Here is a 72,089-nt window from a genome sequence, read left to right on the forward strand (position 1 = left end):
CGCTACTGCGGAAGCGTGCCCACGCGGGGAGGAGAGCGTCTCATATCACGTGATTCAGGACATTTGCTGGATATTTTATATAATTAATTAATATTACTCTTGAGTTGACTTAACAGAGTAAGACAATGATGCATATAAATTACATACATAAATATACAATTAACCTAAGTAACTAAGAACAATAATAATATAATAAGTACAATTAACAATTTATTAATAGCTTGTATGAAATGTAGGCGTGAACATATGCCTCACGCTATGCGAGTTCCCGAGCGCTCAGGCACGTGACTGGGCACCAGAACTGAACCGCATAATCGAGGTGCGGCCTGACAAGCGCAAGATATAGTTGCAATAAGACCTCTGCACTCTTGTTACTTACACTTCTAGATATAAAACCCAATACTCTGTTTGCCTTATTTCGAACATTAATGCACTGTTTTCTAGGCCGTAGGACAGGGCTTACAAGTACCCCTAGGTCTCTTTCACAAGTCGACTTCTCTTGGTTGATGTTGTTAAGGCTGTATACATTATAAGTATTTGTTCTTCCAATATTAAGTACGCTGCACTTGCTGGTGTTGAATTTCATTTGCCATTTTTCAGACCACCCCTGCAGTTTATTTAGATCCTCCTGTAATGCATTTGCATCCTGCCCTGAATTAATTTGCCGCCCTATTTTGGTGTCATCTGCAAACTTGCTTATGTCACTGCTGATCCCAGTATCTAGATCATTTATGTAGATTATGAACAAGAGTGGGCCTAGTACTGACCCCTGGGGAACCCCACTGGTTACACAGCCCCTCTCAGATTTAACACCATCTACGCTGACCCTCTGCGTTCTATCGGTGAGCCATGATTTTATCCAATTTAAAACTTTCCCCTCAATACCATGAGCCTTAATTTTTCTCAGAAGCCTTTGATGCGGTACTCTGTCAAATGCTTTGCTAAAGCCTATGTAAATAACATCGTAATTTTCGTCATTACCTACTACCTCGAAGACTTTCCTAAAAAACGTTAGCAGATTTGTTAGACAAGATTTTCCCTTTGTAAACCCATGTTGAGAGTCGTAGATTAATTTGCTTTTCTCTAGATGCGATCGGATACTATCTGCTATAATTGATTCAAGAAACTTCCCCACTACCGATGTCAAACTGATCTGCCGGTAATTTGACGCTGATGCTGTCTCCCTTTTTGAATATGGGTACTACATTTGCCTGTTTCCACAAGTCTGGCACAACTCCAGTGTTTAATGATTTTGTAAATAAGTTTACGAGGGGTCCGCTAATCTGTTCCCTACACTCTTTCAAGACTCGAGTGAAAATTTCATCCGGCCCTGGGGATTTTGTTTTCTTTAGTTTATTTATCTTCTTAAGAACATCCTCTTTTCTGATAGTGATATTCTTTAATTTCTCTTCTTCCTTTCCCTTAAATATCAGTTCCACCTCTGGAATTTCATCTCAAATTTCTTCTGTGAAAACTGAGAAGTAGCTGTTCAATGCTTTGCTTATTTCTTCACTGCCATTTATCACTTCTCCCCTCCCTGACTTTAAAGGCCCAACTTTGTCCTTGACCTTTGTCCTATATACCTGGAAAAATCCCTTGGGATTCGCCTTGGATTCTCTTGCTATTTTGATTTCATAGTCTCTCTTTGCTTTCCTTACATTTTTCTTAACATTCCTAGATAGTTCATTATACCTATTTCTGAGCTGCTTCTCCCCTCCCTTTAATTTCTTATATATTCCTTTCTTTATTCCTATGTCATGTTTAAGTTTTCTGGTCATCCACGTTGGCTCATTCTTATTTGACCTAATTTTTCTGTATGGTATATTTTGTTCTTGTGCTTTATGTAGTATACTAGTGAATATATTATAGTCATGATCAATTGTTGTGTCACTTGTGACCTCACCCCTTCCTACTGGGGACTGACGTGACTGTTCCTAGGTGACCTCACCTAGGTACCTTCTTAACCCCTGATAATTCCGCCAACCGAAAGTTTGGGACGCTGACCATATTGTCATTGTATTTCGTTTCCCAATTTAGGGTGAACCTGATTTCTCTGTGATCACTGTTACCTAGTTCTTCCCCTACTGTGATATCTCTGATAATATTTTCTTTATTTGTTAATACTAGGTCTAATATATTGTCACCTTTAGTAGGTTCTGTAATTAGTTGTTTCAAAAAATTGTCCTGTACTGCGTCTAGGAAGTCTTCAGATTCATAGTCACCTACAATGTTGTCCCAGTCAATATTTTGAAGTTGAAATCCCCCATAATGCATAGGTTGTTATATTTTGCTGCCCTACTCATTTCCTGCCATATGGGCTGAGCTGCTTCTTTGCCAAGACTTGGGGGCCTGTAAATCACTCCCATAATTAGTTTTTCTCTTCCTTCCGTGATTTCTACCCACACAGACTCGGTTCCTATTTCACCCTTTATTGAATTATTAATACAACATTTTAATGTATCCTTGACAAAGAGTGCGACCCCTCCCCCCTTCCTACCTTCCCTGTCCTTGTGAAAAAGGTTGTACCCTTCTATGTGGTACTCTGATAAAAAAAATTTTGCTCGCCACATTCATCCAAGTTTCGGTGATTGCTATGACGTCTACATTCTCGGTACATACAACCGCTCTCAGCAAGTCTATTTTATTTCTAACGCTCCTACTGTTTGTATAGTATACATTTAAACCTACCCTTCCCTGGTCCTGTTTTACCCCTTGTCCTGAGCAACTAATTTTACTTCCCAGGACCTGCTTGTTTTTTGACTCCCACTTTCCCCGACCTCTCTCTACTGGTGAAACCCCCCCTTCGGAGTGACAATTTCACGCTCCAGGGATGCAGACAACGTCTTTACCCCCTCACGAGACAAGTGTACTCCGTCGCGACTGTACAGGTAGTCGTTGCCATAGAATCGTTGCCAGCTATCAATGAATGCCCAACCATTGTTTGCACAATGTTTTTCCAGTCGGCAATTTATAGCAATTGCCCTGGACAGCCATTCAAGACCAACCCCTCTTCTAGGCAAGACACCACATACTATCGGGATCCCTCCCCTATCTCTTATCTTCCCCAGCGCCTCCCTATACCTCTTGAAAAGTTCCTCACTCCTAACCTTTCCTATGTCGTTTCCTCCCACACTAATAATAATAATAATAATAATAATAATTAACGGTTTATTGAAAGAGCTTGGCAGCCAGAAGGCTGAAAATATACAGTTACATATTTGGGGAATGGGTTTCGAATTACAAGTAACATAAGTGATCAGTGGCGGCTCGTGAAAAATAAAATGGAGGGACTGCAAGCCTCACACAACAGTAGGATACACAAATTTGACCTACCTCAGGTATGAGTTGTAGTTGATGTCCACGAATTCCCAGGGCATGGTAGTAGTGTTGGTGGTAGAAGGGATGGCCGAGGTGGTGATGGACCAGTATTAATTGAGTCGGCGTGTCTGCTCTTCGATGTAGCAAAATTTTTTATTACTATTTCATTAAAATCCTTTATTTCTGTTATCATTTTATTTTCAATGGATATCACTGCTAAAGCAGACAGTCTGTCATTCACCATGGTACTGCGCAAAAAAGTTTTAATTCTCTTCAAAGTTGAAAAGCACCTTTCTGCTTCTGCCGTTGTCATTGGAGTTGTTATTAAAATTTTCAGCAACTTGACAGTGTCTGAAAATGTTGACTGTAGATTATTGTCATTCATCATCTCCAACAAGTCTATGAGACTTTCTGATTTACACAAATCTTCTCTTGTGTACAGTACAGTAAGTTTTCTCAATTTGTCTTTTTCAAGCATGGGATATGCTGCAACTGCTTGTTCAAGTTCATTACTAGGGAAATTTTTGGTATACACTGGAAAATTATTCACTAAAAGTAACTTGCTTGCTTCCAAATGATTAGTAAAGCTGAATCTCTCTCTGCACTGCAGCAAAATTACGTCACAGACCTCCTTTGCAGCAGCTAATTTGTCTGTTTTAAATTTTCTTCTTTTCTGCTCAGGAGGCAACAGCAACACCACGATTTAACCACACGCAATGTAAACACGTTGTACGAGACTGAGCTGCTTCAAGCAGGGTTGCCAACTCGGATTTTCAAATGTCGCTAGGCTGGTACCTAAAAGTAGCTAAATGTCGCTAAATCTTCCATGGAAAGTCGCTAGCTATTATTCCCCCCCTTCAGTAATTTGATGCAAATAATATTTTCATAATGACGACTATAATGGACGGAGTATAAATAAAATGCATTATGTAAAAATAAAAATATTATCTGTATTTTGTTTAAAGTTTAATGTGCACACTTACCTATTATTCAATAGTAATTGCATCCCAGTCCTCTTCGTAGTGTGAACAACTGTAGAGCTGGAAGCATGTGAAGTGCTTGGTTCAGGTTCTCTTGTAACTGTATGCCTCCACAGTCCCTATCTTTCTTAAAATATCACTAGGAAGTTCATAACTTGCACAACAGGTGTTCTGTCTTTTTAACCCATACTTTATTGTAAGAATTGCCTTTAATGTCGATAGTTTCATTTTGTTGCGCAATTTTGATTTCACAAAGTTCATATTACTAAATGTGCGCTCTACATCTGCGTTTGAATGCGGAAGAGATAAGGCAGCGAGTGCAATTTCAGCCAGATTATGGTAAGGGTTTTCTCCTGTCGCATCTCTGTAATTTGCCACTTCTGACCACAATTTTAGGGTGTTAGATGCATGGACGGGCTGACATCAAGTGATCAGAAATAGACGTGTCCCTCCTTCTGTACCACGACCCGTTCAAATGTATTAAACTTTTCTTATTATTTATTGTCCCTGTAACCCCGTTGCTATATATTATGGCTCGAAATTAGGAAAACTGAGTTTTCATGGACAGTCCAAAAGTATCCAGAAAGTCGCTAGATTTCTGTGGATATCTCTAGATTTGCGACAAGTCGCAAATCGCTCTAAAATGTCGCTAGAAAAAAACAAAAAGCTCTAGATCTAGCTACAAAGTCGCTAAGTTGGCAACTCTGGCTTCAAGTGCAGCTCATTGTGCGGCGGCGGCGCCAATTAATAACAGACATGAATCGTACAGCATTGACAGCAACTATGAAAGTAACTTAAATTTTGGTCTGATTTTAATGAAAATTCACTTAGCAACGTATTGAAAATAATTAAATAACATATAAAATGATATATTTGTTGGTAGTGTATTATTCAGCTGTCTCTCTAAAGGAATCATACGCCTGGCAGTGAGTGTCTGGGGGGACTGCACGAGCCGCCACTGTAAGTGATACAAATAAGATATATAATAACTAGATGGGGAAAAGCTCAAACTACAGTGCATTTCAACATAGGTTGTTGTGGTTGGTGTTTGTGGTGGTGGTAGTGGTTGGTGTTGGTGGTGTTGGTGTTGGTTGATGGTTGTGGTGGTGTTGGTGTTAGGTTTGTGATGGTGGTGTTGTTGGTTGGTGTTTGTGGTGGTGTGGGTTGTTGTGGTGTTGGGTGGGGTTTGTGATGGTGGTAATGTTGGTTGGTGTTTGTGGTGGTGTTGGTGTTAGGTTTGTGATGGTGGTGTTGTTGGTTGGTGTTTGTGGTTGGTGGTGTTGGTGTTGGTTGGTGTTTGTGGTTGGTGGTGTTGGTGTTGGTTGGTGTTTGTGGTTGGTGGTGTTGGTGTTGGTTGGTGTTTGTGGTTGTGGTTGTTGGTGATTGTGTTGGTTGGTGTTTGTGGTCGTTGGTGATTGTGTTGGTTGGTTAATGTTGGGGTGTTGGTTAGTGGTTTTGGTTGTTGTAGTTATTGGTTGTTGGTGGTTGTAGTTGTTCGTGGTGGTTGTTGATATAGGCCTATATATAAGGTGCTTCAAATGGCCAGCAAGATTTTTTAAGCACAGTTCAGTTCAGCATTCACTACTACTACTACTACTACTACTACTACTACTACTACTACTACTACTACTACTACTACTACTACTACTACTACACCTGTCTGACGATATAAAAGAACAAAGAACAATACTCTTCAAGAAACATAATTTAGTATAATTTAGGTTTTCATTTAAGTTTGGTGTAAATATTCCTCGACTGGCAACCAGTTATAAATATTTAAGTAACGAAATATAAATTAAATAAAGTAATCAGCTTATAAGATAAAATAAAGGTAAATACAGTACACGAAACAAAATAAATATGAAAAAATTAAATATAAATGGATAAAACCGAGATATAAAAATTACATTAAATTAATAAATACTGTACTGTACTGTAATGCTAATAAGAACCATAATAGTAATACAGTAATATTTCAGTTTCAGAATTATCTCCATAGATATGATGCAAACATTATATATAATGATACACACCAAACAGATCAGTGTGGTTTCATTTCATAATTACAGTTAACAATGACCCCTAGTGGGTTCTGAAAAGTAATTAATGTCAACATCCACCACTCCATTTCAGCCGTTGTTCCAATTCGTGCATCATCATGGGTAAGCCCGGGCACCTACGACGAAGACCTACAGTAGCCAAGAGGCATTCCACTTGATCTGTTTCACAATAAAGTATCTGCCCAAATTTCCGCCTCATGTGGGTCAAGGGAGACGATTATAGTGTTTTCGTTGACGCGTTCACAGTTTTCCCCGAGGGCGTCTGCCATACCAGGAAATAGACCATAAAAGGTAGGTTGAAGCAGCCCTAGCGGCAGGCACGTCCCGAGGGGTGAATACCTCTCACTAGAATGCCTGACGCATCTCGCACCTCTTCAAATTCGTTGAACCTAGTGCGTAATTTTTATACGAAGGGCTGCAACTTTTTGTCTTGGATTTTTCCATCTTCTAGTCATATCCAGACCATGTTTGTAACGCCAGGGGTCCAAGAACGCTGTATGGGAATCCAAAGGAAACGGTTACCTCATAATCATGTGGTTCCCGCGCAAGTCTATCCAAAGAAAACGGGTAAACATCAAAGGTAAACTTGCGTAAATATATTTTCGGTTCTGTGCGAGGAACTTATATTTATTTTTACATGGGATGGTACTTCCTGAAATAAGTAAGAGTCTTTTAGAATGCTATTTTAGCCGTTTGTTTATAACTAAGTTAATGATTAATGATAACCGAATCCAATATAATTTCAATACAAAATCGTTGTGCATTTTCAGTTTTAGTAGAACATTATCATATATGGTCAAGATTCACGTTCAACACTGTCCTAAAACGAGATGTAGCTTTCCAAGTTTATCTTGTTAAATGCGTAATCAAAATCCACGAACATTCCCGCCTGGCTGGCGCATTTGGCAACACAGGCAGAAGGGGGAAAACCAAGGGGCGGGTGCCGAGTATCGCCAGACGAAAGATTTAATGAGTTGTACGCATTCTCTTGTAACCTTGGCTAGTGGGGAAAGTTGGGAATTTTGTCAATTTTCTTGTGTAATCTTCATGAGTGAGATACCTGTTGTTAAATATTGATTTTTCCACCATTAAGTAATAATGTTTCGTTGTCTAGATTTATTGTATTTTTAGGAAATGATATGTAACGAATGTCAGAGAAGAAAAACAAAAACATTGTTTCACTTGTAAATTTATGCAAGAAATCACTTTTGTATCTGGTTGGTAATTTGTTTTCTAAATTGGATAATACTGTAGTTTTGAGGAGACGGAGCGAATGCAATGTCTCGAAACGTCGGGTTGGCCTTCCCACGTGGCAGCGTGTGGCAACCACAGAGTCGGTGTGGTGGAGCCATTCACTCCACCATCACACTCGCTCAGTCCACTGTATAGTGAACGGACGTCGGCAGTGTGTTGCGGTGCGTGATTGTGGAATGGTGCCAGTCTGGTCAAGTGGTTTTAGTGACTGACGGGGTGGCCATGATGGTGCGTTAGTAAGAAAGTATTGTGTTGGCCTTATACCCTAGATCAGTGGTGGTCGTGAGGCTGGCTGCTGCCCAGGCCAGGTATTGATCTCGTGTTTGTTAAGTTTGTTTACATCTGGACTCTATGCTAAGATGTGGCCTAATAGAAGTGCCCAGGGTCAGGGCGGCGTAGAGAAGGCGTCAGCCGGTGTGGCTAGCCATCAGGAGGGCGCTAGGCCCAAGATCCTCAACTCCCCTACTGCTGACAACAAGTCCGGTGTCGTGTACGACTCTCACAACGACTCTGGCTTCCTCTCGGGGTCTAACCTTGTTTCGTCGTCGAGTCTGAGCTGTGACGACACCTCGTGCAGTATGCGCTCAGAGAACCTCCTGTCAGGGGAGGTGTCCCTAACCCACCCCAGCCTCTCTGATCCCAAGAACGTCTCCCAGGTCAGACAAGACTCAGGCATCGATATCTCAGATCAGCTGAGTTCGCTCCACCTGGCCTCGCCTACCACGTCGTCCTCGAGCGCGGCCTCGGAGGCGTGTGAGGCCGAGACCTCTCCGACACGAAAACCTGCGACCCCTCCCCCGCGGAGGTCACGACTCAGCCTCAGCGAAGCTCAAGTTGGTCTTCTACAGGAGATCTTCCAGACAGATGAAGATGGCGACACGTAAGGCACTGCTTCTTGTTGACGTTATGTTATCCAGTTAGGTAAATTGAGGGTCACGGAACTGAAGGTCGCCAAAAATTATGAAAAGTCATGTTGTAACACTAGGTCAACCAAAATTTGGTTTAAAGGTCATGCTGTGAGGAGCCTTTAAGTGTTCCTCAGATTTGTATTAAAGGTCATATCAGGAAAGGGGGGGGGGGGGTACGACCTAAACATTACACTTAGTCCATGGCTCAACACCACGTCATTACAATTGAAAATTTGTTACATTTGAAGTAGACCATATCAAAACACCAGGCAACGTAGTATGGTCAAACCTTATAGAGAAAAATACATATAATAATAAAAAAGAGATAAGGGGTTAATTCAGAACTACATTGTTAACATGACAGAAATCTTAGGCATTCCGCCAGAGAAGGAGCAGGGTGGCGGGCGGAGGGAGTGGAAATTAATACATATAATATATTTCAAGGATTTAAATCACTTCTTTTTAAGTATATTTTCCGTACCTTGTTCTCGATCAGACCATAAATCTTTGTTTTTATTGCTGATCTTATATAACAGACTCCAGTTTCTCGAAGCTTTTGACATTATTATTATTATTGTCATCATCATTAATGTTTCTGCCTTTGTTAATGCGCACTGTGTGTGGGTGTATGTGTAATTGATTTCCGTGTACATAATGGACCACAACTATAAATGAGTAATTAGCTGTCAAATAGGTTTTAGCAGATCACAAACTAGAGGAAGTCGGCCTCCTGCAGTATCCCACTTTCTTATGTTCTTATGTTCCTACACGACTTATATCATCCCACAGACACATACAACGTATTGTCTTAGTGGTAATAGATCACTCGCATATAGTAAAGGAATTTTATACGGGTCGTATACTATCCATGTCCTCCTGTAGGCACTGAGGACCCACATATAATAACCACCATAGAGTCTGGTGTACATATATTATTATACAGTTAGTTATATAGCTTGTGTTTAGTCAGGGATGGGTGGTTGTGGTGGGTGGTAGGAATAGTGGTTGTAGCAGTTTGTGGTGCAGTAGTCGTTTGTGGCAGTATGACGTAGAAATAGTAGTAGTGATAATGGTAGTAGTATGATGTAGTAGTAGTACTGGTGTGATGTATTAATAGTGGTAGTATGATGTAGTAGTAGTATGATTAGTAGTTGTAGTAGTGATAGAGGTAGTAGCGGTACTCTGGTCTGTTTACCGTGTGATCGATCCCCTTCACGCGTCCAGGTAATTCCCAGGAAGAGCAAAGGAATGTTGGGTGTGTGTGTGTGTGTCAGGGTGTGTACATGTGTGTGGGTATTGTTGTAACTAAGTATTTCTGTGTGTGTGTGTGTGTGTCAGGGTGTGTACATGTGTGTGGGTATTGTTGTAACTACGTATTTCTGTGTGTGCGTGTGTGTGTGTCAGGGTGTGTACATGTGTGTGGGTATTGTTGTAACTACGTATTTCTGTGTGTGTGTGTGTGTGTGTGTGTCAGGGTGTGTACATGTGTGTGGGTATTGTTGTAACTACGTATTTCTGTGTGTGTGTGTGTGTGCACACACACATTTTACCCTCTACTTCATTGTTCTTACGGAGTTGACCTGTGATACACAAACCGCCCCTCAAGACACCGCCCGATTTTTTATGTAGTTTAAAGGCGGAAGCTAATCGGCCAGCCAAATGTCGTCACGTTATTTCTTGTGAAGGCCGAGAATTGATCGATTCTCAATAAACCTAACCTAACCTAACCTACAGTAACCTAACCAAACTTTGAGACAACATAACTAGATACATCCATAGTACAACAATAAACCAGTGTATATAACTAATTGATATCCAGAACGTTTCAACATTTCAGTCTTTCCACCAAAGGCTGGAAATATCCAAGGTGGGATTTCGGGGTTTTCTCTAATTAACCAACGTCTGTGGTAAATCCCTTGAGTGGGTAAAGTTGCTTACATTTAGGGGTACTAGAGTTGTAATGGGGGTTAATAGGGTGTAATTGGACTAATGGGTTGATATGTAACTCGTCTGTAATGGGGGTTTCCGATTGTAACTGGTGTGTAATGGGGTAGTTCAAGTTGTAATTGGTTTATAATGAGGTATTTACAGTTGTAATTGATATGAAATAGGGGGTTTCAGCTGTAATGGGTATGTAATAGGGGGTTAATGGGCTGGAAAATATCAGCCAAGATGAATTTTATTTTAATTTATCCCGTCAGGAAGGTGTTGGTCTGTCAGCTATCGGGAGGCAAGTCCGGTGAAGTCCGATAACCACGCTTTCATCATGTGGCGGTCCGATAACACTACTAGAGTTCCGATGACACTACTAGGGGCCCGATATTAGTACGAAGCGACCCGGTAACACCACCAAGGGACCGATAACATCTCCACTTCATACTTGGCGCCCGATAATTCAACTACCCAAGCCGATAACAATTTGATATCACACTTATCACTCAACAAGCAAGCCGATAACACCTTGGGGGAATTACTCTGTGTTAAAGGCGAGGAAGCCGATAAGATTACCATTACTTGCAGAGGAAAGATATTTCACAATACCATTACCATTACGAATGTAGAAAGCAGATATCACTTTCACCATTACAACGTAACTGAAACCGATAACACTGCACACAATTAATCAGGGAACCCGATAACTGACATATCTTGAGGGCGCACAGACACGATACCACACCCGATTAATGGATATCACGACCCGATATCATGAGGATGGCGGTATCGGGTCGTTGCTCGTCCTCGACTCGGGGGGCCTCCCAGGATGCGCCGATGTCCTTCCCGGATGCGAGAGAGGATGCGGATGTGGCCAGGAGTGATGTGAGGGAGGTGGGTGTTATGTCAGGATGGTGTAGGATGCCAGGGTAAGGTTATGGGATGTCAGGGTAAGGTTATGGGATGTCAGGATGGTGATGTATACAGTAAAATTATCATTATTGACGTCTTAGGGATGTTAGGTCATTATGCTCACCTTTGCCTCATCTGACCTAACGAGTCGTAACATCCAGATGTAAGCTACTCTAACCTCACCTAACTTGCTAACGCGACAAAATCAAACTTAAAAGTGATATCTATATGACCCTTTAAGTAAATTACCTACATTACAAGACTTTTCCTAAGACATGTGTTAATTTCGTCTCGTAATTGATAGTCCCCTTAAGGTAGAATCTCCTTAATTTTCACCTTATGTTTTGTGTGTTTTATATAAGTTAACCAGTTGGGTAGGTTGTTACGTCATCAATCACGAGGGATATTTGTCGTATGGGTGTTTATGAAACCCGGGGTGGGTGTGTGTCGGTGACCACACTGTTGAGGTGACTGATGAAACACTTGGATTACCCCAGTGGTCAGGGGGGTAGGGAGGGAGAGAGGGAGGGCTTTGGTGTTTAAAGGGAGGGAGGAAGTGCACGGGTATTTGAAGAGTGGGGGGGTTATGAAGACAGCGACAGGTGAAAGACCAGATGGTATACAGGAGAGGTATGACGATGACATCACCCCTCCCTCACACACACACACACGACCGCGTGACTGTACTCGTAAAGTCTGTTGTGAAGTGTATGACACATTAGTGATGAAACACAAGCTTCCCATCCTCTCGCCCCCCCCCCCTCCCTCTATCCCTTTCCCCATCTCCTTTCCTTCTCCTTCCTCTTTCTCGCCCTCCCTTACCTCTCCTTCTTTCTCGTCTCCTCCTCCTCAAATATGCTCTTCCATTTACCTCACCCTCCCTCTCTTTCCCTTCCCTACTCCCTCATGCTCCCACCCTCCCCTCCCACCCTCCCCTCCCATCACCACCAGCCAGCATCATCTTGTGGGTTGGTCTTGTTACCAACCACTGTGTTCCTGTTGCTAAACCGCGCCCGGCCCCTGTTGCTACACTACACCCGGCTCCTGTTGCAGCATACTGCTTCTGTTGCCCTGCAATCATTCTGTTGCTATACCTCGCTCGGTCTCCTTTGTTATGTGTGCTATACGTGCTATATATATTGTATACTTTGCGATCCCCGGATATATTTTTAAATTATAGTGAAGGTAATGCAGAATAAAAACAATTATAAGAGTGAATCATGTGACATGTTGGAGCGGAAGAGGAGTCGACTTGTGAAAGAGACTTAGGGGTACTGGTAAGCCCGGACCTACGACCTAGAAAACAGTGCGTTAATGTTCGAAATAAATCAAACAGAGTATTAGGTTTTATATCTAGAAGTGTAAGTAATATGAGTGCAGAGGTCATATTGCAACTATATCTTGCGCTAGTCAAGCCGCACCTCGATTATGCTGTTCAGTTCTGGTGCCCTTATTGTAGAATGGATATCAATTCACTGGAGTCGGTGCAGCGAAGAATAGCGAAAATGATTCCGGGACTTAGAAACCTTCCATATCAAGATAGACTAAGGAAACTAAACTTGCATTCCCTAGAAAGACGAAGAGTGCGGGGAGATATGATAGAAGTATTTAAGTGGGTAAAGGAATCGATAAAGGAGATATAGATAAAGTTCTCATAATATCCGAGCAGGATAGGACTCGGAGCAACGGATTTAAGTTAGATAAGTTTAGGTTTAGGAGGGAGATAGGAAGGAACTGGTTCACAAATATGGTGGTGGACGAGTGGAACAAGCTTAGCAACTTTGTAGTAAGTGCTGGAACGCTGGAAAGTTTTAAAAAGAGGCTAGATAGATTCATGGATGATAGAGAGTGGTAGTAACTCTCGATAGGAGCTGCCAAGCACAGGCCAATCGGCCTATTGCAGACTCCTTATTTTCCTATGTTCTTATGTGTGAGAGTGAAGTCACGTGTGTATCAGGACCACCAGGGAATTCCACGAGTAATTATTGATTACCTGAGTCTGGCCCAGCTGTGTGTGGGACCAAAACCACCAGGAGCCGCCGAGGAGGAGGAGGAGGAGGAGGCATATGAAGGAATAAAGGATGATGAAACGTGAAGAAGAAAGAGGAGGAATACAACGATGATTAGGAGGAGGAGCAAGAAGAGGGAGGACGAGAAGAAGTGTAAAGAGAGGAGGCAGGGGAGGAGGAAAAATGGGAAGAGAGGAGAAGGGGAAGAATATAGATAGAAGGTGGGAGAGGAAGATAAAAGGTGGGGGAGGGAAGGGACTGTCTCACTCCACGCTGCCACTACCTTGCTAGACTAGCCTAAGCTGCCTTATCTAACAGCTTGTTACTTCCTCTTGTCACCTGTTTGTATCTCTACCTCCCAGTGTTTGCTTATACACATCCGCCAACCATTGGGTGATTCCTCCGTGTCACCAGTGCTTGTTTATACACATTCTCTTAAACAACTTCCTATATTACTGTTCTGTCTCACTTTAAGATCCGTTTTAACGTCATTTTAGTTCTAAAGTCTCCAAATTAACGGGATTTTGATGCTCTACCGCTACTATATACTTCCCCCTCCTCCAACACGTCCACAAACTCCCACGCTACCCCCTCCCCTTTACAACACCACCTCCCCTACATTAAAGTGAACCTACATCAGGACACGCCCTACCACCTGGGTACAGCACGGGACTGGTAACACTACACGACGACGCCCCCTCTACACACACACACACACACACACTTCCGTGGGGAGAGACCTGAACCTAATGGTGGCTTGACTGTCGTCACACCCTCATCCACGTCACACCCTCACCCACGTCACACACTCACCCATGTCACACTCACCCACATCACACCCTCACCCATGTCACACACCCGTCACCACCTCTTCTACACATTACATCAAGGATGTACATTCCATCAAAACTTTTCCTGAAGAGGCCCGTCTGACGAACTCATCACTCGACCATTACTAGAAGCGTTCTCTTGTTAGAAGGAAAATGAACGCAAGAGTGAGCAAAGATTCTGAACTCTTAACTCACACTTCAAAAAACGAACAATCAGACGCATATCTTTATGCATGTACGCACATTTTCATGTGTACATAGCAACACCAATGAGTAACTGCGTTTGTACTGATGTTTGTATCAGTTTATTATTATTATTATTATTATTATTATTATTATTAAATATGACAAAATAATAGATAGGTAGATAGATAGATATGCTGAAAGATAGCTATGCACGTAGTTAGACAGACAGTCGGACAGTTTGAGCACGTAGTAGTGTAGGTTAAATTACGAGATAAACAGCATGGATGCGGATGTTTGGTAATTATCCCCTCCCCCAACACACACACACACACACACACGCGCGCACGCACACACACGATGCGGATGTTTGGTAATTATCCCCTCCCCCAACACACACACACACACACACACGCGCGCACGCACACACACACACACACACACACACGCACGCACACACACACACACACACACACACACACACACACACAGTATAGTGCAGTTTTATAGAGTGAATATAGAACAGTCCACTACGGTACATTTGATAAAGATAAAATTCATAACAATACAGTGATACAGTACAGTGATATACGGTACACTTCAATACATGAAAATACAATGACTTACAATACAGTAAAATGCACTAAGATTCAACTCAAGACATTGGAATACAAAAAGTCCACAAAAATGCACTAGAATAAAATAAATGCAGTGAAATGATAGTATACATCACAGTTCGAAATAATACAGTAACTATGATACAGTAGGTGTACCAAGTGCCTCCTTTAACCTGTAATAAATATATAGTACAGTACCCGATGTTACCGTAATCTACTTTTTTCGTAGCCTGTAAATGTTCCTAGTAATTGTGGAGCTATTAAATTTTCATTACAAAGCCACCATCATCATCATCATCATCATCATCATCATCATTTTCATCATCTTCACTAGTTTTTGGGTATGATTACGTCAATGGCAGAATGGAATTGTTGTAGTTTTGTTTTATTGTTGTGTAAATCTCTTGGGTGGGCGTCTTCGTGTGTGTGGGAAACCGGATGACTAGTATCACTCGTTCTGGGGGAAGGTGTCATGTTGGTGGTGCCATACTGAGGAGGTGCCATACTGTTGGTGGTGCCATAATGAGGAGTTACCATACCCAGAGATACACAAGGAAAGGGATGGAACCACAGAGATGCACTGTACAGACAACCAAACGGGACAAGAAGACCTCGCTGATGACCTGCACGAAGGAGGGAGTCATAAGGGAAGCACGGTACCTACACGAAGGAGGGTGTCACGGTAGGCACACACACACACACACACACAAAGGAGGGATCACACCAGGGGGGGGGAGAGGAGACACAGGGGTGGGGGAGGACATACAGAGGGAAAGAATAAGAGGTGGGTCGGAAGGGGTTGTGATAGCTGAGTATGGGCAGGAGGGGTGGGGGATGGTGACCACCTCGTGACTGACTGACCTTGCCTGACGACGACCTGCCCAGATCCGGCTCCTCCCCAACCCACCTCGGTTCCACCACACTAGGTTGGCTCCCAACCATATCTTCACACGACAAGCTTTACTCTTGGGGCCTTCTGAGGGAGGAGGAGCTGGTGACTAACTTCTGATTCACGTCGTAGAGAGGAACGTGTTTGCAACCACCTCACAGACGCAGAAAGAGAGATGTTTGCACCTCAGCATCACGTGTTATCATCAAGTCGTGTTAGACGATGTATATATTAAGTCAGACCCCTAAAAGGAATGTTAGGAGGTCATGCCAAATTTAATTTCATATTTTTTTGTGATAAAATAATTAATGGGTCATTTTAAGCATTCAAAATTTTCGTAAGTACCATAATCCACTTGTTGAGGCGTCATCTGTCCACACACACACAGACTACAAAAACCAATATCTGACCATCTTTCAACCCTTACATAATCCATTAAATGACGCCCATTCATGGTTTTGAAGACAACCGAGAATGTAAAATATTCTTGGTATAGTACAAGCAAGAAGTGGCTGCATCCTTAGCGTCAGCGTCTCATTCAGTTTTCATGTATGAACAAAAAACAGAAATTATATATTACAGCGAGTCTTAATAACTTGCATTTTCGATCAAGCGAAAGCGCTGTGTGTCTTCCTGTATTTAAGTTGGAGTTTCATTCATTTTTTTTTTTTTTGTAAAAGCAGGAAGCTGTTCTCCAGCATTTAAACCACTTCCCATTCATATTTTTTGAGGGGGTTATAGTGTAAAAAAAAAAAAAATCTTTTGTGGTGGTCATCACCAAACACCCGACAGGAGACGCCTATCTTTATTGTTGACCCCAACTCAACCTTGGCCCAGACACACTCACTCGCTAACACCACCTCCTACTCCTCTTCCCTCTCCTTCTCACCCCACTTCGTCCCTTTAAGCTTGCTCTTCTACATTTACGACCCCAAACAATTTTTCATATCCCTTTAGTTAACCCAGTACATACCTTCCCTGATCTGACTGATGGATGTTTTATGGTCGAGTAGACTTGGGGGAGAGTTGAACCGAGTTCATTCAAAAGACCTTTAAATCAGTGTCGCTGGTCGCCAGGAAACAAACAGTTGGGAAGAAGTGAGGCAGTAATGGGGTGGGGGTGGGTGTCTTAAGTCAACGCCTGGTAAATATATAACCTATTGTTGTACATGGTTCAGTTACATGCAGTAGCTGGCTTGGACACGGGGGACCTCCGTGTGGGGTGCTGGTGGTATAAACGTCGCTTCTCCAGCTTCAGCTTAGAAGGGGACTGGTGTGAAGCATTAGTTTACCGTTCGATGGTGTTGTGGTGGTGGTAATAGTGGTGTTGTGGTGGTGGTAATAGTGGTGTTGGTAGTTGTAATAGTGGTGGTGGTGATGGTGGCGGTAATAGTGGTGATGGTAGTGGTGATGCTGTCAAAAGCTAGGGGGAAACATACGAACAATTGCGAATTATCGTCAGTAATGCTGTAATAACATCAGCTCACCGTGGCTAGTTGGTGGGTATAGTTACGGCACTGTTTAACACTGAACACTTAGGGTAGTTGGGTGGGTGGTGTCGGGGTATAAGGGTAGATATGAGGTGGGTGGTGTTGGAGTAGTTCGAGAACGAGGTGTCCCCCGGGGGTGAGGATGAGGTGTAGTGACCTTGATCACGTGGCCTTGTTTACCTGGCCGCCAAGGGGCTGCCTCACTCCCGGATGCGCACCCAACAATGTGACGCCCACGAGGAGGGTCTCGCAAAGATTCCTGCCGTATTTTTTTTCCGTTTCAGGAGAGATAGGAAAAAAATATATCTTTTTGTGGTAAAGACGGCCAGAGATCATATTCCCAAAGGTCTTACGATAATACTGGCTCTGTGTTTCACTGGCCCGGTTAACTTTGGAAGATTATAGGATAATTTTCCCCCTACTGGCAACACGAGAACAGTATCTGACCTACACACTTATGTCATGGTTCAGGGGTAATTTTTAGTTTCATAGGATAAAATTTTCCGTCAACTGGAAATGTGAGATGCAAGATGCATCCAGCTGGCTCGCTTAATATTACGGCAAAAAAACAGCTAAACCTTGTGTGGAAACTGAACTGAGACTAACACCGTACATGGCTGTGTTCTCATATATAACCCCAATAAGGTGGAGAGCAATTAAGGTACGACGCTTTGAGAATGTAAACCCTGGCCAGTGTTTTGACAACTGTGTGCGCGTGTGAGTGTAGGTGTACAGTATGTATGTATGCATGTATGTAATTTAATTTAATTTTGCCACGTATAGCGGCTAGTTTATTGTGCACCCCCATACTCTATCCTGTGAGCGGTAGCGCAATAGGATTACAGAGTAGAGTTCACAAAGGGTCAGTATAGCTAACTCCCGTGGTCAGGATATTATGGCATTGAATGTTACAGAGCATTTAAAATATATTCTTTGTTTAGTTCTATACCTAGAAGGTAATTTATTCGCAACTGCATGAGTACAGTATGTTTGTGGGTGTACTGTAGGTATATGTCGTGTGGATCTAGGTGTATGTATGTGCTGTGTGTGTCAGTGTGTTGTTTCTGTCATGAAGGGGATAATTTTCACCCACTACCCTCCTTTTGTTTAGTCTGGTGTAATGTGTGATGTTTGGTGGACCTCCAGGGGGTAAACGTGGCAACAGCGGCCATGCTAGAGCGTAAGGCGCTTCCAGGAAGGTGGGTTTCCTCCATGATTCCAGTGAAAACAAAATGGAAAATCAATGTGTTTGTTGATATGGCGTTACATACAAGACTTATCATAATGATAATAACAACACCCAGTTTACATCAACGGAACTCTATAATTTACATCATTACCACCGTACGTCATTTTAACGTTGTCATTCTTGTTATTTCTGAAGACTTTGTACCGCCTTCCTCTGCAGTATCCTCTTCCCTCACCTTCCTCACATGGTATCCTTACAGTACAGCAGCAAATAGTTAGCACACCATACAAACAATGCATCACTGCTCCCCTTCAGAAACATATACTGACATTTTTGTTTTGTTTCGTTACAGTCAGCTGCACGTGGCGGTAATGCAAGGCTTCATCGAGGTGGTATATCACATCACGCGGCTCCTCCCCCACCAGGCCTTCCTCGACCTGGCCAACCACTCCGGCAGGGTATGTATGACACAAGGGACAGGCATTTTTAACATCAACCAAACCTAACGTAACCTAATCATATCGGACACCTGACACAGGCCATATCACAATTTAACTTGTATTCTGTGTCGCTCGATGTAGCTCACAGTTCGTGCCAACTATGATGAAATCGGTCTTATGCATGAGGAGGTCGCTGTCATTGTGCACAACGTACAATATACACGACCCTCTAAGCAAACAGAAACTGAGAACCGGACCTGTGTGTGTGTGTGTGACGCAGGGAAGAGGAAGACGGTAACATATTTCACCGCACTACAATGGTTCAAAGTTTACGTATTAAAAATATATGAAATTAAACAAAAGTGCGTTAACAAAATAATATACCGGCCTTAACGACATCCGACATATCTTCCTAATATTTCCAATAAAATTTCACAATATTTATACTTAATAGTAGTTGTTTATGGTGCTTATTTTAAGCACCGGAATATATGAAGTTAAACCCGAAAAAATAACGCTTACAAGTGTATATAAAAATATTTAAAAAAATGCATTAAAATAAGAGGAGAGAGTAATCATAAGAGAGAAAGAGAGGTGGCCGCACCCACCATTCATTCCTCCCACACACCCTCCAAGAACCTGTTCTGCCACCCACCCCGCTCCTCATTCATGACCCCCACCCCTCCTTTCTTCGCCTCACGTTCGTAAACCTTCCATCTCCACACGCTTGTCGACTATCTTCCTCCTGCAACGCCATCAATAATCTCATCGCCACCCCTTCAGCATCATTTACTCCTCCTGTAATCATCATTATTTTCGCCTATATCATCTTCTCCCTCTCATCCTCTACCATTATCACCTACTTTTACTTCACCTTCGTCATCCTCGTCACTATTTTTAGCAGCATTACCACCGCACGGGGAGAGTCTGTTGTCCTCGCTGTCCCACTCCTCTTGAGATTCTTCACATCCAGACTTCCGCCTCCTCCCAACATCTCAAGACCCCCCCCCTCTCCATCCTTCCACCTTCACATTTAAGTACCTCCCCTTCCTGACGTCTAAGTAGGTCCACCTGCCCCTCACCCCAATCACCCAGAAGTGACAGACCTTTAGTTTCTTACTGTAAAAAATAAAAAAAAATCCAGTTGTCATTTTCCGAGGCGGAGCAACATTTTCGAACACCTCAGAAGTTGTCAACAATGTTCCAGTGTTTTAGTTTTTAGAAGACTGGACCTACTGTATATACGAAATTAATGCAAGCTGTTTTTTTTTCTTAATTAATGTTTTTTATGCCTTAATGATGGTTGATCGAGTCATGATATAAAAAGAAAATCACTATTACATTAATAAACACGTAAAAAAAGATACAAAGCCTAGGGGATTACAGTTACTTGATATTGAAATTCACTTTTTTAAAGCAGACGTGTGAGTGAAGCGTATATGTACTACCGATTTTCCTTGAAAAATGGACTTAATATCAATCATTAACTTCAGTAAGTAAGAAAGTAAATAAATTGATGTTATATTATAAGTATTATAATGTTGTCTTGATGGACGGAAAGTGAATGAAAATGTATGACTGATGTGAGAGACAAAAATAGCTTGCTTAGTCAGGAAACATCCCTCTCAGTCTCATATTAGTCCGGAAACTAGGACCACTCTGAGTGGATAGACAAATGGAAAGGGGAATATAAAATTGTGTTCTTTGATAGTTAGATACATAAATATTTGAAGGTATTAACTGACAGACAAACAAACTGACAGCATGGGTGACTACATAGGAGGAATCTATGGGGGCAAACTCACTCTCTCTCCTGATAAAAAAGTTGTAAGTATAGGATGAAACCAGTACTGGTAAAGTTCATGTTATTGGCCGCTCCGTTTCGCGTCAGATAACTCCACGAAGGAACCGGGTCTTGCTTTGAGATCACCACCACAATCACCACCACCACGATCACTACCACCACCACGATCACTACCACCACCACGATCACTACCACCACCACCACCACGATCACCACCACGATCACCACGATCACCACTCATCACAACCACCACCACCATCACAACCACCACCACCACCACCACACACCACCACCATCACAACCACCACTATCACTACCACCACCACTATCACAACCACCACCACTATTACAACCACCACCACCATCACAATCACCACCACTATCACAATCACCACCACCATCACAATCACCACCATCACAATCACCACCACTATCACAATCACCACCACTCACCAATCACCACCACCACAATCACCACCACTATTACAACCACCACCACCATCACAATCACCACCACTATCACAATCACCACCACTATCAACCACCACCACTAACACCACCACTATCACAACCACCACCACCATCACAACCACCACCACTATTACAACCACCACCACTATCACAATCACCACCACTATTACAAACCAACACCACTATCACAATCACCACCACTCATCACAATCACCACAATCACCACCACTATCACAACCACCAACACGATGACTACCACCACCACTATCAGTACTACCACCACTATCACAACCACCCATCACAACCACCACCCCATCACAACCACCACCACTATCACAATCACCACCACTATTTCATACCACCACTATCACAATCACCACCACTATCACAATCACCACCACTATCACAACCACCAACACGATGACTACCACCACCACCATCAGTACTACCACCACTATACCACCACCACCATCACTCACCATCACAACCACCATCCATCACCATACCACCACCACTATCACAACCACCACCTCTATATCACAACCACCACCACTATCACAAACCACCATATCACCACCACCACTCTCACCACCTCTATCACAACCACCACCTCTATCACAACCACCACCATTATCACCACCACTCTCACTACCTACACCACTATCACTATCGCTACTACTGCTACTACCATCACCACCTACACCACTATCCTGGTAGTGGTGGTTGCTACTGAGAGAGAGAGAGAGAGAGAGAGAGAGAGAGAGAGAGAGAGAGAGAGAGAGAGAGGATGCAAGATGAGAAAGTGGATGTAGGAAGGAAGGAAGGGGGAGAGGGGGAAGGAGGGATAAAAGAGAAAGTAGTAATTAGGAATAATCAAGGAAGTCAAAAGAAAAGGGAGTTTGAAAAATGTAAGAGGGAAAAAATAGTGTGTGCAAGGGAAAGGAGAATACTGTACATAAGAATGGAGGCCACTGCAGCGGGCATATACTGGGTAGTCCTATTTACACCCAATCCTTATCGCTCATATATCCATCCAACCTATGTTTGAAGCGATCCAGCGTGTTCCAGTTATTGATGATGTTTGGTAACTTGTTCCACTCACCCACTACTCTATTTCCAAACCATTGTTTACCTATCTCGCGCCTAAATCTAAATTTGTCTAATGTAAAACTATTGTTGCGAGTTCGCTCCTGGTTGGATAGATTGAGTACCTTTGTAATGTGGCCTTTGTTTAGCCATGGGGAGGAAGGGGAAGTAAAAGAGGGGGGGGGGCAGACGGCACCTCCCAGACAACAGTCGTGTTATCAAGAGACGTAAGTCTCTCTCTCTCTCTCTCTCTCTCTCTCTCTCACGTGTTCCTGATAATGCAACAGCAAAAACGATAACAGTGTGAGTGCAACAGATCCGTTGAACTCATTAATTCGAGCTGACACCTGCTAGGGGCCACACTACCACCTGCGTCCACACTCACTGATAATGTTCGCACGATGAATATTCCTCGTAACTGATGATGTGAGAAAGCTGCTACCTGGCTGACTGAAGTTGAAGCATTTACTCTTGACTCTTCTTTGATTTAGCCTGAAATTATGCTAGGAGTTTCTCTATCCAGTGTTCATCACCACTATCCACTACCACAACCGCTACCACAATCCACTTACCACTATCACCACAATAACCACCACCACCACCCCAGGGAGTGAAGGTCACGAGTTGCCATACTCCCATACCACGCTCTCACACTCCCATACCACGCTCTCACACTCCCATACCACGCTGTCATACTCCCATACCACGCTGTCACACTCCCATACCACGCTCTCACACTCCTATACCACGCTCTCACACTCCCATACCACGCTGTCATACTCCCATACCACGCTGTCATACTCCCATACCACGCTCTCACACTCCTATACCACGCTCTCACACTCCCATACCACGCTGTCACTCATACCACGCTGTCAACACCCCATACCACGCCCCACACCCCATACCACGCTCATACCACGCTTCCCCATACCACGCCTCACACCCCATACCACGCTCTCACACCCCCATACCACGCCCATACCCCATACCACGACATACCCCACACCACGCTGTCATACCCCATGCCACGCTGTCATACCCCCCATGCCACGCTGCCATACTCCCATACCACGCTACTCATACTCCCATACCACGCCACCATACCCCATACCACGATGTCATACCCCACACGCTGTCACACCCCATGCCACGCTGTCATACCCCCATGCCACGCTGCCATACCCCATGCCACGCTGCCATACTCCCATACCACGCTACCATACCCCATACCACGCCACATACCCCATACCACGCTGTCATACCCCATGCCACGCTGTCATACCCCATGCCACGCTGCCATACTCCCATACCACGCTACCATACTCCCATACCACGCTACCATACTCCCCATACCACGCCATACCACCATACCACCTCCATACTCCCATACCACGCTACCACGCTACCACCACGCTACCATACTCCCATACCACGCTACCATACTCCCATACCACGCTACCATACTCCCATACCATACTTCAGATACCCTAGAAGCGTGGAATGCCCCCATCATGATACAAGGTAACTGTACCCTCTTACCCCATTGAGTACCAACCACCACCACCCATAAAGTTTAGAAGTATAGATAACCGAACATTTTGCCGCGTAGTTGGTGGTGGTGGCGGTGGTGGTGGTTGGTGGTGGTGGTGGTGGTGGTGGTGTTGTTGTTGGTAGTGGCGGCGGAGGTGGTGATGGTGGCGATAGTGGGGGTGATAGTGGTGCTGGGGGTGATGGTGGACACTCCCTGGTTGCTGTAAAAGCTGCAAGCGACCTTGTAGTAGGCAGAAGGGCGGAAAGCTAAGAAGGTGCAGTCAGCTCTTCCGCCGTGTCGTCTGTACGCGTCGTTTCTCCTTGTCCGTGTTAACTGTACGCGCTGTTGGTCCACCACTCTAGCACCCAGCCCTGTCACCTAGCAGTAGTATGCAAAACCTAAAAGTATCACCCATAGTGCCCTTGCACCTAAGAGCAACACCCGGTATATCACCTAGCACCAGCACCCTGTTTATCACCTAGCAACATTGTCCAGCCTTAGCCACAACGACCAGAACCGAGCAACATCGCCCAGAACCGAGCCCTAGGCCATAGCAGCAGCACCTATCAGTAGTAGGGCCTCGTGGTGGAAGTGACAACAGCGGCGGTACGCGACACTGACGCTGAGTCACGTGACCGGGGGGCGTCCTTCCTTGTTTCCACCTAGTGAGCGACCCCAGCGGCTGCGGCCACTCCAGTCAGGGCCTCTACTGGGTGGCTCATCCTAGGCGTCCCCAGCTGGCCCCCCACTCATTACTAGTAACTACCTGGCCCCCCCACTCATCACCAGTAACTACCTGACCCCCCAATCATCACCAGTAACCACCTGGACCACCAGGCCAGCTACACACCACCTAGTCAACCACATAACCACAAAACAATCATATAACTACCAAGACAACCACATAACCACCTGGCCAACCACACACCACCTAGACAACCACATAATCACCTAGACAACCATATAACCACCGAGACAATCACATACCACCTGGATAACCACACACACACCACCTTGCTATCGACCAACACTCAATACACCCAAACGCCACCTGGGAAGGAGGGAGGGTGGTTGGCAGGTTCTAGTCTGAGAAAGAACATCTTTCAATACTCACTACCACGTCTGCCTCTTCATGGACTTTGTACTGTAACGTATCTCAACTCAGTGTATTACACAGCTTTTGTCCCGTACTGTAACATGCAGTTATCAACTCACTATAATACACTACCTCTGCCCCGTACTGTAACATATATCAACTCACTGTATTACACTGCCTCTGTCCCGTACTGTAACATGCAGTTATCAACTCACTATAATACACTACCTCTGCCCCGTACTGTAACATATATCAACTCACTGTATTACACTGCCTCTTTCCTGTACCTAAATCTACTGCCATCCTTGTGTTTGGTTTCATCGCCAGTGTTGGGTATGACACCAGCAGTGGTTGAGTGTCGCTTTTCAAAAGTATACACTGTTGTCCGTCCTTCTTCAGTCACTCCTCTTACTCCTCTTTACTACTTGGGCCTCTCACTGCTCCGTACACACCCCGATCTATATTCACATCCACTGTGCGAAAGTCTGTTTGGGGGAGGGGTGCGAATTCCATCCGAAAGTAGTGCAAATTCCTCCCCTTAACGAGAGTACATTCCGTTCTTCTGCCCGCCCTTGACATAATGTGCGTCTTACTTGGTGATGGGCTTTATCGATCCCACCAAGTTTGAAGGTGAATTTATTCTCCCCCTCCCCCCCTCCACCCTTTCCATCTCCTCCTTTCGTCCGATTGAGGCTAGTGGAGATGGAAGAGTGGTAGTGGTGAAGTGGTAATGGTAGTGGTGGAGCAGTAGCATTAGTGGTGGTAGTGGCGATGTAGTAGTGGTAGAGTAGTTGTATTAATGGTTTTGGTGGTGGTTTGAGTTGTAGTGTTGTAGTAGTGTACTTGGTGGTGGTGAGGGGGGGGAGGTTGTGTTAATATGGACTTTCCCACAAGACTCTCTCCTTGTGTACAACTTTTTCTTTCTTGTGTGTCTCAGAATGTGTGTGTTAAGCTCTCTCTCTCTCTCTCTCTCTCTCTCTCTCTCTCTCTCTCTCTCTCTCTCTGGGTGTAAGACGGCGGATGTTGCAATATAGGAAATATTCGATGACAAACAAGAGAAAATAATGAAGGAATGGAAGGGAAGAAGGATGATAGAGATAGAGAGAAGGAATAGATGGAAGGATGAGGAGGAAAGGAGGAGAAGGATTAAGGAAAAGGAGGCGGGAAGGAGTTGTTTAGGCCAGGGAGCAGAAAGGGGTGAGGGAGGGGAGAATTTCACTCCCTCGTTCCCTCCCTTCTAGTGCTGGTGGCCCCCATTAACCCCCCCCCCCCTTCTCTCTTCCCCCTTGTTTGATCCAACCACCTGTCCACACACCATCTAGAACACACTGTCTCCCACACACACCATCTAGAACACACTGTCTCCCACACACACCATCTAGAACACACTGTCTCCCACACACCATCTAGAACACACTGTCTCCCACACACCATCTAGAACACACTGTCTCCCACACACCATCTAGAACACACTGTCTCCCACACACACCATCTAGAACACACTGTCTCCCCACACACCATCTAGAACACACTGTCTCCCACACACCATCTAGAACACACTGTCTCCCACACACACCATCTAGAACACACTGTCTCCCACACACACCATCTAGAACACACTGTCTCCCGCACACCATCTAGAACACACTGTCTCCCACACACCATCTAGAACACACTGTCTCCCACCACACATAAACTGTCTCCCAGTCACTACCTGATGCACCATCATGATGTAACCACCTAGGTGTTGAGAGACGTGATGTGTGTACTAATAGGGTCAGACCATGCTATTTTGTGTTTCGTAACGGGTACACTGGGGTTATTTTTATTATTATCGTTGAAAACAGGGTCACATCAGAGTATAGGCCACTTATTTCAGCTGGAACCTGGTAGTAGTAGTAGCAGCAGCAGCAAAACACAGCCACCACCACTGTGAGTGGAGGTAACAGTTGGGGCCCCGACCTTGCCATCCTGCCCGCCACCCCCCACCATTACTGCCTCCACCAACCACCCCCATTACCACCACCCAAGTTGTGTGATAACCTCTTAGATATACTCTTGAATTACCCTTCAAGATGACAAATTAAACAACTTCGCCTTTGTAACACTAGTAACTGGGTCACAACACAAACTACAGTGTAACTTCGTAAGCTACGTTGTCACCACAAAAGTTACCTTCATTTGAGATGTTTCAGGGTTACCACACGCTGTAATATGTTTATATGATGTAACATGATATAACATGGAGTAACGTGATGGACCATGTAACAAAGTGCTGTAACATTTAATAATATGATGTTACACTTAGTAACGTCATGTAAAATATAATAACGTGATGTAAGGTGTAATAACGTGTGTTGTATTGTTGTATCTGCAGACGGCGTTGCACTTGGCGGTAGCGACGGGGGATGCGGGAGTAGTGCGTCACCTGGTAGTGTGCGGGGCGTCGCCAGTGTCTCGGGACAGGCGAGGCAACACTCCTCTCCACCTGGCCTGTGCCCAAGGCGACATCCTTATGGCCACGCAGCTCACACGACCCGTCACTGTCGCCGAGGTCATCAATGCCAGGCTCTCCTACGCCCCCGCACACACCGCTGGTCTCCTGGCTGCAGACTTAGCTAACTACGACGGTGAGTACCTCCTCCTGCGTCTATCATAATGTATTCTTCCTCCTTCTGCGTCTATCATAATGTATTCTTCCTCCTTCTGCGTCTACCGTAGATACTTCCTACTTCCTTCTGCGTCTATTTAAAGTGCCCCCGACTCCCAAAACACCATCTACTCCTCAGTGGGAGGTAAGAGGGAATGGGTGGAGGGAATTATACACTACCTCTTTTCCTCCCATTGTTACCATCATCATCGTCTTTATCATCATCACTATTTCATCATCACTATTCACCATCACCACTATTCTCCATCATCATTACTGTCACTATCACTTCATCGTAATCATTATTTCACCAGCATCATCATCACAATCAATCATCACCATCACAATCAATCATCACCATCGTCATCATCATCACAATCAATCATCACCATCATCATCATCATCACTGTTTCACCATCATCATCACTATGCAGTTCCTCCTCATAAGTAAGTGTTGTTTTCCGGTGTGTGATCTAACTAGCCACCGCCGCCACCACTGTCACCACAGCCTTGGATCATCTCAAGAGACACTTTCTCTCCACTTGAGTTTACTAATCTGTATCGTAACCCGGGATTAGTAGAGGTATAATTTTTCAAGGTTAGGAGGAGGCCATGATAGAGTTGAAGGTCAGTGAGAGGTCATTTGAGGTTTCAGGAGGCCGATGAGGTAGTGGCAATCGTCGTCACTGGCCTCTTGTGGTTTTGCTGGGTAGGGTCTGTCTCTGCCCTTTTCCCTTCCTTCCTTCGTCCCTCTCTCCCTTCTTTCCTCTCCCTTTCCCTGTCCTCTTATCTCTCCTCTTCCTTCCACCTACTCTGTCCTCTTTCTGTGCTTTCTTTCCTTCCTTCTTTCTTTCTCTCCCCCTCTTCCTTGTCCTTCTCTTCCTCCCCTTCTTGATTTTTTTTTCGTTCTTCGACTTATCATCATCATCTAATATTGCTGCATTTTTTCTTCTGCTGGTGTGTGTGTGTGTGTGTGTGTGTGTGTGTGTGTGTGTGTGTGTGTGTGTGTGTGTGTGTGTGTGTGTGTGTGTGTGTGTGTGTGTGTGTGTGTGTGTGTGTGTGTCCTCCTGAAGGTGTTGGTCAGGCTGGTCACACTACATCCTCACCTCACTCTCACTTCCCGTCTGGCTCCTCCTCCTCCTCCAATCCACCTCTTCCTGGATGGCTATCTCGCTCGCTTCTCTGGTGGTGGATGGGAGGGTTGATGTGGATGCATGGATGGGATAGTGGGTTTGGCGGATGAGTGGGTGAATAGATGGATTGGTAAAGTTTTAGTACTGTCATCTCCTCATTTATCATCTGTTATTCCCAAATATTCCTCCAGCTCCTCTTCATCTTGTTTTCCTAGCTTCCTTCTTCTTCCTCCTCTCCCCCCCCTTCCTCCTCCTCCTCCTCGTTGTATAGCACTTTCCTCCCCCCTTCCTCCTCCTCCTCGTTGTATAGCACTTTCTTCAACCTTGGAGAAACTGTTCATATAGTGTTATTTGACATTGAGTACTTTGTCTGTATTCATGGTCACAGTTCTTCCTTCTTCCTCTTCGTATTCTCTACCTCCTCCTTCTCTTCTCTCTTCTGTCTCCTCGACTTCTTCGTGAAGATGGTAGGACAGGGGGCAGTAGTGGTAGTAACATTAGGTAGTGTTAGTAGTACTGTACTAGTAGTAGTGATAAAGTAGTAGTAGAAGCAGTAAATTGATGGTGATAGAAGTAGTGGTGGTTAAAGTAGTGGTAATGGTGGTGGTTAAAGTAGTGGTAATGGTGGTGGTTAAAGTAATGGTAATGGTGGTGGTGGAAATAGTAGTAGTAGTTGTGGTGGTGGTGGTGGTGGTGGTGGTTAAAGTAATGGTAATGGTGGTGGTGGAAATAGTAGTAGTAGTAGTTGTGGTGGTGGTGGTGGTGGTGGTGGTTAAAGTAATGGTAATGGTGGTGGTGGAAATAGTAGTAGTAGTTGTGGTGGTGGTGGTGGTTAGTGCAAGGTTGTTTACATGAGCATTCTAGTCAGTGCTGTAACTCATGGACTGTCCTGGGAATCCCCACGCCACTACCATCGTCGTCACCATTGCTACCTTCGTACCCACCACCACCACTATGCCTTAAGAACATAAGAATGGAGGAAACTGCAGCGGTTCTATTGGCCCATACTGGTCAGTCCCATTTACACTCAACCCCTATCACTCGGAGACCTATGTACTCTATCCTCGACCTCAGAGCGATAGAGAACCATTATCTACCTTGAATGAATATGTTAACAGGTTGATAAAGATAAAAATAACCTAAGAGAAAGTGAAGATCGTCTTATTTAATGAACTGGCTAGAATAAACGAGTGAATCGTCTCTCTCTCTCTCTCTCTCTCTCTCTCTCTCTCTCTCTCTCTCTCTCTCTCTCTCTCTAATTATATATTTACATAACTTCACTCATTATTTTTCGTTTTCCGTCTATATTCGTGTGTGTGTGTGTGTGTGTGTGTGTGTGTGTGTGTTTTGGGGGTGAGGGGTTGTTTCTGGTGCAGCTGGTCACGGTCTGGTTGTACACAGGTCAAGGTGATTATGATGGTCTAACTAACCCATCACGGTCTGCTGTACATTAGTCAAGGTGATTATGATGGTCTAACTAACCCAATGTCAAGATCGTGATAAACCTGTTCAAGTGTCAGGAGGATTGCAGACGTGTGTGTGTGTGTTTTGGGGGTGAGGGGTTGTTTCTGGTGCAGCTGGTCACGGTCTGGTTGTACACAGGTCAAGGTGATTATGATGGTCTAACTAACCCAATGTCAAGATCGTGGATAAACCTGTTCAAGTGGGTCAGGAGGATTGTAGGTGACGTGTGTGTGTGTGTGTGTGTGTGTGTGTGTGTGAAGCCAAAGAGGTTGTTTCTGGTGCAGCTGGTCACGGTCTGGTTGTACACAGGTCAAGGTGATTATGATGGTCTAACTAACCCAATGTCAAGATCGTGGATAAACCTGTTCAAGTGGGTCAGGAGGATTGTAGGTGACGTGTGTGTGTGTGTGTGTGTGTGTGTGTGTGTGAAGGATACATGAGTTATACAGGTGTAACATGGGGGCTACACCTGAGAGAGAGATCACTGAGAAAGGTTAGTCAAGACAAGGTTTGGTTAGGTAAGGTTAAGTTAGCATTAACTGGGTTGTTAAGTCTTAATTGGGTTCTAAGTCGTGGTTATATAATAGGGTTTGAAGCCTAAAAGTTACATATTCTTCAAGGCTTCCAAGTTATGTCTTACACCGGCTGGAGTGTTCCTACCTTGCTGGCTGGCACGCCCCTGGTGGAGGGTCACATGGTTGAGGGTCATGCCAGAGCCACCTGTTGGCCAATTGCCCGGGACGAATGCCAGCTGACAGGCACTACCCATACCTCTGCCCCAGTACTGTATTTATACTCGTAAAGAAATTATTATTATTTCGTGTGTGTGTCATACGATACTGTCGGTATGTTCTGACACGTGGTGATGAGAGTGAGGGGAACAGTGGAAGGTGTGGGGGGTGAGGGGAACAGTGGAAGGTGTGGGAGGTGAGGGGAACAGTGGAAGGTGTGGTGGGTGAGGGGAACAGTGGAAGGTGTGGTGGGTGAGGGGAACAGTGGAAGGTGTGGTGGGTGAGGGGAACAGGGAAGGTGGTGTAGGGAACAGGGTTGCGGGGGATGAGGGGAACAGGAAGGTGGGGAGGGACAGGAAGGTGTGGTAAGAGGGGAACAGGGTAAAGAGGGAACAGGAAGGGGGGGGTGAGGGGAACAGGAAGGTGGGGGTAGAGGGGAACAGAAGGTGGTAAGAGGGAACAGGAAGGTGGGGAACAGGAAGGTGTGGTGGGGAGGGAAACAGTGGAAGGTGGTGGGGTGAGGGAACAGGAAGGGGGGGTGGAGGGGAACAGGAAGGGAAGGAGGGAAGTTGCGGGAAGGTGTGGGGGGAGGGAGCTGAGGAAGGGGGGTGAGGGAACAGTGGGAAGGTGTGGGGGGAGGGAACAGGTGGTGGGGTGAGGGAACAGGAAGGGTGAGGAACAGTGGGAAGGTGTGGGTGGGGTGGGAGGGAACAGTGGAAGGTGTGGTGGTGGGAGGGGAACAGTGGAAGGTGGGGGTGAGGGGAACAGTGGAAGGTGGTGGGTGAGGGAAATGTGAAGGTAAGAGGGAACAGTGGAAGGTAGGGTGAGGGGAACAGGAAGGTGTGGTGGGTGAGGAACAGTGTGGAGGGAACAGGAAGGTGGGGAGGGGAACAGGGAAGGTGTGGGGGGAGGGACAGGAAGGGATGAGGAACAGGAAGGGGGGTGAGGGGAACAGTGGGGGTGGGGTGGTGAGGGAACAGGAAGGGGGGTGAGGGGAACAGGCAGGTGGGGAGGGGGAACAGTGGTTGTAAGAGGAACAGGAAGGTGGGGATGAGGGAAATAGGAAGGGGGAGGGGAACAGTAATGTGGTGGGTGAGGGAACAGGTGGGGGGTGAGGGAACAGGAAGGAACAGTGGGGAGAGGGAGAAGGTGGGGTGAGGGCAGGGAAGGTGGTGTGAGGGGAACAGTGGAAGGTGTGGGGGGTGAGGGGAACAGTGGAAGGTGTGGGGGGTGAGGGGAACAGTGGAAGGTGTGGGGGATGAGGGGGAACAGGTAGGAAAGCAGTTCCTCCCCTCAAGATGAACTTAACTATTTTATCCTGTACGTTAAATTTTACTTGCCTGTACATATACTTGTACCTAACCTTTGTAATTGTTGTTTAAGTACCTGATCTTTGTACTTGTATGCACCAACATGAACTTTTTACGATATAATGTATAGTACCTGTACTATATATATTACCAGCAGTTATGTCTTTTAAGAACGAAATTAATGAGAAAAGAATAAAAAGTCAGGGAGAAATGACCTTCAATCCTAATTTCAAGACGACCGACGTTAAAACACCATCGGTGACGGCGCCAAACCTCCCTCATGAACGAGTAATCCCGGGTTCCGGTACACCAGGCCACGGCGGGGTAACAATTGGGACAATTCTTATCTTCCCTCGGGTTACAAAGAGCCTTAGTTACTGGAAAGTATATGAACGACGATTTATTTACGTTTTTGGTGCTCCTCCACCTCGCTGGGTACGAAAACGTGGCAACGTTGGCCGGGGAGGCGAGGTCGTCCATCCGTCCGCTTTAGGTCGTGGACGAGGTGCCAAACCTACCATCACCACGAGTCAGCTGTTACTGATGCCAACCCCGGCACCCACTGTCCCCTCCGGCCACCACCAGGGTCCAGGAGATGTACTCCTGCGACCTGCCGGCCACAGCCAGGGTCCAGGAGAGGTACTCGTAGGACCTGCCGGCCATAGCCAGGGTCCAGGAGATGTACTCGTATGACCTGCCGGCCACCACCAGGGTCCAGGAGAGGTACTCGTAGGACCTGCCGGCCACCACCAGGGTCCAGGAGACGTACTCATGGTCCCTGCTGGCCACTCCCAGGGTTCAGGAGAGAGGTACTCATGGTCCCTGCTGGCCACTCCCAGGGTTCAGGAGAGAGGTACTCATGGTCTCTGCTGACCACCACCAGGGTTCAGGAGAGAGGTACTTATGGTCCCCCCAGGGGCCCATGTGGCACTACAGGAATTAATGTCTCTATATAGTAAACAGGATTATATTTTCCATGAATATCTTTCACTGGAGTCGTCGGGATCAAGTGTTCAGTGGACCTCCATGACTATGAACTTAAGATATTAAAACTATGAAAACAAGATAAATTTATTGGAGAAAGTAGACGAGAATAAATGTTTTTCACCACATCTTTACTAGAATATATTCCATCAATATATTTCACCACAAACCGTAAAATAATATATACTGTATGTATCCACTTTCTGTTGACTTCTTATATCTGATGACGCTTTCCAGGGTGGTCAAGACAGTAAGGTCACCAAGCCTGTCGTAATGAGTTGACACCCGTAGTGATATCATTCTCATTGTGTCTGTTATCGGGTGGTGGTGGTCGGGATGATAGTCGTCGTCATCGTCTCACCTTTGTCATCATCATGTCAAGAAGGGACACACGCACACACACACACACACACACACACACACACACACACACACACACTCTCCATTGGACCAGGTCTCGATTTGTAGGTACGGTGTGAGCAAGTCTTCCTCGAGCCACTACTGGAACACTCGGAGAGAGTCAGACTGGCTGGTGGGAGAGAGCCAGACAGGCTGGTAGGAGAGAGCCAGACAGGCTGGTGGGAGAGAGACAGACAGGCTGGTAGGAGAGAGCCAGGCTGGCTGGTAGGAGAGAGACAGACAGGCTGGTGGGAGAGAGACAGACAGGCTGGTAGGAGAGAGCCAGACAGGCTGGTAGGAGAGAGACAGACAGGCTGGGTAGGAGAGAGACAGACAGGCTGGTGGGAGAGAGCCAGACAGGCTGGTGGGAGAGAGACAGACAGGCTGGTAGAGAGAGAGACAGACAGGCTGGTAGGAGAGACAGGCTGGCTGGTAGAGAGAGACAGACAGGCTGGTGGGAGAGAGACAGACAGGCTGGTAGGAGAGAGACAGACAGGCAGAGGAGAGAGACAGGCAGGCTGGTGGGAGAGGCTGGCTGGTGGGAGACAGGCTGGCTGGAGGAGAGAGAGGCAGGCTGGTGGGAGAGACAGGCAGGCTGGTAGGAGAGAGAGGCAGGCTGTTAGGAGAGACAGGCAGGCTGGTAGAGACAGAGCAGTGGGGGAGGAGAGAGACAGGCTGGCTGGTAGGAGAGAGAGAGAGAGACAGGCTGGCTGGTGGAGAGAGACAGGCCAGGAGGAGACAGAGCTGGCTGGTAGGAGAGAGACAGGACAGGCTGGCTGGTGGGAGAGAGACAGGCTGGCTGGTAGGGAGAGAGACAGGCAGGCTGGTAGAAGAGACAGGCTGGGTGGGAGAGAGACAGACAGGTGGGAGAGAGACAGGCTGGCTGGTGGGAGAGACAGGCTGGCTAGGAGGAGAGACAGGCAGGCTGGTAGGGAGAGAGACAGGCAGGCTGGTAGGAGAGAGACAGGCTGGCTGGGGTGGGAGAGAAGCCGTGACAGGCTGGCTAGGAGAGAGACAGAGCAGGCTGGTAGGAGAGAGACAGGCAGGCTGGTGGGAGAGAGACAGGCTGGCTGGTGGGAGAGAGACAGGCTGGACAGGCTGGGGGAGAGAGACAGACTGGCTGGTAGGAGAGAGACAGACAGGCTGGACAGGCTGAGAGAGAGACAGACTGTGGTGGGAGAGAGACAGACAGGCTGGTGGGGGAGAGACAGACTGGCTGGTGGGAGAAGAGAGACAGACAGGCTGGTGGGGAGAGAGAGAGAGACAGGCTGGTGGGAGAGAGACAGGCTGGTGGCTGGCTGGAGAGAGACAACAGGAAGAGACAGACAGGCTGGTGGGAGAGAGACAGGCTGGCAGACAGGCTGGCTGGGAGAGAGACAGACAGGCTGGTAGGAGAGAGAGACAGACAGGCTGGGAGGGGTAGGAGAGAGACAGACAGGCTGGTAGAGAGAGAGACAGGCTGGCTGGTGGGGAGAGAGAGGACAGAGACAAGGAGAGAGAGACAGGCTGGGAGGAGAGAGACAGACAGGCTGGTGGGAGAAAGAGACAGACAGGCTGGTGGGAGAGAGACAGAAGACTGGCTGGTGGGAGAGACAGACAGGCTGGTGGGAGAGAGACAGGCTGGTGGTGAGTAGGAGAGGGAGACAGGTGGGAGAAAGAGGCAGGCTGGTGGGGAGAGAGGAGACAGGCAGGGGAGAGAGAGACAGACAGGCTGGCTGGTGGGAGAGAAGACAGACAGGCTGGTAGGAGAGAGACAGACAGGCTGGTAGAGAGAGGCAGAGGCTGGTGGGAGAAGAGACTGGGCTGGTGGTAGGGAGAGACAGACAGGCTGGTAGGAGAGAGAGACAGACAGGCTGGTGGGGAGGAGAGAGACAGACAGGCTGGTGGGAGAGAGACAGGCTGGCTGGGGAGAGAGAGACAGACAGGCTGGTGGAGAGAGACAGACAGGCTGGTAGGCAGACAGGGGGCTGGGTGGAGAGACAGAACTGGTAGGAGAGAGTGAGCAGGCTGGGAGAGAGAGACAGACAGGCTGGGGGAGGAGAGACAGACAGGCTGGTGGGAGAGAGACAGAAGGCTGGGAGGAGAGAGACAGGCTGGCTGGGAGAGAAGGGACAGGCAGAGAGAGACAGACAGGCTGGTGGGAGAGAGACAGACAGGCTGGTAGGAGAGAGACAGGCTGGCGCTGGAGAGACAGACAGGCTGGCTGGTGGGGAGAGAGAGAGACAGACAGGCTGGTGGGAGAGAGACAGACAGGCCTGGTGGGAGAGACAGACAGGCTGGTGGGAGAGAGACAGACAGGCTGGTAGGAGAGAGCCAGGCTGGCTGGTAGGAGAGAGACAGACAGGCTGGTGGGAGAGAGCCAGACAGGCTGGTGGGAGAGAGACAGACAGGCTGGTAGGAGAGAGACAGACAGGCTGGTGGGAGAGAGACAGGCTGGCTGGTGGGAGACATGGTAGGTAGGTGGTGTGTGGATCGATGGCTCTAGTGCAGCTGTACTCACTCGCCTGTATGGACACGGCAGCTTTAAGACAGAGACAGAGGCCGCAGAAGGTCGTCTAGCACTGCAGGACGACGGATGGAGGATCGTCAAAATGGAACACTACAACTGAACGGTATAGCGGAACGGGAAAACTCGACGGTACAACAGGGCGTTACAACAGAATAGTACAAATCACACAACAATTCAGTCCAAGAAAACTGTATGGACAAGGCGACACACTCAGACGCGGTAGAATACACATTATAAATTCCATCTCTGTTTACGAAGAAAAACGAAAATAACCAAATAAAGTGATATGTTAAAAGTGAACCGGCTTATTATTTTACTAGTATGGGATGAATTAATTATATAAATCTATTATATAATTAAGGAAGGAAAATGCAAAGTGTGCTTGAGATCAGCCGTATAACCTGAGCCGCTGACCTCTTAAGTGAACACACACACACACACACACACACACACACACACACAACATACTAGTCCAATCATAAACGACCTGTTTAAATCAATTGCATGTGTGTTTTGTTGAATCGTGGGAGAAAGGGAAGGAAGGGAGGGAGAGTGTCCGTTATGTGGAATCAAAGGGAAGGGAGGTAGAGGTAAGGAGGAAGGGGTGGGAGGGGGTAATACTGACAAGGTTCATCCAGGTTTAGATAAACAGAGTGGTGGCTGGGAAGTCCCGCGGCTGCCCCTGATTACTGACGATTGACTTACCTGATTTCACCTTTCACCTCTGTACCTCCCCCCCCCTCCATGCCTCTCCATCTTCCTATCCTTCCCCTCCCTTGTCCCCCCACCCCTTTCCCTTCCCTCTGTCTCTCCCCCTCCCCTGGCCTTTCCACCCCTTTCCCTTATCCCCCTGTCCTCCCAGACTACATTTCTACTTGTGTTCTACCAGTCTATTTCCATGTCATCCGTCTAGTTCTACATCTACCTGTCTACTAATTTATTTCTGTATCTACCAGTCTGTTCCTGTCACTACAACACCCACGTACACGTACCCACACTCACGTACACCCACACCCTCGTGCTCGTGTAATCAAGGCCTCGGGTTTATCATAGAGATCTTGTGTTTTCCCAGTGGCATTACACACACACACACACACACACACACACACACACACACACACACACACACACACACACACACACACTCAAAGTCAGTGTTCGACCCTGAATGTAAGTGCCAGAATGTGTGTGTGTGTGTGTGTGTGTGTGTACTGTCAGTTCATGTTAACGTTCCAGTGTGTATATATGTGTACGTGCCACTGTGTGCGTATGTGTCAGCGTCAGTGGGAAGGGCATAATCTCCCTCGCCAGTATTTCCCATCAGCTAGGTAACGAGAAACAAAGGTCACTACCCATCACCACGCCCACGTCTTCCTTCTGTGTGTGTGTGTGTGCGTGGTGAGTACCTCTCAGAGATTTTCACTCTATGTCAGACGTCCATTATAACGCGAAGGTATTGCGTAAGCGTCGTAGGGGTAGCCAGCAGTCGTACAGTCACGCAAAACTGTCGTAACAGTGTTAGCACGCGGAGTACGTGTGTTGTCAAGCTAACCTTGGTAAAGCGTATCCCACCCAGGCTACTGTTACTATAACCAACTCATTACTCATTTAAAGGTAGTTATTTTTATTGTAATTCGATAATCAGAGCTTCCATAACATCACTAAACTGAAAATTTTGTCATTATAGCTATTACACGGGCACCTTCCTCTGTGTTATCGTACATCTGGTTGTTAAAGGAGTTTATTACACATCCTCCCTTTGTGCTCAAACATTTCTTCGTTTAACTTCTCTCCCCACTTAACTAAGGGTCAGGCAATGGTTTTACACTTAGGAATGCCTGGCCTGGCTTTTCCCTTCACCCCCAAGAGATGTACCAGACTCTTGAAAGTTCGCCTTAATGCCTGCAATAGTGTTCGCTGTTTATAAGGCAGGAGCGAGTGAGCACACATCTGTACCCTGCGAGACCACCGCCTCCCTCTTACGTCACCGTGAGGGACTTCCCCAGGGTGTTTTGGTGTTATCACTGGACGACCCCCTCCCCACCCCCTCCTTCACCCCATCAACTACCCCTTTCCCCACTCCTATCCCCTCACCTATTAATTAAAGTCAAAATACACGAGAGAGCAATACGATAACCATGTAATAATAATAATAATATAACTATACAGAAACTCACTTAACTCAGAGAAAAGCCCGGAAGACTTGCCACTTAATGTCATCCTTGAAGACCTCTCCCCCTTGAGATATCTCCCACTTAAGACTTCTTCCAGTGGCTCCTAGTGCTCTCCCTCCTCCCCCACCTGAAATAACCCTCCCTTCTTCCCCCTTCCCCTAAAAGCCCTCTAATCCATTCTCTACCTACACAATATACTCTCTCTCTCTCTCTCTCCTTATCTCTACACTGAGGCACTTGTCGCACGGTTTCCCCGTAGTCGTTATCTCCTCGTATCATGTTTTCCTGAGGTATGTTTTTATATTATTCTTCATTGTCCTCCTGGGAGGAATATGTTGTCCTCCTCCTGGGAGGAAGATGTTGTCCTCCTCCTGGGAGGAAGATGTTGTCCCCCTCCTGGGAGGAATATGTTGTCCTCCTCCTGGGAGGAAGATGTTGTCCTCCTCCTGGGAGGAATATGTTGTCCTCCTCCTGGGAGGAAGATGTTGTCCTCCTCCTGGGAGGAAGATGTTGTCCTCCTCCTGGGAGGAATATGTTGTCCTCCTCCTGGGAGGAATATGTTGTCCTCCTCCTGGGAGGAAGATGTTGTCCTCCTCCTGGGAGGAATATGTTGTCCTCCTCCTGGGAGGAATATGTTGTCCTCCTCCTGGGAGGAAGATGTTGTCCTCCTCCTGGGAGGAAGATGTTGTCCTCCTCCTGGGAGGAAGATGTTGTCCTCCTCCTGGGAGGAAGATGTTGTCCTCCTCCTGGGAGGAAGATGTTGTCCTCCTCCTGGGAGGAAGATGTTGTCCTCCTCCTGGGAGGAAGATGTTGTCCTCCTCCTGGGAGGAAGATGTTGTCCTCCTCCTGGGAGGAAGATGTTGTCCTCCTCATGTCCTCACCATCTCACTTCCACACCTGGAAATCACCTCTGCCTCCCAAATAGCTGGACACTGAAGATTTAGGGGTGTGCAGTAATGTGAAGCGCGCGCGCGCGTGTGTGTGTGTGTGTGTGTGTGTGTGTGTGTGTGCACGATAGACTGTTGATGGGTCGTGGGTGTGAGAGAGATCATGTAGGCATAGAGGAGGGGGTGAGGTGAGGGAGGGCAGGTGTGTGTTCATGTGTAGGGAGTAATGACTTTTAATTGGTCGGGAAGTACTATGTAGGGGAGAGGTTATACAGTCCGAGGTATTTGTGAGGAGGGGACGGTGTGGGGTGAAGAAGGTCAGTAAGCAGAGATAGTAGTAGTAATCGCAGTATTAATAGTAGAATTAATAGTAAGAATAGTAGTAGTAGTAGTGGTGGGGAGGGAGAGGAAGGCCTGGGGTAGTAGTAGGGAGGTGGGGTATGAGGAGGAAGGCCTGGGGTGTAGTAGTGGGAGGTGTGGGGTATGAGGAGGGAAGGCCTGGGGTAGTAGTAGTGGGGAGGGGAAGGAGGAGGAAGGCCTGGGGTAGTAGTAGTGGGAGGGTGTGGGGTATGAGGTGAGGAAGGCCTGGGGGTGGGGAGGTAGGAGGTGAGGAAGGCCTGTAGAGGGGAGGGTGGGGTATAGAAAGGCCTGGGGTAGTAGTAGTAGTGGTGGGGGGGGAGGAAGGCCTGGGGTAGTGTTGTTGGGAAGGAAAGGCGTGGGGGCGATGTGGGAATCCCAGCATACTAGGGACGCCCATGCAGGGCCTGCGGGGAATGGACATAGGCCCGGGGCGCTCCTAATGTGGCCTGGCAGGCCCTCTCCTGCCCTTAGCCCCCACTAAATAAGGCTAGGCACCACAGCTAAGCGCCCTGCCCCCCCCCCCCTGAGTCATGCCCACGCCCCGCCAGAATTACCTGCCACAAGCCCGCACCGCCTGTCATGGTTGTTATCTCGAGTGTAATACATACCTGGTGGGGGAGGGGTAGGTGGACGAGGGGAGGGCGGACGGGGTGGGGGGAGAAGGGTGGTGCCGTGTGCCCGTTTCACACACACACACACCTCATCATTCCCTCTACCTACAACACTCCTGACCATCTAAAGGCAGAAAGAGAAAGATCAAAGAAAGAAAGTTAAAAACAAAACAATGACCAATTAATAATCTTCCTCGTCAAGTCTTCCTATAATAAATGAACAAATTATGTTAATGGGGTACGATACAAGTACAGTACATAGCGATATATTTGGTCAAGGGAATCCCTTTTAACCATAGCACACACTCTTATAAACTGATGGGGGGTATTGGGGACCATAAACATCCAGGTAAGGATGAGACGAGATAGAACTGGCACCAAAATGTATTTGTGTATGGTGGAGGATTGGTGAAGGGGGGAACTGATGGCTCTAGGCTCTCTCCTCCTCAACCAACTGTAATACGAAAATACTCGAGCAAGTACTTCCTCGGTCCAAATTTAACACATCTCGCTCTCTTATCTGATATTTCGAGAAATGAGGTTATTTTCCTCCCTCTCCCTCCCCACCTCATGGCACTTAATTATTATGGTGTGGGTGTGAGAGAGAGAGAAAAGAAGAGAAAAAAGAGAGAGAGAGAGTTTCAATATCGCACTCGAACATGATGTCTTGGGGGTCTTTAAAGGGAAGAAGTGGAGTCATTGAAACCTACTACACTTGTCCATAAACTTGGTGCACTCATGGCACCATTATGTTCTATCACCTCTGCACCGTTACTTATCTACCACCACCGTCACACTCACCTACCACCATCGTAACACCCACCTACCACCATCGTGACACTTACCTACCACCATCGTGACACTCACCTACCACCGTCGTGACACTCACCTACCACCGTCGTGACACTCACCTACCACCGTCGTGACACTCACCTACCACCATCGTGACACTCACCTACCACCGTCGTGACACTCACCTACCACCGTCGACACTCACCTACCACCGTCGTGACACTCACCTCCACCGTCGTGACACTCACCTACCGTCGTGACACTCACCTACCACCGTCGTGACACTCACCTACCACCGTCGTGACCTCACCTACCACCGTCGTGACACTCACCTACCACCATCGTGACACTCACCTACCACCATCGTGACACTCACCTACCACCATCGTGACACTCACCTACCACCGTCGTGACACTCACCTACCACCATCGTGTGTTGGTGGTGAAGGAGAAGAAAGCTATCCTGAGGACATTAGATTCAGTGTTTGGAAGATCTCGAGCGAACCTACGTAATAACAATAATAATAATAATAATAATAATAATAATAATAATAATAATAATAATAATAATAATAATAATAATAATAATAATAAACAACGAAATGATGTTAATGATTTCATTTAACCAATATAATCGTTACAAACAATGGGCTGTCACGAACATCCATTAATCCGTATGTGACTGAACACTTCATGATGCGACAAAACTTAAACATATGCCCTGGTAACTAAACATCCTATGATTATATACAGAGAGTGAGTGAGAGATAAGATACTGATGGACCTTGAGATAAAGATTGTTGGCCTGTCCCCCACATTCTCAAAGTCACGTATGTTAAGTTCATCTTTTCTGTTGGGGAGCTGTTGTGAGATCATCTGGTCAGGTGTGGCATTATACGGTGTTATGTATTACAGGAGAAGTTACCGTACTAGGGCGCCTACTTTGGAAACATAAAATAACTAATGTGTCTTGCTAAACTAGGAATCTTTAAGGTAAGTCCCTAACCTAACCTAACCTAACCCGACCTAGCCCTAAAAATGTAAATTTTTGTAGATACTCACACTAATAGCATCTCTTGCGACATTAGCCTTCATAACTGCACCGTGACACGTTTGAACCCCTTATATGACCTCTTAATCGAGTCAATACTGCACTTAACGCGACGAACAAATATGGCGGTGAAATTACTCTCGTGACTGTACCGTAACTAGAGGAAGTCTGTAATCTCTAGCGACGGGAAGTAGATGTATCTTGTGAACCGTTGTAGTGTCAGGGTGGAGAGTGTCTTGGTGTGGCCTTATGGGCATGGAAAGGGAGGAGGGAAGGGGCTTGGAGGGGGCCGAGTTGTTACGTCACTGAATGACGGCCAAGAGAGCACATGACCTGCTAGTGTCATTCTCCTCCACCCTCTTCCTCCTCCTCTTCCACCCACCCTTATTAGTGCCCTCCTCTACCCTCATCCCATCGGCTGTCCTCATTACTGTGACCTCGCAGCAGGAGGGGTCAAAGGAGGCCACAAGGTAGGAGGAAATCTCATACTTGCGAGGATATAGTGAGGGAGGGTATGTGGGTCGAAAGGAGGAGGAGGAGAGAGGATAGCAGTGCAGTGATGGGAGTAACAGCAGCAATTGCACCATTAACAACAACAATAACAACAACATAAACAGCATCAGAGACAGCAGTAGCAACATCACCACAAGAAAACAAAGCTATAAGCCTCAGATCAGACGAGAGAGTTGGGATAAATACCTTCCTTGGTCGTTTATTTGTGTGTGGTGTTATTTTTGGGTGTGTGTGTGTGTGTGTGTGTGTGTGTGTGTGTGTGTGTCACGGGTCTGGCGAGAGCGATCAAGGAAAACCCCTCGTGGAAGGCTCGCAAGGTTGGCAACCCGCACACACACACACACACACCTACACTCCACCCCTCACACCCGCATTCTGTACCCCGCCCCCTTCTTCATACAGCAGCATACTGTACACGCCATACCACTCACATCTCGTGAACTGGACTCTCTCACAGAGCAGTAAAGAGCCACACTAGGGAACTGTTATAATACTGAAAACAAGGTAGTGAAGCGTGAGGGTCATGAATCAGCTGTATTGGTACTTGGCACTCAACTTGGCACTACCACCACCAGCAGCATCAAGCAGTGAACATGACCATATATGTTCTTGTACACAAAGTAACTGCTGAGAGGAGAGGAGATGGGGAGGGGGAACCAGGAAGTCCCTTATGAGGTAGTGAGTGGTCAAATAAGTGTTTGAGAGGGAAGGTTGTGGAACGCATATAAGGAAGTCCTTTACTTTGATGATACAGAATGATGATGGAGATAATGAAGGTGGAGATAATGGTGATTATGAGGATGACAATAATGAATGATAGTGATAAAAACGTGTCCTTCTAGCGGTTTAATCCAGAGCAATGATTCACTCATATACTGTAGAACAGTTTTCATCTTTGTGTAGTTAGCTAGACCGACTGACCAACCTAACCAAACTTGATCTAACCTAACCTGATCTAACCAGACTTGACCTAACCTGACCTAACCAAACTTGACATAACATAACCTAACCTAACATAACCTACCAGAACTGACCTAACCTAACTTGACTTAACCTAACCCGCAGATGGCATTTAAAAGCTTTGAAAATACTCCTTGTTGTTATATGGATAAAATTTTCTGCAATTGTTATACGTTTCTCGTGTTCAAAATCTTTGTTTTAAGAGAGTGTGTGTGTGTGTGTGTGTGTGTGTGTGTGTGTGTGTGTGTGTGTGTGTGTTGTTTGCGGTGTTTCAAGACTTTTTCTCTTTGTCTCTCACCACACACACACACACACGCACAGCCGCCGCGCGTGGAATTTCCAGCGGGGTCTTCGCCTTCCATACTTCTGTAGGTCAGTTATCTGGAAGTTGGTAATTCCAGAAACCTTGGAAACCCCGCCAGCTGACAGACTGAACGCTCTCTCTCTGGTCTGGTCGACGTACCCGTAGTTGCGCGCGCGCATACGCACACTGAACCCGGACGACGCGGAGGATCAGAAAGAAAAGGAATTCCTCTGACCTAAGTGTTAAAACAAAGACAAAAAGTATCGCAATAAAAACATTTATCAAAAGAAAACGTATATCGTATTGACGTTTTCTTTAATAATAATAATTTGTGTTTGTTGGGTGTAGTATGAGAAAGCAAGAGAGGATGACTCTGCTCCCGTTCCCCAGGTTGCATAACACTTCCTGTCCCATGTTACAGTGTACGGTATATTACGGTTCCTGACGAATATGCGTACTTTCCCGGAGTGACGTAATGGAGGAAAGGAGGGAAAGGGAGTTAGAAGGAAAGGGGGAGAGAGGAAAGGGAAGGAAATTTGGGTAGTAAGCAGAAAAGGGGAGAAGAGAAGGAGGAAGATAAGGGGAGAGGGAGGGTAGGAAAGAAGGAGGGGTGGAGGGACAGAAGGAGAATAGGGAAGGAGAGAGTGAGAGAAGGAAATAAGGAGGGAGGGAATGATTGATAAGGCAGTGAGAAACTTTTACTGCTGATTATGACCCTCCACCTCCTCCCTCTTTATCTGCTCATTCCCCCTCTTTCTACTACTTTATCATCTTGTATATTGTAGTCGTTTCATTTCCTTCATATTCTACCTTTCTTCCCCCTTCCTTCATCCACCTCCTCTTTATTTAATTCCCGAATACTCTGTGTGTGTGTGTGTGTGTGTGTGTGTGTGTGTGTGTGTGTGTGTGTGTGTAATAAGACGAGAGCACCTCCTCCGTCATGAGGTTGTTTCTTTTGTTTATCTTATGGTGTAGTGTTTGACTTGACCTTACCAATTATACTAAAGTGGGATTCTTTATGGTTTGCAGCTGTTAATTTGCGGTAGACAGCTGATAATTTGCGGTGGACAGCTGATAATTTGAGGTAAACAGCTGATAATTACGGTAAACAACTGATGATTACGGTAAACAGTTGATAATTTGCGGTGGACAGCTGATAGTTTGCGGTAGACAGCTGATAATTACGGTAAACAGATGATGATTACGGTAAACAGATGATAATTTGCGGTAAACAGCTGATAATTACGGTAAACAGCTGATAATTACGGTAAACAGCTGATAATTACGGTAAACAGCTGATAATTACGGTAAACAGCTAATAATTACGGTAAACAGCTGATAATTACGGTAAACAGCTAATAATTACGGTAAACAGCTGATAATTACGGTAAACAGCTGATAATTACGGTAAACAGCTGATAATTACGGTAAACAGCTGATAGTTGAATTGTTACTATTGTCATTTTATGTTTTGTTAACCCTTCACAGCGGGAGGTTACCTTAAGCTGAACAAAATGGTCTGGTGGTAGCCAGAATAAAATGGCAAGTGCATGACACTCGGTGAAAGAGTTAATTATATTGAACACTTGATAAAACTTCCATTTTTTATTCAGAAGATACAATACAGGTGTAGGTCTGTCAAGGTTATCAATTGTTTTGTACTTAAGGAGGGAGAAACATTACTACTATTTGAACAGCTGATGGCGTATGTCTGTTTACATTAGACCAGCTGATAACTTTTCTCTTGTTTCTTCTCAGGTCAGACATGTATACACGTAGCGGCCCTGGGCGGACACAAGGAGATTCTTCAACATCTTACTTGGTACGGCGCCGATATCAACGCCAGAGTGAGTATCCTGGAGGACTTTTGCATGTGTTGGATCAATGGGGACATGTCAGAGAGCTGCTATATAGGATCCCTGGCTGGTTGTTGTGGTCTTTAGCATCCCTGACTGTTTGTTGTGCCCTTGTAGGATTCCCGACGATGTATCGTTGTGGTCCTCTCGTGACTTTTGTAGGATCCTTGGTGGTGCGTCGACGCTTCTTCCTTGAAAAGTTGTTGGCTTAGTGCAGTATATGCATTAAAGTTTTCTCCTGTGAAAGTCCTACAAGGTCAAGAGGTCTTTGTGATGTACAGTACTAGAGAGATACACTGGTGTTGATACACTCATAACTTGTACTGACTTACATCGGATATCAATGAGGGTGTGAATCCGGGATGAGTGCCAACGTTTGTCCCCTCAGAAACCCCCCGGCCACAAGCCCTCGGGTTCAACGCCGTGTAAAAAGCGGGGTAAACTGGAGTGATACACAACAGGATATTCGCTCCGTGTTTTCGTCAGAGACAGTTAGTTACCAGTAATGTTGCACAACAAGCTGCTCCCGTTCCGTCCCGGCATGCAAGCAAACACCCCTCCCAGGCATGTCCGGGATAGGTTAATCCTCTCAAGTGAAGCAGTACCAGGATGATATTAGCTCAAGTGGTAAAAAGTTAACTAACACCTTGGGGCTTATCCCCGCTAGGCTACACGCCGTATAAAAAATTGGGAGCGAAGTACTGTGTATTGGTGTGCGTTAAGTCGAGTCTTACAGCTGATATGACGAGAGTTGTGCCTGAAGAGTTGCGTCTGTCACTGCTGGTGTTGTTCCGTGAGGGCGACTGTAGGATCCTGTCATGACCTGGACCTATACTTGGGAGGTTATCACATATCCTTGAAGTGTGGTTTATTATGACACCTTACGGCTACTGTAGTGTCGTATCTTAATCCGAGTATGGACCCGGAAGTTTAATATTGGGTGAGATTCCGCAGCGTTCGAGGATGAGTTTCGTTTAGTAGTCGGGTCAGTTGAGGTCATGTAGGGACACGGACTAGCAGGAGAGTAACAACGAACGATAGAAAAGATTAGTGACGTAGAAAATGACCGGTGGTCAACTCAGGTTAACCAGAGACAATAATCAAAGCTCAAACACTAGAATCAGTAGCAGTAGGAGGAGCATCAATAACAGTAGAAGGAAGATAAACAGTAGGAGTAGTAGTAGTAGGAGGAAGAACAGTAGAAGGAAGATAAACAGTAGGAGTAGTAGCGAGCAGTAGCAGTAGGGGGGGCAGCAGTAGAAGGAAGAAAGGCAGCAGTAGTAGTAGTAGCAGCAGCAGGACTAACAAGTTCTACGGCCATCACAGCCACAAGGGTTTCCCAACACCTAACCCTTCAACACCGCTCACCCCAAAACACATCCCCTAGTCTTAAAGATACACAGTAGATATTTCCTATAAAAAAAAAAATAATAACCCAGACAGCAACCCCCCCACACACAAGGAATAACCACAAGAACCCTCCCGAGACAGTGAAAAAAGGTTGTTTCGCACAATAAGGTTGGGTAATGTTTGCAATCTTCTTAAAAAAATGAAACGAAGACGTTTCAGACTACCAGTGCCAACACAGAACTTTGTATACCTATATGTTTTTTCATTAGTTTTATTTGGCGTACGGAGAGGGGTCCGGTTAAGCTTTGAAATGCGCACTGAATATGGGAGGTGGGTGTGTGTGTGTGTGTCGCTGTGTTCGCTGAGGCTATTTACTGCTGCCGGCATAATGATGAAGGTACGTTGGTGTTACGTGAAGGTACACACACACACACGATACCAAAGACCATTAATAAAGTCACTGATTACGCTTGCTTCCCGTTTTGAAAAGACTCTGGATGATTGGACCCCACCACCCCCCCCACTAGACTCAACAAACACACTAGGCTACTGACGAATGAATGAACTACTGGTCAAGCGTGGAATGATGACACTAAGCAAGTTGAACGAGAAGAAAAACTAACTATATTTGTGGTCTTTGTTTCAGTTTTACGGTGTGGTAAGTGGCCTGGTGTCGCTACCCATTGCAATGTGTTGTACTGTAGTGCACGGACTCCTGCGCACACACACACACACACACACACACACGCATACACCAACCATTAATGTTTTTAGTGACACCAGAAATTTTGCACGTCACCAAGAACCGTAATAACAGACAATTCCATGAAATACTACAGCTGACAGCTAAACTCCTCCCACCACGTGGGGGTAATAAATAGAAGTCATTGAATATTACACCTGCTAGACCCGAACATAACAAACGAATAAGCAACAGCAGTAAAAACTATACCACAAACGAAAAGTTTCCCCCCCACTTCCGCCCCAACACAAACACGGACCCAATGGCTCCTGGACAGCTACCTGGCGCTCGCGGGCGACTGCAGTGTGCGGAAGGTTGAGAGAATATAGATTATTAACACAAAAAAAATATTCACCATCTCCACCACCATCTTGTACAACCCCGAGGCTACACAACCCGAGGTTAGGTGACGTCAGTGAGTTAGAGGAGACAACGGGGCGGTCATTGCCATGATGTTACCCAACTTACTGCAAGGGTTAAGGTTTCGTGGTCATACAGTAATGACGTTAACCAATATACATTGTATCTCATTAAAATGTATATAATGTCTTACAAAATTTCGTGACTGCTTACACTATATTACAACAGCAACACTGTCCTCGCTATGGGAGACCTCACACATCAACAAGTGAAGGGAATGGTTCTTCTGTAATACAAGCAATATACTGTACAACAAGGGGTTAGTTTGTGTTGTGGTTGAACTGGACTCCAGTAGCCTAGGCGTCAAGGTCGTTGCTGGAACGTTTGCCTGGTCTGTGTGAATGTCTAGGGCGCCATGATAAATTTAACTGTGCAATGAGACTTGTTATTTTATGTATAAAAGAGGCTACTGTATCCCTGTATCTCTGATAGGATAGTCAGTTACACCTGATCATCGTGGTTTGGTTTAGTATGGTTAGGCTTGGTTGGTTAGATTTGGTTAGGCTTGGTTGCTTAGATTTGGTTAGGCTTGGTGAGTTAGATTTGGTTAGGCTTGGTTGGTTAGATTTGGTTAGGCTATGCTTGGTTAGTTAGGTTGCTGTTGATTTTTGTTATTAATATTATTCATTATTTTACTCGTATTATTATTATTGCTATTAATCATTATTATACTATCATTATTAATCATTTCCATTAGATATGATAAGGTTATTTTTTTTTTACTATCGTTATCAACGTGTATTGTTGCGACCTACAGGAAGGCAAGAGTGGACGGACGGCGCTGCATTACGCTGTAGAGGCCAGAGATGCCAGCCTTGTCGCCTTCCTCACTGAGTCTTGCGGAGTCTCCTTCACACTAGAGACCTACGCCGGCTTCACGCCCTACCAGGTCAGTCAGTCCGGGATGTACACAGTAACAGTTTAACACATACACACACATACATGAACCTACACACACACACACACACGTGCCTACAACATACATATGTACGGATACACTATGTAGACAAAATACACACACACTCAAAATAAAAAAATGGACATATACAACACCTACAGTATTCTAAAACAAACACACACAACATACAACACCCATCACAATGTAACACAGGAAACATTTACCTACAATCACATACATATCAACACCGTAAGAATACATACAAACCTGTTCTATGCTCAATACTCCAATAAACTTCACACCTGTAATGTGACAGGTTCAACAACCCTCGGTATATTCTACACACACCAGGAATAATGTACGGAAACACATCTGTTATACTGTATAGCACTTGTAATGACGAATAAGACACCTGTAATTCGTGATAGGTGCAACATGCAGACACCTGTAACAGGCTAACCGGCCTATTGCAGACTCCTTATGTTATTATGTATATGACACTTGGAATAATTATATAGCAGATGCATCAACCTTCAGTAGCAATATTACATAGCTGCAAACACCTGTGACACATTTAGTAATTATTTGTCTCACGTGTCTGTGTTGTTTCCCCCTACAGCTGGCCCTAGCAAACGGTGCCACGGGACTAGCCAAACTGCTTCTGGAGTTAGGCGCTCCTAGTGACCCTCTGCCTCTCTACCTCATGGCTGACGATGACCTCGAATATGATGAGGTGAGTTATCCTTGTCACGTCACCTCATGTCCTGTCCTGTCCATCGTCAGATTAGGCGTCATGCGGATGTGAAACCTCATTCAGGTCCTGCTCTATTAGTCAAACTCAGATCATATCACACTCCACCTACGATGTTTAGGGTTTAAAGAGATTACATATTGCGCTGAACTGTAAAATTAAATTGTAATGTTGTTTGGTTAGGTGAGGCGAGTCGCTTTATCGTCAATCAACTTGTTATTCACGTGTAGTAAGACTTCGACAGGTCTCCTAAAGTTATACTAAAGTACGATATATGTTGGACTCACAGCAACCAGATTCTGCGCTGGAATTCTCATGAATGGGCGGTCAAGAAATGGCGGTTTTTGAACCGAAATTCTAATTCGGTCAGACGCCTGAGGCCCCGGCAACTAAGAATAGCGTACAATGGAGGCCGTAGTTACCAAACAAGTTTTTACAGGCCTCGGAAGCTCACGCACCGAACGACCTTGTCTGCCTTCGACCCGGGTCCTCCAGCCGACTGATCGAGAGCTTTGTCGGGGCTGCCAAGCCAACACGGGATTTTCCCGCTCAGTGTTCTCATCGCTGTTCTTTAATCTTATTCATCTCGTGAAGGTCGCATTAAGCAGTCCCAAGATTATCTCGTTTTTCTCTTAATTGCTTGTTTTATGGTTTGAAACTTACGATCTCTGCAAATCTAGGCAAATATTTCAATTTTCCGAATATACTACAACCATTCTACCCAGGAAGTTAAAATGTAGAGAGAGAGAGAGAGAGAGAGAGAGAGAGAGAGAGAGAGACCACGCGGACAACATCCTTTCACTTGTAGATGATGACAATGTAACGGCTGGACCAACACCCACACGAACAACTTATAATAACTAATCAACCCGACTACTCTTAATGTGTATTGGAGGCGACTGAGGTTCAAAGTACTTGGAACTGTTTTAAAAAATACTTAATGGGCCTACGTCACAAGTTTTTGGCCAGTATTTTGGTGATCACGCGAGGGCAATAGTGTCGATAAAGGAACTGGAAGAACGAGTTTTTGTCCACCACCATCAAACAGCTGTCCGACATACGTACATGCCATTTGCTGGCGGACGTGAACACTGCCTCTACCCACTATGGCCGACACATAGTTTAGCATTGTTCGCTACCTTCACCAACTGTGCCTTTTTTTTCATGTTTGCTGATTCTCAACGTGATATTAAATAATGCTGTTGTCCTCTTGAGGGTCTTCCAAGCCTCCAAAGTTAGTAATCATTTGGGATTTTAGCACCATTCATTTCTAATTCACCAAAATAAACAAAACGCTTATACACACAAAAACCCGACTAGCCAAGTCTTAGCTTACGTAATTCTTGCTACCAACCTTCTTGTTTAGGTTCACTTGCGCTACTAACCTCAGACTGGGGCTGTGGTGCTCAGAGGGTATCTGTGTATATCTATTTATGGGTGTTTGACTTTATAAACACAGTGGTTCAAATATCAGTGGATTTTAACCTTATTTGGCATGAAAATATATTACTCCACTGTACTAGATTCAGGGTGGGTTCGACGCACTTTTTTGTGGGGAGAGAGGTATCGTGACCTCCTGGATTCCGATGCGGCGCGGAGGGGGACTTCTCTTCTCTGATATTTGAGATTCGTCTACTTTTATAGACAAGACAATGTTGTTGATGTTTTACCGTATTACCACGCTTTAACATAAGGTCTGTAAGTGTGTACTTTAATACATGTTCTAGTCATCAACAATTATTTAAGAAAATAAAAGATAGATGGTATAATTCTTGAATGGCAAATGTTAGAAAATCTTGAATTCCATTGCCATACAGAAGCATCTGTTACGAGTATGAATGAGGAAATCTTGGAAAAAAATATACAACATACGCCAGCACCGTGCCATAGCAAACCTGACTTGGTAATCAGCAACTCGGTGTGTTTTGTAACACATCCGAGTGCTGCTGCTGTTTGTTACTCAAGACATCTTTGACAGGCAGTCAGTTTTTCAAACGTATACTGAAAAACTTGGCCTAACATAAAAAGAAATATATTAATTGACCTCAAAAGTACAGTTCACACCCAGATGGACTAATCCCGTAAAACACACACACACACACACACATAAAACAAAATATATATATATATATATATATATATATATATATATATATATATATATATATATATATATATATATATATATATATATATATATATATATATATATATATATATATATATATATATATATGTGTGTGTGTGAAGTGGCAAGCAGGTCATGGACTCCCTGCTTAGGTGCTTCAGCGATTTAAAGTACTTTGTCTGACATGAACAGGGGCGAACCTTTTGAGCGATAGACTCCTTAAGTTTAGCAGTAGATGGTGGTTACGTTCCTGGGAAAATAAATAATTTTAAGACAACTCAGTACAGTAGTAATATCTTTTGTTTATATTATGGTACTCACGTATTTACATCTTCATTTAGTTCAAAAGGAATTGTTTTCTGTGGTTCAACTCAGGTCGTGAGGCAGGTGCGGGTGTCATGACCAAGTGACGAAGGTTGTATGTTTTCAATCTTCTGTTGTCTTCGCCGAATCCTCATAATTTTCAATCTCTTTATTTTTTTAATAGTCTGTTTCCCCTGAAGAGTATGTGATTAACTGATGTTTTCTGTGAACACATTTTATAATGAGTGAGAAATACATTTGAGTGACACGAAGCACGAAGAAGGTCATTTCCAACAAATGACACCTTCATTCACACTGCCAGGAAATACTGAGCAGGAACAGCAGTAAACAGTTGCAACACTACAGTAGGCTCGTCTTCACTGTGATTGGTTCAGTTTTCAATTTCAATTTCAATTGTTTATTCCTTGATAGAGGAAGCGGGATCCTAGTGCTGTCACTAGGTACCCCTGTACAATGACACCAGAAGCATCTGGCAAGTGTCACAAGTGTATACAGTATAAATATTATAAAGGTGCTTACTAAAGCCTAAGGAAGGAAGGATATTCCTTTAACACATAATCAATGTTATTTACATAATATCTGGCCAGTATGGGGAGGATCATCATGTCTCCGTCAGGGGGTCGTGGAGTGGTGGTCCAGCAGGCGTCACGGAAGCGTTGTGTGTGGGGACATCTTAGGAGGTAGTGGCTAAGGGTGCGGCTGTCGGGTCTTCTGCATAATGCACAAGAGTGTGATTGGTTGATGAATTTATTCCCATGCATACAAGTGATTCCTGGTATATTGTACCATTAAAATTCTATTGAAGCTGTTAACTAAATACGTTCACTAATTAAGGGACAAAATTAAGGTAGGGAGTCTTTGGAAAAGATATTAACCTTCATTTACGATTTTACGTCATAACTAGTGCTTGAGCTCATTCAGTCCACCTGCAAATTTGGTGCTATTTTTGTGTTTTAGTTAAGTCAGTTAAGTTTATTGTTACATAGTCACTCGTGTAGAATATTCAACGTTTGATCCCTTGAGAACAGAAAGTGAGTACAAAACAGACCAGGCGGCTCCCCCACAATTATTGTGGGGGTAGTGTATTACATAACTAGATAAATTTAGGGTTTTATTCCATTTTTATTATACAAAATGTTGAGTATACAATGGGTTCATTGTTTAGTATTGAAATGCGATAAAATAAGAAAACTTTTATTGCTATTAAGGTTTAAGCAACGGTCGTATGTTGAAATTTTAAACTGTTTATTTACACTACTCGGTTACTTATTTATTGTTGATCTCGGTATATAAATAACTCGACAAAATATGGCTGACGCAAATTCTTGAGAAATTGTTGCTCCCCCCCCTACACACACACAAAGTTACTCAGAGCCTAGTAACTCTAGCATACTGTACGTACTACCCAGATCTAAAACAATAACTTGATGGATAATATGACAGTGGCTTTTATAGTTGGTAGTAGTCAGTTTGAGGTTAGTTTCGTTCAACAGCAGTGATACAAGAGCGTAGTCATGCACTCATCAATTTGGAGTTCCTCATCTGACTCGCGTGTTGTGGGGAACTTCCTGCTTCTATAACATGAAATTTAAATCTGACTTGTCAATCATGGAAGAAGAACCACGCGGTGTATTGGTAACTGGGGAATTTCCACTCAAACTACAGTTGATCGCAGGCGGGAGGGGATAATGAGAGTTACAGTAGCCTATGTGTGTATGTGGAGGGAGATAGAACTAGGGGATAGACAGATAAGAGATCATTTGAATCCTGGTGATAATATATATATATATATATATATATATATATATATATATATATATATATATATATATATATATATATATATATATATATATATATATATATATGCAAGTAAATCACTGTAGGTGCGCGTGATCTAGGTATATGCTGATAACCACAAGGAAAGAAGAAAACACGAAGTTAGGTTCGATTTTTTTAATAATGTAACTTAATCAGTAGCCTATAGCTTATGTAACCAGTCTTTGTGTGGCCTTATTTTTTATCTAGACTCTAGACAGATGTGAGTACATATGGTATAGTGATGTCAAACACATGATATATAAATAATTTGCTTTTGTAGCAAAATGTACAGTACTGGAATTTTACAACTGTTTTGTTGGGAGAAGTTTCTTTGTCAGAGTGCAGGGTTGACTGGCACACATTCCAGACGAGCTCGTGGCACGCTAGTGTTCTGGAATTCCCGCTACCAGTGGTGCCGCTTCATCATCTTTTAGCGTTATCTGTAACAACAAATATTTAATGTTTTGTTTTTCATATAAAAGACAAAAAATCATTTATAATTCTTGATCTGTGGTTTTGTATTATAGAGTTATTAGTATTAGTAAAAAATTTCATATACAGCGTGGGGGATGTGGCAACATTGGGCGCCGGGTGCCAGCGTGTCTGGCTGGAGCTCGAGCGTCACGTAGACATTCCAGTGACGGGAATTCCTCCATAACAAAGAATATTTTGATGGAATTTACCCTAAATCCCACCTTTGGAATTCTTGTTGTGACATACATGATTAGTTTATGAAGACCGCAAACAAATGAAGATGTTCGTTTTTGTATAATTTAGGGACAAATATGTGATAATTTTCAGAGCCGAATAATTAAGAATAATTGACACCCGTCCTTGTATGGCAGGATATAATTATGGTAACGTAACTGCACTAGTTTGCTGCTTCTAGCTACTACAGAGTAGTTGTATAATATACAATGTTATAAAGGTTCTATGCATAATATATGGCAGATGCTAGAGGCAGCCTTTATGCAAAGGTAACCAAGGATAACGTGTTTGTTTTGTTGTGTGAATATTAAATTACTATACATATAGTATTATTAAATTTAACATGTGTGAAGTCGTATATTCATGTATAAGGGTATCGACTGGTTCGTGATGTGTAGCGACTTAGAGGGTAACCACGTGATTAACACTTGCTTTAGCCTTGATCACTTATATGCGAATGCTCAGTACATTTATAGTACGTCGACATAATAGACCCAGTGGCTACTACACAACGGTTTTGCAATTTGAAATAATACAGTAGTGCCTACGTTGTGGTAATACTCTCCGTGTGGAGAGTGGGCGTGGTTGGCTACTCGGGCACATTACAGTACCTGTTATCCAAATAAAAGAAATGTACCCCCTTCTCTTGATATGTAATAGTTATGTGGTTTATGAATTACGTTTACTGTAGTTATTGAAACAATAATACAGGAAGAGTTGATGACGAAAACATTTCGGTCAAGGAGGGTTAATTGTCTTGTGAGTTGTGATCGCAGTTGATAAATTTCCACTTACCTTTAGTACGTACGGAGAGTTAGCAAGTAGTAGTGGAGTGACACTTGGTGGTAGTATGCTCTCCTTGGTAGCCATGGAGACGTGTGGTTTAGCCGATGCGAAGCGTAGTGGGGCATTACCTGTACTATTGGTACACTGTACTTCTGACTTGGTTGTAAATTTAATGTCGTAAGGGTCCAAATTCCTTTAGTGCGTAGGGGAAAGGAAAAATCTGCCCGAATTTGGATGATGACTCTAATTAGTCTATTTATACATAATGTAATATACAGTACAACAAACACAATGGGCATCCTGAACATGAATATCTTCTCTCATCACATGAATGTTGGACATGGCAGTGGTCAATAATTGGTTGTTTTACCTGTAAACGGTTGCAAAAAGGATTACCTCAGCCTTCTGGACTTTTGCATAGAAATACTGTTACATCATACTTGAAATCACTTCATTGTTAATGGTGAACATGGAAGCTTCAGCACTGTTTAAATAATTAAATTGTCTAGATTTTTCCATACCTTTCCCACTCAGGTGGATATTATTGTTTATTATTCTGTACATTATGTCGCAAGTTTCTTTTTTATGCATTTTGTGATATTAGTCCATATTTTGTACTTGAACCAATAAAATATATAATTTGCTCCAAAAATGTATGTTAAGGTTCTCTCTTGAATACAGTTTACCTTTTGTTATTAATAAAATTCATTTTTGATCATACTCAGCAGCAAGAACAGTAATTTAGGGCAATAAGGGGGTCATATCATGCCCAAATAACTTTTGATACAAGTCTGTCCGTGAGCCATTGTAATCTGACAGCAAACATCCGCCCATGTCACACATGTTTTTCTCCATATCTTTGTTTTTGTTCAGTATTAAATGTACTATTTGTAGGTCCTTAATTATACAAAAAACAACTAAACTAATCCATGACATATAATTGTGATAAGTGTTTGAGAAATAGGTCGGGGCTATAATGGGTTAGTAATCGCATTATTCAATCTATTTATGGGGACATATGCAAAACAACCAGAATGGTCATCGTGTACAGTACAGTATTCTTTTCATTCATGAAATAAGTGATGTAATTCGTTAGCATCACTGAAAAAAACACTTTTAATAAGTGCTGTGTACTTAAAAGAGAATCGTACAATATAAGGTTTTATATATATATATAATTTTTTGTTTTATATATATTTTTTTATTTTTTTTTGCAGGTCAGTGGTGCAGCAGAGAGCACCAATGGATGGGGTGCCTTGGATGACCTCAGGATTGGTGGGGTGCCCGTGCCTATTGGCATGCCTGTCTCTGTCAATGACAATGATCCCCTCAATGCTGACAATTTCTTCTAAACACTTACCTGGGACCTGAGAATGACTGCAAAAACTTTGGAGTTGACATGATCAAAGATGCCAGTGATAGGCATTGCTTTTGATGTCATGTTGACCTTGTGTAGCTTTTTCCAAGAGGAGGGAAAAGGACCATGAAACGATACCTCTGCTCCTCTAGCGCTGCAGTTAGCTGCAAGGGACAGTGCCAGCGAATGACAGTGTGGGGCTCGGTGCAGGAAAAGATGGTGCCTTGGATTTTACCTGCTTATGTATTTCAGTTCGGAGAAGCTTACAACCGAGCTCCCATGGTTATTTCAGACCCTGTGCACTGTACAGTGCTTTGTGCTCAGAATCCACGAGGCTTAATCTATTGAGAGACAGGAGACTCGGTGAGATTTATATTAACAAAAGTGGAGTGAGAAGTTGTACTGAAGACTAATTTTTGACATTTTTGGCTATCTTGAAAGATTTTCACAAGACGTTACAAAATGTTGATATGGAATATTGTATCCTTGCTGTAACAAAAAATTAGTGCGTGTTTCAAGTATACTTCTCTCTCATAAAGTGTGTGTACGATTGTCTTATCTGTGATCTCAAATAATGGGGTTAGCTTGGAGCTGAAACAGTGGGAGGAGAGGAAAACTTTGTTTAAGGGCAAATTAGGAAGCCTGCAGTACCTCATTGTACTGCATACTGTATTCATGTTTCAAAAAAATTGGCAGATTTAATTCTTTGATTCAATTTGAATTGAGTGGTCCAACATGACTGCTCAGGAACAGTGATTTAGGCAGTGCCCTTTGAAGCTTCATACACTTTTTTTGTGACTGAAGTCCTGGCCAGCTACATACGTACTTGCTGTAGGTATAAAACCGTTTGATTTTCTATGTGCTCTATGAAGATCTCTGTACAGTACCAGGTAGAGTCACAGTTAAAAAGTTCTATAAACTAATATGATGTGGGGAACTTTAAAGTGGAATATGAGGGTCCATTAGTTATGAAAAATTATTGAGGTAAAAATATATCTCATACTGTTAAACAAATTTGAAATAATTTTACATTATCACCTTTAAAATAATTTGTTTTCATGGTTCATCTGTTATATTAATGCTAATTAGATATGAAAAAGAAATATTCTTTTGTATAGAAAAATTATATCATTTTAAGGAAACTGGATTTTAAATACACTATTGTACAAGTACTGTACACAGTAGCTACAGTATTCAGACTGATCATGCTCAGAAAAAATGGTAAGAATCATTTGTATGTTGGTATTTTTTTGTAAACTACAATGTATCTCTGCCTAGCACAGGACTAATGACATCTAGTGTTCAAAAATATTAGTGGCATTAACTACAGAGTGTACCAATTTTTTATGTATATATCATTATTTCATCTCAATAATGCTGTCATATTAGAAACTGGTTGGTTGTAGATTTAGAGTGCACTGCCTATATACTTCCGGATATTGACCTGTTGTACGTCAAGATTATCAATACTAGATGGTTAGTGCAGAGTGTCTCTTGGCACATGTGTAACAATCAACACTTAAGTCTTTACATGCTTGAAGAATTCTTGGCATGGATCTAGATTGCCTGGGTTAGCCTAGTATAACAAAATGTTGCTAGGGCAAAAGAGTTGGCACAACATAGTTTAATAGTTCTATTTTTGCCATCAGAGTGAATATATATGGTTATAAGATATTGCCACAAGACTATGGCATTTACATCCTCATATCCCTACAGCTTAAACTTTTCTTGGTGCCCAGCTCAACACAGATTAAGGCTTTGATTCTATACTTGCATCTCCATTTTTATAATATAAGCTGGATTTCCATATCAGTTTTGTAACAAATACAGTACTGTTGTGGCTCTCCGTTATGTGCGCCCAGAGCTGTGGTCACTTCCATCTGAATGTTTCCTATGTTCGTTTGTGTTATTCTTCATGATGAAACCAGTTGTTGTTACATTATTGATGAGTAAAAGCTCCTGCAACTAGTGGTACCTATGATTAATACACTGGGTATTAATAATATAGAATTGCTGCTAGTACAGTTGTGTGAAGCCAAGATAGTAGTCCCAAGTATTGGTTGCTATTGTACAATGATCGTTACAAGTACCGTACTGTAATTGAAAGCAAGATGGTTGTTGTAAATACAGAGAACCATCTGACAGATATTGTGTGTATCTTAGTACAACTTGAAGGTTGCATCAGTTATACTCTTTATTCCTTTCTTATCTTCTTACATTGTTCTGTAAATATTCTGCTGTATATATTGTACAATTGTCATCTTAATTTTTGTCAGTGTAATAAAATTTATTTATTTACAAATATTTTCATTGATAATTTTACCCCACAATTACAGTAAGAAATAAGATGATTTGTAAATACTGTCCTTTGTTATATACTGCACTGTACTATGTAAAATATTTTGTTATTTTACAGTTTGTTTTGGATTATCACACAGTCACTAACAGCTCACTGCAATACACTACATCTAAAATAAAAAGCAAAACCTGAGTGTAGTTCTTTGAGACCCCCATAATAGTTTTAAAAACAAATCATATTTTAGCCATTAATCAATCCTTTATGTACTAAAGTTTAGGATGATGCAGTGGGTATAATGAACTTCATGACTAGTGGATGCATCTAATGCTCTAATGAAAGGTTTAACTCCGTTGCTTACTAGTTTCTTCAATTGAATTGAATTGAAACAGTTTATTTAGCCAGAAAAATACAGATATAGAGTGGATAATAATAACAATATTTACATGGGTGAGCCAGTTGAGAACCTGAGCTCTCTTTGAGGCACCTGATATATACTATACATTTATCTTAAGGAAGTATTATGTAACATTTAGTGTCATCTGGAATAGTACAATAGCATGGCGGTAATAAGAGCATCTTGTAATGTTACCACGGTTATCACTTTAACATTTATATATTTTATTTATGTATAATTTTTGTTTTTAGTTTATTTATATATATATATATATATATATATATATATATATATATATATATATATATATATATATATATATATATATATATATATATATATATATATACAGTATTACACTAATGGTTTCATATAGCGTTTTATCATATACGCGTGCCTCACGAAGCTGAACTTTACTTAACAGTTTTTTTCCACATATACGCAGTGAGTGTCGTGAGTTCATTTCAAAGGCGCTATTTTGATTTGCCCACCATACACCTGCCTGACTGCCTGTTTTAGCTCATAAAATTCATCCATTACCCAGAATATAATTTTATTGCTGGAATTCTTATAATTTGGTGATCATTTGAATATAAACATCATATATTTTGCATTAAACATACAATTTTAGATAAAAATTTTCTCTAGGTAACTATGTTATCTTTGTGCAAAATATATGACATTTATATTCAAAATATTCCTGGTCTTACAAGGAACCCAGCAATGTCAATTATATTATCCTAACTTTAGTTTGGTATTTTATTAAAATTTAGTAGGTTATCCCGTCTCCTTGGGACGGTTGGTGGGGATGGGGAGGGAGGACCGACCGGTCGGAAATTGATGGACTTTAATTTCTCCTTGACTTGGGGTTTATTAAATATTATTAGATGGTAAGGTATTGGAAGCCTTGGAAAAAACCCGAACCACACGAACACTTAAATTTACTAACAAGAATGAATTCTTCGTGACCCGTGGAAGGATAGGGTCTGTGATTGGGATGAAGACACACTGTAAAATTTAGACACTTCTATTCCCTCCAACACTAGACACAATCAAATAATGGTACACCAACATATGGCACTACCTCTTAACCTGAACAAAACACTACTCTGGGAATAAAAGTTATACATGACTTGAAATTATTAGAAACTCAGACAATGCCTCATTAGACAACAATAAATTCAAAGTACTGTATTAAGAAATGTTTTGCACATGAAACAGGCCTTAAGAGCTTTCACCAAAATAATATCAACCACTGAGAAAATGGTAATAAAATAAGAAATTATTCAATCCATGGTGGCACTCAATAAAATAATATTACCCCAACAGATGCACACCTCCTAACCTAACTTAAACACTACTGCAGGGAACAAAGGTTATACCTGAAATTGAAATTATAAAGTAATATTAAATGCATTAAAGGAACTAAATCACAGTATCACTTGCAACAGAAGGAAGAAAACTCATCTGAAAAACAGTTCCCTCATTCTCTGGTTTCAATTACTGACACAAACATTAAAAACAATACTATTAAAATTATTTAAGAAATATTAACTACACACAGCAAGACAATATCAGTAACTGAAAAAATAGTATTAACTACACACAAAAATATTATCACTATTATTAAGTTACTGTGTTCAATACCGTGAACCATGCTTTAACCTAACACTAGATTCCACCTGCACTCCGTAGTTTTAGGCACAACCAACAGGCACCGTAGTTTAAGGCCCAAACCAGCCTTTCTCATTCTTGGAAAATGTACCCTAAGTTCCACTAGACTCCTAGTGTGTGGCCCTGTATTCCTCAGCTGGCCAGCACAGTACATCCATGAGAAGGAAGAATGATCAGACCTTGTACAGTTGAAAGCTTTAGCTTCCATTGTAAAAGGTTGTCACTAAGCTGCTTGAAGATGTGTGTGGTGTGTGAGGCAGAGGAGGGCTGATCCCCAAACGATCGTCACGTTGTTAGTTGGGCACCCAGACAGCTGGTTTCCCAACTCTCACCATACTCAACAGGTGGCTCAAACCCAGGTCAGTGGACGGTCATACAGCTCGCTTCACCTCTTGTCTCATACCGCCAGTGGACGTTATCATACTGGGTCTACAGAACCCTGAAAAACCCGGCTGTTAGCTGGTCTCTCATCACCGTTTGTTCTACTATCAAGCTTAGAGTTAGATAAAACAATTGTTAATACTGATGTTTAAATACGAAGGACCAGGTCGCGATCCGTCTCCTGGGTACAGAGCAGAGATGGTCTGCTAGCTTGACCCTCTCACAATTCCCAAGCCAGCTTTCTCCGCGTTCACGTTCTTCAGGAGTGACTTATTTACCAGACGATTAACAGCTTATTAGTAGAATATAACATTTTCAAACTGGGAAACGATCTATGATTACTTTGAATTTAATAACTGATATTTAATTTCCAATTCGCCTCCATTTTAATTCGGTAAAATTACATTTAATATCGTATAGGCTAGTTCAAAACTCTCACTGCGTGCGTTGTCTTCCCTCGGGCAGACTCAGTATCTAATGGTCGCTGTGTTTAAAATTATCACAGAATTTTGATATATATATATATATATATATATATATATATATATATATATATATATATATATATATATATCTCTATATATATATATGATATATATACTATATATATATATATATATATATATATATATATATATATATATATATATATATATATATATATATATATATATATATATATATATATATATATATATATATATATATAGGTGTGTGTGTGTGTGTATACAGTTGAGTCTGGATTTATGCGGTTTTGGTTTACGTATTTGGTCATTTACGCTGTGCCTTGCCAGAATTGAAATGGTTGATTTACGCGGTAAATTTAGTCAATTACGCGGAAAGCATCTGGCGGTTCAGCCGCACCTCACCATTTTTGGATTCAAACCTCCTGCCATCTCCCGCCATGCTAGGGTAAGTAGCGCAAGTAAGATTGCAAGATTGCTCAGTATGTCGGTGTTGCGTTATCGGTGACGTCATATGACGTATTGGATGTGATTGGGGCACGCATCCAGAGCCTGATTCAGGAGTGGGCAAAGTGGGCAGCTGCCCTGGGGCTTCCACAATCTGGGGGCCTCCACATATTACAATATTTTATTTATTTGTTTATTCATTTGGATTATTTTTATTTTCATTCTTTAAAATTCATGTTTATTTTTTACATGTGCCGTAGTAGCTATATCAGGGCTGGTGACTTGAAACCACATGAATGACTCCAGTCATGTCTCACTTTTGTGTGTGTGTGTGTGTATGTTGGGAATTTGCACACTATCAATAAATATACAGTTAATTAAAAATTTCTCAATGTTCTAATTTCCTCAATATAACTGCATATGGCTTCAAAATTCTCCAAAGAAGTGTTCAAATTTCACAATTTTCCCGGACGGCTTACAGCGCCCCCCGGAACTCCCAGATGTTTAGGCTCGTTTCATTCGAGTGGGATCTCAGGTGGTGATTGTGGGGTATCAGGTGGTGATGGTGGGGTGTCAGGTGGTAGTGGTGGGTTCTCAGGAGGTAATGGTGGGGTCTCAGGTGGTAGTGGTGGGTTCTCAGGAGGTAATGGTGGGGTCTCAGGTGGTAGTGATGTGTCTTAGGTGGTAGTTGTGGGGTCTCAGGTGGTAGTGGTGGGTTCTCAGGTGGTAATAGTGGGGTCTCAGGTGGTTGTGGTGGGGTCTCAGGTGGTAGTGGTTGGTCTCAGGTGGTAGTGGTGAGGTCTCAGGTGGTAGTGGTGGGGCTTAGGTGGTGATGGTGGGGTGTCAGGTGGTAGTGGTGGGGTCTCAGGTGGTAGTGGTGGGTCTCAGGTGGTAGTGGTTGGGTCACAGGTGGTAGTGGTGGTCTCAGGTGGTAGTGGTGGGTCTTCGGTTGTAGTGATGTGGCAGTGGTGAGGTGGTTGTGGGGTCTCAGGTGGTAGTGGGGGGTCTCAGGTGGTGGTGGTTGGGGTCTCAGGTGGTAGTGGTGGGTCTCCGGGTGGTGGTGGTGGGTCTCAGGTGGTAGTGGTGGGTGCAGGGTGGTGATGGTGGGGTCTCACAGGTGATGTGGGGTGCTCAGGTGGTAGTGGTGGGTCTCAGGAGTGGATGGGCAGGTGGGTCTCAGGGGTGAGGTTGTGGTGGGTCTCAGGTGGGGTGGGGTCTCAGGTGGTAGTGGTGGGGTCTCAGGTAGTGGTGGGGTCTCAGGTGGTAGTGGTGGGTCTCATGTTAGTGGTGGGGTCTCAGAGGTGGGCAGTGGTAGGTAGGATCTCAGGTGGTAGTGGTGGGGTCTCATGGTAGTATGGTGGGTCGGAGGAATTTGGAGTCTCAGGTGGTAGTGTTGGGTCTCAGGTGATGGTGGGGTCTCAGGTGGTGATGGTGGGGTCTCAGGTGGTAGTGGTGGGTCTCAGTTGGAATTGGTAGTTGTGGGTCTACAGGTGGAGTCTGGAAGTGACAGGTATGTGGAGTCTCAGGTGGTAGTGGTGGGGTCTCAGGTGGTAATGGTGGGGTCTCTCAGGTGGTAGTAGTGGGATCTCAGGTAGGATGGTGGGGTCTCAGGTGAGTGGTGTGTCTTAGGTGGTAGTTGTTGGGTCTCAGGTGGTAGTGATGGTGGGTCATCAGGTGGAATGGTGGGGTCTCAGGTGGTGTGGTGGGGTCTCAGGTGGTGGTGGTGGTCTCAGGTGGTAGTGGTGGGTCTCAGGTGGTGTGGGGGTCTCCAGGTGGTAGTGGTGGGTCTCAGGTGGTAGTGGTGGGTCTCAGGTGGTAATGGTGGGGTCTCAGGTGGTGATGGTGGGGTGCTTAGGTGGTGATGGTGGGGTCTCAGGTGAAGTATGGTGGGGTCTCTCAGGTGTAAGTGGTGGGAGTCTCAGGGAGTTGGTATGGTGGGTCTCAGGTGGTAGTGGTGGGGATCTCAGGTGGTAGTGGTGGGGTCTCAGAGTGGTAGTGGGGGTCTCAGGTGGTAGTGGTGGTCTCGGGTGAGGCCGAGGTGGTGGAGTGCTTGGGATTGGTAGTGGTAGGCTCTCAGGTGGTAGTGGTGGGGTCTCAGATGGTAGTATTGGTGGGTCTCAGGTGGTAGTGGTGGAGTCTCAGATTTGTAGTGGTGGGTCTCCAGTGTGGTGATGGTGGGGTCTCAAGTGGTGATGGTGGGGTCTCAGGTGGTGATGGTGGGGTCTCAGGTGGCAGTGGGTGGGGTCTCAGGTGGTATTGGTGGGGTCTCGGGGCGTGGGTGGGTCTCAGGTGGAGTAGGGTGGGGTCTCAGGTTGTAGTGGGTCTCAGGTGGGTAGTGGTGGGGTCTCAGGTGGTAGTGGTGGGGTCTCAGGTGGTGAGGCTGGGTCTCAGGTGGAGTGTTGTTGGGTCTCAGGTGGTAATGGTGGGGTAGGTGGTAGGTGGGGATTCTAGGTGGTAGTGGTGGGTCTCAGGTGGTAGTGGTGGGTTCTGGAGTGGTAGAGGTGGGAGTTCCAGGTGGTAGTGGTGGGGTCTCAGGTGGCTATGGGTGGGGTCTCAGGTGGTGGTTGGTGGGGTCTCAGGTGGTGTGGGTGGGTCTCAGGTGGCGTGGTGGGGTCTCAGGTGGTGTGGTGGGTCTCAGGTGGTAGTGGTGGGGTCTCAGGTGGAGTGGTGGGGTCTAGGTGGTAGTGTTGGGTCTCAGGTGGTGAGGTAGGAGGTCTCAGGTGGTAGTGTGGTGGGGTCTCAGGTGGTGTGGTGGGGTCTCATGGTGGTAGTGGTGGTGATTGGTGGGGTCTCAGTGTAGTGGTGGGTGTCTTAGGTGGTATTGGTGGGGTCTGGGTGAAGGTGTGGGATCTCAGGTGGTGTAGTGGGGTCTCCAGGTGACGATGGTGGGGTGTCAGGTGGTAGTGGTGGGTTCTCAGGTGGTAATGGGTAGGAGTCTCAGGTGGTAGTGATATTGTCTAGGTGGTGGTTGCGGGGTCTCAGGTGAGTGGTGGGTTCTCAGGTGGTAATGGTGGGGTCTCAGGTATGGTTGTGAGGTAGGGTCTCAGGTAGTATGTTTGGTCTCAGGTGGTAGTGGTGAGTCTCAGGTGTGTAGTGGGGGTCTCAGGTGGAGTGGTGGGTCTCAGGTGGTGGTGGTGGGTCTCAGGTGGTGATGGTGGGGTCTCAGGTGGTGAGTGGTGGGTTCTCCAGGAGGCAGTGGTGGGGTCTCAGGTGGTAGTGATGTGGTGCTCAGGTGGTAGTGGTGGGGTCTCCAGGTGGTAGTGGTGGGGTCTCCAGGTGGTGAGTGTGGTGGGGTCTCAGGTAGTGGTGGGGTCTCCAGGTGGCAGTTGGCTCAGTGAGATGGTGGGTCTCAAAGTGGTAGTGGTGGGGGCCAGGTGTAGTGGTGGAGTCTCAGGAGGTGAGTGGTGGGTGCTCAGGTGGGTAAAGGTGGTCTCAGGTGGTAGTGGGTGGGTCTCAGGTGGTAGTGGTGGGTCTCGGGTGGCAATGGTGGGTCTCATGGTGGTGGGGTGTCAGGTGGTAATGGTGGGGTCTCAGGTGGTGGTGGTGGGTCTCAGGTGGTGATGGTGGGGCCTCAGGTGGTAGTGGTGGGTCGCCAGGGTAGTGTGGGTGGGTCTCAGGTGGTAATGGTGGGTCTCAGGTGGTAGTGGTGGGTCTCAGGTGATGGTGGGGTCTCAGGTGGTAGTGGTGGGGTCTCAGGAGGTGGCAGTGGTGGGTCTCAGGTGGTAGTGGAGGGGTCTCAAGTGGGCATGTGGTGGGTCTCAGGTGACATGGTGGGGTCTCAGGTAGTAGTGAGGCGAGTCTCCAGGTGGCAATGGTGGGTCTCAGGTGGTAATGGTGGGTCTCCAGAGTGGCAATGGTGTGGGGTCTCAGGTGAGTGGTGTGTCTTAGGTGGTAGTGGTGCGGGTCTCAGGTGGTAGTTGAGGGTCTCAGGTGGTAGTGGTGGGTCTCAGGTATTGTAGGTGGGTCTCCAAGTGGTAATGGTGGGGTCTCAGGTAGTTTGTGGTGGGGTCTCAGGTGGTAGTTGTGTCTCAGGTGTATTGGTGGGTCTCAGAGTAGTAGTGGTTGGGTCTCAGGTGAAGTGGTGGGGTCTTAGGTGGTAGTGGTGGGTCTCAGGTGGTGTAGTTGGGTCTCAGGTGGTGATGGTAGGGTCTCAGGTGGTAATGTGGGGTCTCAGGATGATAGTGGTGAGGTCTCAGGGGTTAGTGGTGGGTCTCAGGTGGTAGTGGTGGGGCTCCAGGTGGTATTGGTGGGGTCTCCAGGTGGTAGTGTGGTGGGGTCTCAGGTGGTAGTGGTGGGGTCTCAGGTGGTAATGGTGGTCTCAGGTGGTAGTGGTGGGGTCTTAGGTTGTGAGTGGTGGGCTCTCAGGTGGTAGTGGTGGGCTCAGGTGGTGTGGTGGGGTCTCAGTGTTAGTGGTGGGGTCTAGGGGGTACAGGTGGGTCTCAGGTGGTGATGGTGGGGTCTCAGGAGGTGTGGTGGGTCTCAGGTGGTGGTGGTGGGGTCTCGGGTGCAGTGGTGGGGTCTCGGGTGGCAGTGGTGCGAGTCTCAGGTAGTGGGTGGGTCTCAGGTGAGTGTGGTGGGAGTCTCAGGTTTTAGTGGTGGGCCTCAGGTGCAGTAGTGGGTCTCCAGGTGGTGAGGTGGGGTCTCGCAGTGGAAGTGTTGGGGGCTCAGGTGGTAATGGTGGGAGTGTGGTGTAGTGTGGGTCTCAGGTGTGTGGTGGGTCTCAGGTGGTGATGGTGGGTCTCCAGATGGTAATGGTGGGTCTCCATGTGGTAGTGGTGGGGTCTCAGGTGAGTTAGTGGTGGGGTCTCAGGTAGTGATGGTGTGGGTCTCAGGTGGTATTGGTGGGTTCTTGGGTGCAGGTGTGGTGGTGTCTCAGGTGGTAGTGGTGGGTCTCGGGTGGTAGTGGTGGGTTCTCCCAGGTGGTAATTGGTGGGGTCTCCAGGTAGCTAGTGGTGAGGTCTCAGGTGAGTGATTTGAGTCTCAGGTATGGTGGTAGTGGTGGGGTCTCAGGTTGTAGTGGTGGGAGCTCAGGTGGTATTGGTGGAGTGTCAGGTGGTAGTGGTGGGGTCTCCAGGAGGTGGTGGGGTCTGGTTGGTTGTGGATGTGGTAGTGGTGGAGTCTAGGTGGTAGTGGTGGGGTCTCAGGTGGTAATGGTGGGGTCTCAGGTGGTGATGTGGGGGTCTCAGGTGGCAGTGGTGGGGTCTCAGGAGGTGGTGAGTGAGGGTCTCAGGTGGTAGTGGTGGGGTCTCAGGTATTGGTTGTGGGTCTCAGGTGGTGTGGTGGAGTCTCAGGTAGTAGTTGGGTCTCAGGTGGTGGTGGGGTCTCAGGGAGTGAGTGGGTCTCCAGGTGGTTAGTGGTGGGGTGGGGTGATGGTGGGGTGAGGAGTGGTGTCCAGGTGGCAGTGGTGGGGTCTCAAGTGGTGGTGGTTTGGGTCTCAGGTGAGTAGTGGTGGAGGTCTCAGGTGGTAGTGGTGGGTCTCAGGTGGTAGTGGCGGGGTCTCAGGTGGTAGTGGTGGGGTCTCAGGTGGTTAGTGGTGGGGTCTCAGGTGGTAATGGTGGGGTCTCAGGTGGTGATGGTGGGGTCTCAGGGAGTGGATGAGTGGGTGCCAGGTGGGTAGTGGTGGGGTCTCAGAGTGGTGGTGGTGGTGGGTCTCAGGTGGTAGTGGTTGGGTCTCAGGTGGTGATGGTGGGGTCTCAGAGATGGAGTAAGTGGGTCTCAGGTGGAATGGTGGGTCTCAGGTGGTAATGGTGGGTCTCTGGTAGTAGTATGGGTCTCACGTGATGGTAGGGAGTCTCAGGCAGTGATGGTGGGGAGTCTCCAGGTGGTAGTGGTGGGTTCTCAGTTGGTAGTGGTGGGGTCTCAAGTGGTTGTGTGGGATCTCAGGTGGTGATGGTGCAGTCTTAGGTGGTAGTGGTGGGGTCTCGGTGGAGTATGGTGGGGTCTCGGGATGATGGTAGGTCTCAGGTGGCAGTGGTGGGGTCTCAGGTGGTGAGAGTTGGGGTATCAGGTGATGAGTGGTGGAGTTTCTCATGTGGTTAAGTCTCAGGTGGGGGACAGGAGTCTCAGGAGGTAGTGGGGTCTCAGGTGGTAGTGGTGGGGCTCTCAGATGGCCAGTGGTGGGTCTCCGGTGGTAGTGGTGGGTCTCAGGAGGTGGTGGTTCAGTCTCAGGTTGTAGTGGTGGGCTCTCAGGTGGCAGTGGTGGGTCTCAGTTGGTATTGGTGGGTCTCAGGTGGTAGTGGTGGGTCTTGGGTTGTAGTGGTGGGTCTCAGGTGGTGATGGTGGGGTCTCAGGTGGTGATGGTGGGAGTCTCAGGTGATGGTGGGGTGTCAGGTGGTAGTGGTGGGGTCCCAGGTGGTAGTGGCGGGGGGCTCTCAGGTGGTGGTGGTGGGGTCTCAGGTTTTGAGTGGTGGTGCCTCAGGTGGCAGTGGTGGGACTCAGGTGAGTGGTGGGGTCTCAGGTGGCAGTGGTGGGGGCTCAGGTGGTAATGGTGGGTGTCAGGTTGTAGTGGTGGGGTCCTGGGTGGTGTGGTGGTGTCTGGGTGGTGGTGTGGGATTTCCAGGGGTGAAGGTGGGGTCTCAGGTGATAGTGGTGGGGTCTTAGGTGGATTGGTGGGAGTGAATTGGTAGTGTGGGATCTCAGGTGGTAGTGGTGGGTCTCGGTGGTAGTGGTGGGGTTCTCAGATAGGAGAGGTGGGGTTCTTGTGGTCGTGGTAGCTCTAAGGTGGCCTGTGGTAGGGTCTCAGGTGGTGATAGGTGGGTTCTCAGGTGGCAATGGTGGGGTCTCAGGTGGTTGTGGTGGGGTCTCAGGTGGTAGTGGTAGGCCTCAGGTGGCAGTGAGGTGGGTCTCCAGGTGGTAGTGGTGGGTGCAGGGAGGTAGTGGTGGGGTCTCCGGTGGTAGTGGTGGGGTATCCGGGTGATGGTGGGTGGGTCTCAGGTGGTAGTGGTGGGTCACAGGTAGTGAGTGGTGGGGTCTCAGGTGGCAGTGGTGGAGTATCAGGTGATAGTGGGTGGGTCACAGGTGGTTTGTGGTGGGAGTCTCCAGGTGCAAGTGGTGGGTCTAGGTGGCCAGGTGGAGGTCTCAGGTGGTTGTGGTGGGGTCTCAGGTGGTAGTGGTTGGTCTCAGGTGGTAGTGGTGAGTTCTCAGGTGGTAGTGGTGGGTTTTAGGTGGCAGTGGTGGGTCTCAGGTGAGCAGTGGGTTCTCAGGTGGTAGTGATGGGGTCTCAGGTGGTAGTGGTGGGTCTCAGGTGGTGGCGGTGGGGTGTCGGAGTGGTAGGTGGTGGGAGTCTGGTGGTATGGTGGGGTCTAGGATGGCAGTTATGGGGTCTCAGGTGGTAGTGGTGGGTTCTCAGGTGTGTTGGTGGGGTCTCAGGTGGTTGTGGTGGGGTCTCAGGTGGTAGTGGGTGGTCTCAGGTGGTAGTGGTGAGGTCTCAGGTGGTATGGTGGGTCTTAGGTAGTAGTTGGGGTCTCAGGTGGTAGTGGTGGGTTCTCAGGTGGTAATGGTCGGGTCTCAGGTGTGGGTGAGTCTCCAGGTGACAGTGGTGGGGCTCCAGGTGGTGGTGTTGGGTCTCAGCTGGTGGTGGTGGGGTCTCAGGTGGTATTGGTGGGGTCTGGGTAGGTTGTAGGGATCTAGGTGGTGATGAGGTAGGAATTGCGTGGGTGAGTGGTGGGGTGTCAGGTGGTAGTGGTGGGGTGTCTGGTGGAATGGTGGGGTCTCAGGTGGTTGTGGTGGTGGGCCTCAGGTGCAGTGGTGGGTCTCAGGTGGCCAGTGGCGGGTGCCAGGTGGCAGTGATGGGGTCTCAGGTGGTTGGTGGTGGGGTCTCAGGTGGTGATGGTGGGGTCTCCAGGTGTGATGGTGAGAGTCTCAGGTGGCAGTGTTGAGGGTCTCAGGTAGGCTGAGTGGTGGGGTCTCAGGAGGTGGTGGTGGGTCTTGGGTGGTAGTGGTGGGTCTCAGGTGGTGAGTGGTGGGTCTCAGGTGGTAATGGTGGGGTCTCAGGTCCCTCCAGGTGATGGTGGATCTTAGGTTTAGTGGTGGGCCTCAGGTGGTAGTGGTGGGTCTCAGTTGGTAGTGGTGGGTCTCAGGTGGTGATGGTGGGTCTCAGGTAGTGATGGTGGAGTGTCAGGTGGTGATGGTGGGGTCTCAGGTGGTGGTGGTGGGGTCTCAGGTGGTAGTGGTGGGTCTCAGGTGGCAGTGGGGCAGGGTGCTCAGGTGGCCGAGTGGTGGATCTCAGGTGGTAGTGGTGGGGTCTCAGGTGGGGAGTGGTGGGAGCTCAGGTGGTAGTGGAGTCTCAGGTGGTAGTGGTGGGGAGCTCAGGTGAGCGTTGTTGGAGTCTCAGCTGGTAGTGGTGGGGTCTCAGGTGGTAGTGGTGGGGTCTGGGTGGTGTGTGGGGTCTCAGGTGGTGATGGTGTGGGGTGCTAGAGTGGAGTGGTGGGGTGTCAGGTGGTAATGGTGGGGTCTCGGGTGGTTGTTGTAGGTCGGGTGGTAGTGGGTCTCAGGTGGTAGTGGCTGGGTCTCAGGTGGTAGTGATGGGGTTTCAGGTGGTTGAGTGGTGGGGTCTCCAGGTAGTGATGGTGGGGTCTCGGTGTGGTGATGGTGGGGTCTGAGGTGGCAGTGGTGGGGTCCAAGTGGTGAGTGGTGGGATGCTCAGGAGCAGTGGTGGGTCTTGGGTGAGGCAGTGGTGGCGGGTTACAGATGGCAGTGGTGGGTCTCAGGTGAGTGGTGGGTCTCCAGGAGGGAGTGGTGGGGTCTCAGGTGGCCGTGGTGGGGTGTAGGTGATAGTGGTGGGTCTCAGGTGGCGGTGAGTCTCAGGTGGTAGTGGTGGGTCTCAGGTGGTAGGGCGGATGTCAGGTGGTAGTGATAATGTCTCCAGGTGGTTAGTGGTGGGGTCCCAAGTAGTGCTGGTGGGGTCTCAGATAGAATGGTGGAGTCTCAGGTGGTATGGGTGGGGTCTCAGGTGGTGGTGGTGGGTCAGGTGGCAGTGGTGGAGTCTCAGATGGTGATGGTGGGTCTCGAGGTGAGCAGATGGTGGGGGTCTCAGGTGGCAGTGGTGGGTCTCAGGTGGTGGTGGTGGAGTGTCAGGTGGCAGTGGTGGGGGGCTCAGGTGGTGTGGTGGGTGTCAGGTGGTAGTGGTGGGGTCTCAGTTGGTATTGGTGGGTTCTGCAGGTAGCAGGATCTCAGGTGGAATGGTGGGGTCCCATGGTGGCAGTGGTGGGGTCTCAGGTGGTCGTGGTGGGGTCTCAGGTGGCAGAGGTGGGTCTCAGGTGGTAGTGGTGGGGTCTCAGGTGGTAGTGGCGGTGGGGTCTCAGGTGAGACAGGCAGGAGTCTCCAGGTGGTTAGTGGTGGGAGTCTCCAGGGAAGTGGTGGGGTCTCAGGTGACAGTGGTGGGTCTCAGGTGAGGCAGTGGTGGGGTCTCAAGTGGTGGTGGTTGCGGGTCTCAGGTAGTTTGTGAGTGGAGTCCC

At 45.9% G+C, this 72,089-nt stretch overlaps 1 protein-coding gene across 1 annotated transcript; it reads left to right on the forward strand.

Moving 5' to 3' along the window:
- The first annotated feature begins 7,713 nt into the window (after positions 1-7,713).
- Positions 7,714-59,466, forward strand: LOC121873160 (NF-kappa-B inhibitor alpha-like). The gene is made up of 7 exons (XM_042376486.1): positions 7,714-8,492; positions 18,924-19,029; positions 27,380-27,632; positions 45,593-45,681; positions 48,960-49,091; positions 49,720-49,833; positions 56,836-59,466. Exons 1-7 carry the CDS (start codon positions 7,972-7,974, stop codon positions 56,968-56,970), a joined length of 1,350 nt encoding a protein of 449 aa, XP_042232420.1. The 5' UTR covers positions 7,714-7,971; the 3' UTR covers positions 56,971-59,466.
- The last annotated feature ends 12,623 nt before the right edge of the window (positions 59,467-72,089 follow it).

This window comes from Homarus americanus, unplaced genomic scaffold, assembly GCF_018991925.1.
Source record: "Homarus americanus isolate GMGI-L3 unplaced genomic scaffold, GMGI_Hamer_2.0 scaffold32929, whole genome shotgun sequence".
Taxonomy (NCBI): domain Eukaryota; kingdom Metazoa; phylum Arthropoda; class Malacostraca; order Decapoda; family Nephropidae; genus Homarus; species Homarus americanus.

Excerpts from the sequence above, each read along its gene's own strand:
- LOC121873160 (XM_042376486.1), top strand. The coding sequence starts at position 7,972 with ATGTGGCCTAATAGAAGTGCCCAGGGTCAGGGCGGCGTAGAGAAGGCG. Across the intron at positions 8,493-18,923 it reads ACAGATGAAGATGGCGACAC|TCAGCTGCACGTGGCGGTAA; the intron begins GTAAGGCACTGC and ends GTTTCGTTACAG. Across the intron at positions 49,092-49,719 it reads CCGGCTTCACGCCCTACCAG|CTGGCCCTAGCAAACGGTGC; the intron begins GTCAGTCAGTCC and ends TTCCCCCTACAG.